Source organism: Lithobates pipiens, unplaced genomic scaffold (assembly GCF_037356315.1).
Source record: "Lithobates pipiens isolate NorthernLeopardFrog02 unplaced genomic scaffold, aLitPip1_a1.2 Scaffold_1, whole genome shotgun sequence".
NCBI lineage: Eukaryota > Metazoa > Chordata > Amphibia > Anura > Ranidae > Lithobates > Lithobates pipiens.
In genome coordinates this window covers 237,878,148-237,950,236 of record NW_027507685.1, presented here as the reverse complement: position 1 = coordinate 237,950,236, position 72,089 = coordinate 237,878,148, and the positions used below count along the sequence as shown (strand labels likewise).

At 45.5% G+C, this 72,089-nt stretch overlaps 1 protein-coding gene across 2 annotated transcripts; it reads right to left on the bottom strand.

Moving 5' to 3' along the window:
• Window positions 1-39,429: 39,429 nt before the first annotated feature.
• LOC143985823 (carbohydrate sulfotransferase 6-like) lies at window positions 39,430-53,518 on the bottom strand. Of its 2 annotated transcripts, none has more exons than XM_077484751.1 (2): window positions 53,395-53,518; window positions 39,430-43,106 (listed from the first exon to the last, which is right to left on the bottom strand). In XM_077484751.1, exon 2 carries the CDS (start codon window positions 43,103-43,105, stop codon window positions 41,972-41,974), a length of 1,134 nt encoding a protein of 377 aa, XP_077340877.1. In that variant the 5' UTR covers window position 43,106; window positions 53,395-53,518; the 3' UTR covers window positions 39,430-41,971. The 2 variants fall into 2 exon arrangements, with proteins under 2 accessions (XP_077340877.1, XP_077340876.1); XM_077484750.1 differs by lacking the exon at window positions 53,395-53,518 and adding an exon at window positions 48,736-48,803.
• Window positions 53,519-72,089: the final 18,571 nt, after the last annotated feature.

Here is a 72,089-nt window from a genome sequence, read left to right as displayed (position 1 = left end):
AGTGTAGTACAGTGCCTGGGGTGCTCTCTGTGAGACCCCAGTCTCTGTGCTGGGAGTGTAGTACAGTGCCTGGGGGGCTCTCTGTGAGACCCTAGTTTCTGTGCTGGGAGTGTAGTATGGGGCCTGGGGGGGCTCTCTCTGAGTCCCCGGTCTGTGTGTGCTGGGAGTGTAGTACGGGGCCTGGGGAGGAGGGGGGCTCTCTGTGAGACCCCAGTTTCTGTACTGGGAGTGAGGCGCACTCCCAGCACAAAGGGAGATATGCAAATATATGACCCCGCTAAAAAAAAAAAAAAGCCCAGTCTAATGGGACGGCATATTTGCGTACAGTTGGTGTAAAGGGGTTAAAAAGCGACAGCATAGGTCAGTGATGGGGAACCTTGGCACCCCAGATGTTTTGGAACTACATTTCCCATGATGCTCATCCACACTGCAGAGTGCAGGAGCATCATGGAAAATGTAGTTCTAAAACATCTGGGGTGCCAAGGTTCGCCATCACTGGCATAGGTTAATAGTCCAAATATACATTTATTCCAATGTAAAACAAAATAGGTGACTTCACAAAAGAGCCAGTGTGTTTCAGAGGCCAAAACTCACCCTTTATCAGGACTACAACAAAAAAAGGACACACATTTATCTTTGTTTTTTGACATTGAACATATACAAAATTTCGCAACTGCACTCCATTTTACATTGGTATAAATTTCTTAATTGTACAGGACATGGGCTCATTTAACCACTTCAGCCCCGGAGGATTTACCCCCTTCCCAACCAGAGCACTTTTTGCGATTCGGCACTGTGTCACTTTAACTGACAATTGCGCGGTCGTGCGACATTGTACCCAAACAAAATTGATGCTCTTTTTTTTTTCCTTTTTTTTTTCTCACAAATAGCTTTGTTTTGGTGGTATTTGATCACCTCCTGTGGTTTTTATTTTTTGTGCTATAAACAAAAAAAGAGCGACAATTTTGAAAAAAACTGTATTCCTTTTTGCTATAATAAATATCCCCCAAAAATATCTTAAAAAAACAAAACAAAAAAAGAACTATTTTTATCCTCCGTTTAGGCCGATATGTATTCTTCTACATATTTTTGGTAAAAAAAAAAAAAAAACGCAATAAGCGTATATTGATTGGTTTGCGCAAAATTTATAGCGTCTACAAAATAGGGGATAGATTTATGGCATTTTTATTTTACTTTTTTTTTTTTTATTAGTAATGACGGTGATCTGTGTGTGTAATATATATATATATATATATATATATATATATATAATTTTTTTTTTTTTACTCGGGACAGGACAGCGACATTTTGGGGGGACACGTTAAACATTTTTCACACTATTTTGGGACCATTGTCATTTATTCAGCGATCAGTGCTATAAAAATGCATTGATTACTGTGCACATTACACTGGCAGTAAAGGCGTTAACCACTAGGGGACGGTGAAGGGGTTAAGTTTGTCCTAGGGAGTGATTCTAACAGAGAGGGCTGGGCTTCAACATACAGGACAGTGATCACTGCTCTCGATAACAGGGAGCAGTGATCTCTGTCACATGACACAAGGCAGAACGGGGGAAATGCCTTGCTTACAAAAGCATCTCCCCGTTCTACCTCTCCGTGACACGATCGTGGGCACCCGGCGAACATCGAGTCCGCAGGACTCACGGTCGCGGAGCCCATGCCACCGCTTCTTTAAGGGGACATGTATGCCCTTTTGCCTACCAGCGCCATTCTGCTAACGTACATTGGCGTATGCTGGTTGGCAATCGGTTAAAGTGGCTGTAAACCCCAGCCATGAAATCTGAACAAAGCACATATTACTATAGTGTTTACTTGCCTCTCTCTAAAGCACTAAGCTTAATTTCTGTCTGCTATCTCGTTCCTCTGCTATCAACATGAATCGCTTCTGACATCACAATGGTGAAAGGGGAGGGACCTCCAGCTGATTGACAGTCTCAGCTCTGTTCCTGCATGATGGGGGGTCCCTTTCCCTTTCATTTTCCCGTCCCTCCAGCTCTCGTACAGTGTGTAAATACAGCCGCCCCCCGTCACCATCCTATCTTATCCCCCCCCCCCCCGCTTTGAGTCTGAAAAATTATTTTCATCTCTGAATTTTACACAGCGATACAGGACAAATGGCTGCAGATAAACAGGTACAATGTATGTAGGTGGATTTGTTTAATCTCGATCACCTGAGGTCAGTCAATTCATTGGGGTTACAACCACATTAAGTCTTGCACATGGGTTGTATGTTGTCTCCTTCAGATGAGGGCATTGGCAAATAAAGTTGCTACCCTGTTTCCCTGATAATAAGACCTACCCTGAAAATAAGACCTACAAGGACTTTAACTACAGCTTATTTGGGGGGGTAGGGCTTATATTGCAGCCTTTACTGACAATCACACTAGGTCTTATTTTTGGGGAAACAGGGTAGGATAGCCTGTATAGCCACTCCCAGCATTCCTCTGGTTTTTGCTATTGTCCTTAGGTGATGGATGACCTCTACTGCGAGCAGGCTTCCGACCTATACTTCTGTAAGTACTGGAAGACTGATTGGTTATTCACACAAACCCTTCTCTACCTGTCTGCTTCATCGCCACTGAGCCAAAACGATTGCAGCTTTCAGATTGATCGGCCTCGGGGATCCCTACTCAGATCCCGACACAAGAAGCCCATGGAAAGGGAAACATGGAGCCGACCTGTAACGTTGGCTTTGGGCACTGAACTCGGAGTGCCCTACAGGCAGAGGGCGTATCTACCGCGAGGCAAACAAGGCGTTTTATTTGGGCAGAATTTTTCAGGGGGGATAATACTGATAGGTGAGAGCAGAGAGATGAACTCCTCAGTCTACTGCTTCTCCTTTTACTGCCCAATCGCAGGCTGGGGGAGGGACAAGACCTGTAAGCATTGCTAGTGATCAGAGAAAAATCCGGTCTCCTGCCCTGCCAGGACTGGATGGACAGATATACAGATCCTTTTCTGTATGTTATCCATGTATTGAGCTGTTTGACTGCAGTTCAGCTTTAACTCCTTCAGATCCGCACTATAGCCGAATGACGGCTACAGCGCGGATCTGCTTTGCCGGTGTTCTGACATATAGAGTCCGGCCATCTAAAAGTATCCGCCCCGTACTACGCAGGCGCAGCACGGAGCAGAAGGATATTCAGAAAATCTCCAAAGATGAGCAGTGCCTGCGCCGTGAGTGGAGGTGCAAGCCCCACCATCCAAGTGGACATAGGGCTGCACATATTAGAGGGCGCTTCGTGGGCTCGCCACGCTTCGGGCTCGGCCACGCTGCGCTCGGCTCTTTTCATTCTAACTCTATGTCCACTCTGATGGTGGGGCTAGAACCTGGTCTCACGGCGCAGACGCCGTTCATCTACGGCTATTTTCAGAATGTGGTTGTCCTGTGTACTGCGCATGCGCAGCACACAGTGGACACTATCCGACAGGACACCGGGAGTACATCTATTGACGTTCTCCCCTTTGTAGGCTCGTCACGCCCCCCCCCCGAAGGGCGTGTGCTGTGATCACCAGAGTCAATGAAACTCTGATCACAGATCCGAGGAAGGGGCCAATCCTGGCCCCATACCATGTGATCAGCTGTCAGCCAATGACAGCTGATCATGTGATGTAAACAGAAGATCGGTAATTGTTTTTTTGTTTTTTTCTTCACGCTGACAGCATGAGGAGGAAAAAGCCAATCGCCGGCTTCTGTTTGCAGGGACATTGGTTTCCGAAGAGGAACAGCATGTTATGTGCCCACCAGTACCACCTATCAATGCCCACCAGTGGTGCCAATCAGTGCCCATCTGTGCCACCCTGTACCCATCAATGCCACCTATTAGTGCCCACCAGTGCCACTTATTAGTACCCATTAATGCCGCCTTATCAGTGCCCATCACTGCCACCTATCAATGCCACCTATTAGTGCCCATCTGTGCCACCCTGTACCCATCAATGCCACCTATTAGTGCCCAACAGTGCCTCTTATTAGTACCCATTAATGCCGCCTTATCAGTGCCCATCACTGCCACCTATCAATGCCACCTATTAGTGCCCATCTGTGCCACCCTGTACCCATCAATGCCACCTATTAGTGCCCACCAGTGCCACTTATTAGTACCCATTAATGCCGCCTTATCAGTGCCCATCACTGCCACCTATTAGTGCCCATCTTTGCCACCCTGTACCCATCAGTGCCACCCATTAGTGCCCATCAATGCAGCCTATCGGTGCCCATCAGTGCAGTCTATTGGTGTAAGAATCAACAACCTATAACTTCAGCCCTAGAATGGACAGTCATATCAAAACCTGGAGGATCATTATCCTGTCATAATCTAAGATAAAATTCGTCTAGAATCCAGTGCAGCTGATAACTTCTGGAGAAAAGTTCACATAAGTTAGATACTAAAAACAAGTGCCCAATGGGACCAGACGAGGATAAATTAATAGTAAAAGTTAATTTAATAAAAATGCACAGAAAAAAGTTCACAAATTTCCGATACAGAATTATAAAAAAGCAATTATTACTCAATAAATAATTGCTTTTTATAATTCTGTGTCGGACATTTGTGAACTTTTTTCTGTGCATTTTTATTAAATGAACTTTTACTATTAATTTATCCTCGTCTGGGCTCATTGAGCGCTGGTTTTTAGTATCCAGTCGATCGGTGCAGCCTCATCAGCGTACATCAATGCAGGAGAAAAAAAAATACCTGTTTGCAAAATTTATTAACAAAATATAAAACGTTTTTTTTTTTTCTTGTTTTTGTTTTATTCGGTCTTTTTGATATTTTTTTTAAGAGAAAATAAAAAACCGAAAGGTGATCAAATACCACCAAAAGAAAGCTCTATTTATGGGGAAAAAAAAGATGAAAATGTAATTTAGGTACAGTGTTGTATGACCGCGCAATTGTCATTTAAAAAGTGAAAGCTGGTTAAAGAGGAAGCCCTGGGTACATTTTGGAGTAGAAGGAGACTATTACATTGTAATAGGGTGTGTGGGAAATTCCTCTTAATATTGCTGGCGTGGTGATCTTTACGTTCTTTTCCTTTCAGATTCTGGGAAAGCTGACTATTACATTTTAATGTTTTTCCTTCCTCAGCTCAAAAACAGCTGTAAGTAATGTAACGTTAAGAAAAGAGCCAAAAATACCAACCCCCACCCTCCTCGCGCCATCCCCGTCCTACTCAGGAACATTACATACGTGGCATTGTCACACAATGGCCACTTCCCTCTCTCATACTTTTACATTGGATTTAACTACTTGACCTCCGGAAGATTTACCCCCCTTCGCTACCAGTCCATTTTTTTTTTTTGTGCTACCTTAACTGAGAAATTGCACGGTCATGCAACACTGTACCCAAATAAAATCTATGTCCTTCCCCCCCCCCCCCCCCCCCCCCCACAAATAGAGCTTTCTTTGGGTGGTATTTGAATAACTTCTGCATTTTTTTTATGCTATAAACATAAAAACTAGGGATGCACCGAATGGGTTTTTTGGTGCCGAAACCGATACCGAAAATGAAAAATACACTAGGCCGGAAACCGATACCGAAAATGACTGTTTTTAAAAAATATTTTTATACAGGAGGTGGTCAGAGACCGGGGACATGGTACAGGAGATGGTCAGAGACTGGGGACATGGTACAGGAGATGGTCAGAGACTGGGGACATGGTACAGGAGATGGTCAGAGACTGCATGCATGGTACAGGAGGTGGTCAGAGACTGGGGACACGGTACAGGAGATGGTCAGAGACTGGGGACACGGTACAGGAGATGGTCAGAGACTGGGGACACGGTACAGGAGATGGTCAGAGACTGGGGACACGGTTCAGGAGATGGTCAGAGACTGGGGACACGGTACAGGAGATGGTCAGAGACTGGGGACACGGTACAGGAGATGGTCAGAGACTGGGGACGTGGTACAGAAGATGGTCAGACTGGGGACATGGTACAGGAGATGGTCAGAGACAGAGGACGTGGTACAGGAGGCATCCCCCATTGCAGCCAATTGCAGCCAGTGTGCCCAATTGCAGCCAGTGTGCCCAATTGCAGCCAGTGTGCCCAATTGCAGCTAGTGTGCCCAATTGCAGCTAGTGTGCCCCATTGCAGCTAGTGTGCCCCATTGCAGCCAATTGCAGCCAGTGTGCCCCATTGCAGCCAGTGTGCCCAATTGCAGCCAGTGTGTCCCATTGCAGCCTGTGTGCCATTTTGCAGCCAGCCTGTGCACTGTGTGCGGGGAAGAGAGCCGCCTCCGCCGCCTGTTTGATAACAGCGCCGGGAACATCACAGCTTTCATTTCAATTGCTGTGTGTTCCCGGCCGTGCGCCGTCACACGCAGCCCCTCCCCCTTGTCCGGGCACTTTGATAGACAGATCATCCGTCCAATCCTTCGGATGATCTGTCTATCTAAGTGCCCGGACAAGGGGGAGGGGCTGCGTGTTACGGCGCACGGCCGGGAACACACAGCAATTGAAATGAAAGCTGTGATGTTCCCGGCGCTGTTATCAAAAAGTCGGCGGAGGTGGCTCTCCTGCGCTATGATGGGCGTCACCAGGGGCGGGGGGCGGAGCCACGCCCCATTTTCGGCTCCATTATCGGCCGTTTTTCTCTTTCAGCAAATTGCCGAAAAGGGCATTTTCGGCCGATATGTTTCGGCGGCCGAAATTTCGGTGCATCACTAATAAAAAGACTGACAATTTTGAAGAAAAAACTTTTTTTTTGCTTTCTGCTATAAAACATTGAATAATAAAAAAGTAAAAAAATCTGATTTCTTCATAAATTTAGGCCAATATTTATTCTGCTACATTGAAAAGTAGATAAGGTGACCCTATGAAATTCGGCACCTCGTCCCTCATAAATGGAGGATAATGGCAGCAGGGTCATTGGGATGATAACGGTACCCAGAACAATAAGGAATACATAAGTTATATATATAAAAAAAAAAATGTATTGCATAGAATCAACAATAAATATAGGGTTCAGTAAAAATTAGCAAAGCATGATACAATTCATATTTAATGGTTACTGATAGCCATATATAGTAGGCGATCATTACTTGATTAGAAAAAATATATAATAGCCGCGCTTAGGAAGCAGAATATTTTTAGGTTGCTGCCACTCTCTAAGCCCTCAGCCCCTGAAATGCCGCGTACACACATAGCAGACTGTCTGGCGGACTTTACAAGCTACTTGCCCACACACGGCACTTTTTCAGCGGACTAATATGGCATACTAAGTCCGCCGTACTTTTGAAATGGACTTGCCCACACACGCGGAGCAAAGTCCGCTCATTTTGAGTGTGTCTCCAGGTAGCCGGGGCCAGCGACGTCACCTGGTATGGACCTAAAAATCTGCGTGGGGGTCCATATCAGACCCTTATCCGAGCACGCTACCCGGCTGGCCAGGAAAGGGGGTGGGGACAGGCGAGCGCCCCCCCCCCCTCCTGAGCCATACCAGGCCCCCACCCCAAAGCACCTTGTCCCCATGTTGATGAGGACAAGGGCCTCTTCCCGACAACCCTGGCCGTTGGTTGTCGGGGTCTGCGGGCGGGGGGGCTTATCGGAATCAGGGAGCCCCCTTTAATAAGGGGGCCCCCGGATCCCGGCCCCCCACCCTATGTGAATGAGTATGGGGTACAATGTACCCCCCATTCACCTGTGAAAAAAAAGGAAAAAAAAAACACAACACACAAGGGTTAAAATAGTTTATTGCACAGCTCCGGGGGTCTTCTTCCATCTTTGGGGGTCTTCTCGCCGGACTCCTCCGCTATCTTCTGCTCTTTTGCTAGCTCTTTCACTAGCGGAGGAGCCCAACTTTCTTCTTTGCCGCCGCCCTCTTCTTCCGACTTCGGGGGTCTTGTCCCCCTCTTCGGTTCTTCTGGCCGGGCCACCGCGCCTTCTAGCTCTTTTACAAGCGGTGGCCCGGTCTTCTGTCGCCGCCGTCTTCTGGCCTTCTGTTCTTCTCTTCTGTTCTTCTCTTCTGGAGATGTTGCCTCGCCGCGGTCTCCGGTCACAATGGCAGGGACGCGGCGCGTGGCGACTTATATAGGGACAGCGCCGCGTCCCTTCCATTGTGACCGGAGACTGCGACGAGGCAACATCTCCAGAAGAGAAGAACAGAAGACGGCGGCAACAGAAGACCGGGCCACCGCTTGTAAAAGAGCTAGAAGAAGGCGCGGTGGCCCGGCGAGAACCTCGCCCACAGACCCTGACAACCAACGGCCAGGGTTGTCAGGAAGAGGCCATTGTCCTCAACAACATGGGGACAAGGTGCTTTGGGGTGGGGGGGCCGTGCGGCCCCCCCTTCCCCAAGGCACCCCCCATGTTGAGGACATGTGGCCTGGTACGGCTTAGGGGGGGGGGGGGGGCGCTTGCTTGTCCCCACCCCTTTTCCTGGCCGGCCGGGTAGCGTGCTCGGATAAGGGTCTGATATGGGCCTGGGGGGGACCCCCACGCTGATTTTTCAGCGTAGGGGTTCCCCTTTAAGTCCATACCAGGTGACGGGGCCAGCGACGCCTCCTTCGCTGGCCCCGGCTACCTGGAGACGCGCTCAAAATGAGCGGACTTTTCTCCGGGCAGGAAAAGTCAGTTCATTTCAAAAGTGCGGAGTGCAAAAATACTTTCTTAGTCCGCCGGACTTTTGGGTAAGAAAAAGTCCGCCGGAGCCCACACACGGCGGGACTGTCTGGCGGACTTGAGTCCGCCGGACTTTTCCACCGGATTGTTTGATCGTGTGTACGAGGCATTAGGGAGCTATGGTTGTTTAGCTATTTATAATGTTATTATAGGGCTTATGGCGCTACCTATACCAGAATGACTAATTTATCTATAATATAATACCCAGGTTATATTTCCCAGTACTCGTGCCAGTGTATAAACAATGGAATTAGCTTATCCACACACCACGTTACCAGTTATATATGCACTGTACTATTGTAAAGGAGATAGCAACCCAAAAAAGAAGAAAAGTAAGGGGAAGGAGGCTCAAATCAATATCTTTTATAAAGACAGAAATCCTAACAAAAGGCCCCTTTAATGCTAATGCGTGCTCACTTCCCACCTACCCCCTTTATGTATACTCCTCCTGTGGTATAAGTATTCTTTCAAATATAAGTGGTGAAATGTGAAAAATAAAAAATTATGTAAATAGAAGATCCCAATAAACAAATAACTATACGTGTTTAGTGTATCCTTCTTACAGGAAGGATCTAGGTAATGTCCACATGAACGTTCTATTGTATCTGATGTAGTACAAACTCCAGATCCTTATCTTACAGATACTATAGAATCCAACGCCATTAGACAATATTATAAACTAATAAAGTGTCCTCAAGGTGCAAATAGTGCTAAAGTGCAATACGTGCAAAAAACTTGATGCAGCAAAAAAACATCAGAAAAAATATACACTAGACCCATGCAAAAAAATATAAAAGCTACAGTGCAGAAAAAAACGATAATTGCAACAATATTCTATTTTTATACTAAACAGCAATCCACAATAATCAAGTGCAAAGATTATAAAGTTTGCTAAAATATACAACAGTAATGTCCCAAAAAGTGCTCAGTGAAAGCTGTATATATAAAGTTTAATAAATGTCTCATGAAGTTCCGGATGTCTCAAAAAAGGGGAGCAAAGGTGACTTTTGTGTTCACATAAATCCAGTGACTTCTGTGCTCGTGCCCCTTTGGGTCCACACTCACCAGATTCCTCTCCCCCTAAGGCCCCATACACACTATCAGATTATCTGCTGAGTTTTCCTTCAGATTTACCAAAACCCTGTAGTAGAAGGGCCTGCCTGATTGCATACACATTGAAACTCCTAACGTTTGTCCTCATATTATATGGTTTTGGTAAATCTGAAGGAAAAAGTCAGCAGATAATCTGATAGTGTGTATGGGGCTTAAGGGGTTATGGGCATGTAGTATCTCCGCCTGTGTACGCCCTGTATCGAATACTTCCACCTCCTTACTGTGTAGTTGGTACCCAGATGGCGCTCTTTTTCAAATGATGATCAGCAGGCAGGTGTTTCCTGTATTCTGGTCTGCAGTCCCGGCGTACGGCATTTCCCCTGTCCTATTTTCTCCACAGCTCTTCCTAGTTCCTTGTGCATCAGTCAGCCAGACTCCTCCTACCGGTTTCATCACACCTTGTGACGTCCTCTGGGAGATAATGGCAGCAGGGTCATTGGGATGATAACGGTGCCCAGAACAATAAGGAATACATAAGTTATATAAAAAAATTTGAAATTTATTACATAGAATCAACAATAAATATTGGGTTCAGTAAAAATTAGCAAAGCATGATACAATTCATATTTAATGGTCACTGGTATCCATATATAGTAGAAGCGATTATTACTTGATGACACTTCCCAACATGTTTTGCCAACAATGGCTTCCTCAGGGAATTTTTTACAGACCACTGGTATTCCATACAGGTCAAGGGAGCATCAGAGGAAAACACAGAGCAAGTCCACAGAATTAGGGAGGCAATATGTGATCACAGGGGATATGTAAGGACCAGGAAAACTCTGCTATAGACATAGATCAGTGCAGGGGTGCCAGCAAAAAAACAAGTAAAAAATCTGATTTCTTCATAAATTTAGGCCATCATTTATTCTGCTACATTGAAAAGTAGATAAGGTGACCCTATGAAATTCGGAACCTCGTCCCTCATAAATGGAGGATAATGGCAGCAGGGTCATTGGGATGATAACGGTAGCCAGAACAATAAGGAATACATAAGTTATATTAAAAAAATTGAAATGTATTACATAGAATCAACTATAAATATAGGGTTCAGATGCAAATCATGTTTAATGGTCACTGATATCCATATATAGTAGGTGATCAGTACTTGATGTCACATCCCAACATGTCTCGCCAACAATGGCTTCCTCAGGGAATTTTTACAGACCACCGGTATTCCATACAGGTCAAGGGAGCATCAGAGGAAAACACAGAGCAAGACCACAGAATTAGGGAGGCAATGTGTGATCACAGGGGATATGTAGGGACCAGGAAAACTTGTCTGTAGACATAGATTAGTGCAGGGGCGCCAGCAAAAAAAGTAAAAAATCTGATTTCTTTATAAATTTAGGCCATAATTTATTCTGCTACATTGAAAAGTAGATAAGGTGACCCTATGAAATTTGGCACCTCTTCCCTTATAAATGGAGGATAATGGCAGCAGGGTCATTGGGATGATAACGGTACCCAGAACAATAAGGAATACATAAGTTATATTAAAAACATTAAACTTTATTACATAGAATCAACTATAAATATAGGGTTCAGCAACAATTAGCAATGCATGATACAAATCATATTTAATGGTCACTGGTATCCATATATAGTAGGCAATCATTACTTGATGACACTTCCCAACATGTTTCGCCAACAATTGCTTCCTCAGGGAATTTTTTAGAGACCACTGGTATTCCATACAGGTCAAGGGAGCATCAGAGGAAAACACAGAGCAAGTCCACAGAATTAGGGAGGCAATGTGTGATCACAGGGGATATGTAAGGACCGGGAAAACTCTGCTATAGACATAGATCAGTGCAGGGGTGCCAGCAAAAAAAAAAAGTAAAAAATCAGATTTCTTCATAAATTTAAGCCATAATTTAATCTGCTACATTGAAAAGTAGATAAGGTGACCCTATGAAATTTGGTACCTCGTCTCTCATAAATGGAGGATAATGGCAGAAGGGTCATTGGGATGATAACGGTACCCAGAACAATAAGGAATACATAAGTTATATTAAAAAAATTGAAATGTATTACATAGAATCAACTATAAATATAGGGTTCAGATGCAAATCATGTTTAATGGTTACTGATATCCATATATAGTAGGTGATCAGTACTGGATGTCACATCCCAACATGTCTCGCCAACAATGGCTTCCTCAGGGAATTTTTACAGACCACCGGTATTCCATACAGGTCAAGGGAGCATCAGAGGAAAACACAGAGCAAGACCACAGAATTAGGGAGGCAATGTGTGATCACAGGGGATATGTAGGGACCAGGAAAACTTGTCTGTAGACATAGATTAGTGCAGGGGCGCCAGCAAAAAAAGTAAAAAATCTGATTTCTTTATAAATTTAGGCCATAATTTATTCTGCTACATTGAAAAGTAGATAAGGTGACCCTATGAAATTTGGCACCTCTTCCCTTATAAATGGAGGATAATGGCAGCAGGGTCATTGGGATGATAACAGTACCCAGAACAATAAGGAATACATAAGTTATATTAAAAAAATTGAAATTTATTACATAGAATCAACTATAAATATAGGGTTCAGTAAAAATTAGCAAAGCATGATACAATTCATATTTAATGGTCACTGATATCCATATATAGTCGGTGATCAGTACTTTGTCATAGCCCAACGTGTTTTGCCAACAATGGCTTCCTCAGGGAATTTTTACGGACCACCGGTATTCCATACAGCTCAAGGGAGCATCAGAGGAAAACACAGAGCAAGTCCACAGAATTAGGGAGGCAATGTGTGATCACAGGGGATGTGTAGGGACCAGGAAAACTCTGCTGTAGACATAGATTAGTGCAGGGGCGCCAGCAAATAACAGCAATCATGCAGTGTGGAGCTATAACATCATGACCACTCGTAATGTGCAATACATCAGGACAATGTCACCCCTGCCCTCCAGCTGGAGTGTTTACAGAGATGGAACCTTACACAAGAGCAATGTCTTGTCCCTGGTGTTATCTCCCTAAAAATTCTGTAGCCTTATGTGGATGTCGGACATCCTGCACCCCTCCTTCATCAAGAACTCAATGATGACATTTTTCTTCTGCTTGGAATCCATTATGTTCAATGAAAAAAATTGCTACAGAGAAGGTTACTCTACTAAAATGTAAAATTTGAACAACCTATGTAAGTTGAGTAATGCGCCCTCTGTAGAATCTCTTCTTTGGGGTACAAAGATTATTGGTCAGTAGGGATGAGGTTCAGATTTGCCATACAGTAAGTTGGTTTGTGGGGTTTGTAGTTCCAGTTAAAGAGGAAGTAAAGCCTCTTAAGAAAAAAAAAAAGACACCCGGCAAGGGAAAGGCATAATGAGCTAGTATGCATAGCATACTAGCTCATGAATTACTTACCTGAGATCGAAGCCCCCGCATCGGTCCTGGGTCACCACCTCCGTCGCCGCCATGATACTCGGGGTGACTTCCGTGTATCACCCCTCCAGCGCTGTGACTGGCCGTAGCCGCAATGACATCGCTCCTGCGCATGCGCGCTGGTGCCGCCACTAACGGCATGATCGCCGCTAGAAACGGCATGCTCAGTGCGCCTGCGCCCAATGTCTACGGCGCATGCGCTGTAGACATCGGCGTTGCTATTCTTGCAAATATCTCCTAAACCTTTTAGGTTTGGGAGACATTTCTTGCACCTACAGGTAAGCCTTAATCTAGGCTTACCTGTAGGTTAAAGTGGTTGTAGGAATTCACCGGATTAAATTTTAACCACTTGCCGACCGCCGCACACACATATATATGTCAGCAGAATGGCACAGGCAGGCAAAGGGACGTACCTGTATGTCCCTTTGAATTTGCTGCCTATTGTGGGTCCCGCGGACTTGATGTTCTCCAGCGGCCCGTGATTGCGGTATGGAGAGGACTAGGTAAACAAGGCATTTCCCTGTTCTGCCTAGCAACATGACAGGGATCCGCTGCTCCCAGTGATTGGGAGCAGTGATTTCTGTCATGTTGTAGTGAGACAATCCCCCCCTACAGTTAGAATCACTCTCTAAGACACACTTAACCCCTTGATCGCCCCCTAGTGTTTAACCCCTTCCCTACCAGTTTCATTTATACAGTAACCGGTGGCCATTTGTAGCTCTGATCTCTGTATAAATGAGAATGGTCCAAAAATAACGTCCGATCTGTCCGCCACAATGTCGCAGTCATGATAAAAAGATCACTGCCATTACTAGAAAAAAAAAAAAAAAAAAAGTAAAAATGCCATAAATCTATCCCCTATTTTGTAGACGCTAAAACTTTTGTGCAAACCAATCAATACGCATTTATTGCAATTTTTTTACCAAAAAAAATATGTAGAAGAATACATATCGGCCTAAACTGTGGAAGAAATTAGTTTTTTTAATATATTTTTTGGGGATATTTATTATAGCAAAAAGAAAGTAAAAAATATTGCTATTCTTCCATCAGGCTATCAGTAGCCTGATGAAGGAGCACGCATGCTCTGAAGCGCCGCCCACCTGACCCCATTACCGGAAGTGAACACAGCACGACACAGCGGAGCATCACTGAGCGTCCACCGCCTGCGTCCCAGCCACCCGGAAGCGCTGGGCACTCACAGCACCACCGGAGAGCTACTGGACTAAGGACACAGGATCCCCCCCACCAGCTTGTGAGACCCACATCACCGGGGAGGAAGCGTATGAACCAACTTCTTGCTGAATATGCCTGAACTTAACAGCTCAATTGTGAGTGTTTTTAATCCATCTGTAATAAATTTATTTTAATACATGCTGCACTTAGAGGGCGCCGTCTTTCTTCCTCTTATCTAGCTCCAGCATATTGACAGCCTCAGCTTTGTTCCTGTGTGAATGGGGGTGTGTCCCTTCCCTCCAATCAGCTCTCCGGACTCTCCTCACTGATGTACTTCAGCTCTCTACCCCCTACTTTTCGGACCTCAGAGATCTGTGTAAACTCTACATTTTGATTGGATGTTGGGGAAAGAAGGCTGTAGATAAATGGGTACAACTTATGCAGGAGGATTTATTTAATCTCTGTGTATCACACACTATAGCCTACTGCCGGCCACAGCATGATCGTCCAGTTCTGGGAGGGCGCCTATTGACGTCTTCCAAAAGCCCCCCCCCCCTCAATTGCTGTGTCCTTCCACAGCTGATCACAGATTGGGGTCAAGGGGTAATTACACAGGTCCTTTATCATATGATCAGCTGCGTCCAATCACAGCAGATCACAATGTAAACACACTTGTCCGTTATCGACATTCCTTTCCTCATGCACTGTCACAGCGTTGAGTGGAGAGCTGGTAACTGACGAGTGTGACGGGACATTTATACTGATAATAAGGGCACTGATCATCTTTTGTGTGAAGAAAATTATTAAAAAAAATGATGAGTACAGTGTTGCATGACCGCGCAATTGTCATTCAATGTGTGGCAGCACTGAAAGCTAAAAATTGGCCTGGGCAGAAAGGGGGTGAAAGTGCCCGATAGGCAAGTGGTCCTGGATGTGGGGTGAGATTTTGAGGACAATGTTGTCCGCTGCGACACCATGGACTCTGGGATCTTAGCAGCAAGCAATTTCTCACAAAAGAGTTCTTTTTTTATGCTCAAATGCCTTTGTAAGGCACTACAGTCCATTTAACAAGGTTTCCTATGGAACACGCTCTGTAGAGCAAATCTGCAACATGCAAAAAGCACTAAAAATGCCATAGGTGTGAATCAGGCCTAAGGGACTCTTGGGTTTGGGTAATCAAAAAGAGGAACCTACCACATCAGGCCACCCTTTTAGATCCTGATACAAGGAGAAAATTCCTGATTTACTGCCACTATTCCAGAGGGAGGCAAAAATGTTGTCACTTTGAAGAAGTGTAGCGTAAGGACCCTTTTGCTATATTTCCAGATGTGGTAGGACCAACATGGTGGTGACCAACACTACTAGAGCCTGATGAAGGAGCACACATGCTCCGAAGCGCCGCCTACTCCAGCCCGTTCCCGGAAGACACAGACTCTCTGAACACCAAGCTAAGGGTACTATAGTGACCAGCACCGCTCCGACCATCCTGAAACTGTCATGGACTGGATCAAGCCACTAACCATCGGCTAAAGGACAGATGCTTGGATCCTTGCACTACAGCCCCCCATGTGTTGTGTCCCAAGGGATATACGGATGAAACGTTGTATCTAAGATGTGCCTTTACACCACTAACCCAATGTGAGTGTTTTTAAACCTTTTTAATACATTTTAGCCTGTTTATCGCTGCACTTAGAGGGCGCCGTCTCTCTGTTTATTTGTGGTGACCAACTCTGCCTCAAATACTTTGATCCCTGAAAGGAGGAGCTTCATTGGCAGTGTCTGGATTAACACTGTGTTTCAAAGTTGTTTTTAAACCACAAGCATGGGCGTATCAAAAAAGGTTGTAGGGGTCACAATCGCAACACCACCCCTAGCTCCAGGGGGCCCCTGCAGCCTCCCTGTCATATTATATCATCCACAAAATCCAGCTCCGGTCTGCCCCAGGGCCCCACAGCCACGTTCCAGTACTGGGCTTCTAATTTGCCTTCCACTGTCCAGACCCCTCTGTTCCTATTGGCTGGGGAGAGGCTGTGAGCCATTTCCTGAATGGAGAGGAGCACGAGGTGAGAGCAGCCCAGGATGGGAAGTGTCTGTGCTGTGTGCTGGCAACATGGAATGGTAACCAAGCTCAGCAAGGCAAGAAGAGGAGAGTGCCGTCCTGTAGTCACAATGGGACCAATGTCATTGGTGAGGTCTGACACTGCTCAGTGTCTTCTAGTCATCAGCTGGGATTCTCTGTACCCCCCACCAGGGGATGTTGTCCGCTTCCCCACTTCCCTGAAAACTGGGAAGAAGACACACACCTCCGGGGGGTGACCTTCCCAACACCTGACAACACTTACAGAGAAACCTTCAGAAATTGCTAAAACAAATCCCTTAACACCTCATTGTGGCCCCTGAAGGGCTGCAGGCTCCAGATTTTGTGTCACGTGGCTTTGTCCTCCCAGATATAAGTTGCCCCCCCAATGCCCCCTGACCACCCCTCCACCCTGCATGCTATACCTGGCTGCTGAGCTCCTCTCCCAGTACAGCACTCTATACTGTTCCTCCTCCACAGGGCTGACTTCAAATTCCTTTACAACACAGCCAGTTAGCCATGATCTGCACAGGGTGTATCTGCCTACTGCAACTAGACTGCCGTTCCGACCAGAGAATTTCACGGGTCAGAAGGGCAACATAAATGCCAGATACACCCTGTGAAGACTGACAGACTGTGTTTAAAGGAATTTGATTTAAGTCCTGTGTAGTGTGTGTTGGGGGGGAGCTCTGCCAAGTAACCTGCCAAGGGTCCCTGTCCTCTGATTCTCCAGCGGTGATCCCTGTCCTCTGATGTAAAGAGGAACACGGGGAACTCAAAACTCTTGAGTAGTGATGGCCGAACGGTTCGCCCGGCGGTCGTTTCGCGGCGAATTTCCGACTTTCGCCGTCCGCGGGTTCGAACGCCTTTTTCCGTCGTTCGCCCCGGCGGACTTACGTGTTTAATGTATACAAGAACTTTAACCTTTCGTGACACGTTTATCATGTGTTACAGGACAACCAATTGAGACATGACAGCTCATGGACACTTGGACATTCCCCCTAACCTATAAATACACCCGATCCGGTGGCCATTTTACATTCTTTCTTCTGTCACTGTAGGGAAAGGATCCTGTGTGGAGTAGGGACAGAGAAAACGCTAGCTATTTGGTACACAAAAGTTCTTTTCAGGACTGGTATAGGTGTTAGGTCAGCAGCCTGAGTTTCTTTTGTCAGTTTAGATAAAGGGACAGAGCGCTGTATGCTGCTATTTTAGGGACAGCTCAGCCAGATTAGTCTTTCTTCATCATCATCATCATCATCATCATTAGCTGTTACTATCAGGTCCACAAAAGAGCTGTTCCAGCTAATCGTTCCAGCCTACTCTTTTTTGCCAATTTGTATAGGGACAGGCAGGAAGCAGTGTGTCAGGCAGTGAGGATAATTTTAAAGACTTGCTGTTACTATTAGTTCCACAAAGGTTCTTTTCAGGACTGGTATCAGTGGTACGGTAATAGGCTTGTACACGTATAATATTCTTTCTTCCAAATATAGAAAGAATATTATACTTGACTGCTGCCCTTCTGCTGCAGTCTGCTAATCATTCACAACTCACTTGTTCCACAAAGCTCTTTATCAGGACTGGTAACTTGGTCTGTCTAGGGTGCTACGGTACATAGGCTTGGGTGCGGTACAGTCTGCTGTTCTGTAAGGACCGCTATCGGTCCACAATACATAGGGTTGCCGTGCACTACTGCTGACCGCTGCCCTATACTGCAGCAGTCCTTCAGCGGTATAGGGACTGACGCACAGTCTGCTAAACACTAATACACAACCTGCTTGGTCCACAAAAGTTCTTATAAGGACTGGTAACTTGGTATAGGGTGCTACGGTACATAGGCCTGAGTGCAGTACAGTCTGCTGTTCTGTAAGGACCGCTATCGGTCCACAATACATAGGGTTGCCGTGCACTACTGCTGACCGCTGCCCTATACTGCAGCAGTCCTTCATTGGTATAGGGACTGACGTACAGTCTGCTAATCACTAACACACAACCTGCTTGGTCCACAAAAGTTCTTATAAGGACTGGTAACTTGGTATAGGGTGCTACGGTACATAGGCCTGAGTGCAGTACAGTCTGCTGTTCTGTAAGGACCGCTATCGGTCCACAATACATAGGGTTGCCGTGCACTACTGCTGACCGCTGCCCTATACTGCAGCAGTCCTTCATTGGTATAGGGACTGACGTACAGTCTGCTAATCACTAACACACAACCTGCTTGGTCCACAAAAGTTCTTATAAGGACTGGTAACTTGGTATAGGGTGCTACGGTACATAGGCCTGAGTGCGTTACAGTCTGCTGTTCTGTAAGGACCGCTATCGGTCCACAATACATAGGGTTGCCGTGCACTACTGCTGACCGCTGCCCTATACTGCAGCAGTCCTTCAGCGGTATAGGGACTGACGCACAGTCTGCTAAACACTAACACACAACCTGCTTGGTCCACAAAAGTTTTTATAAGGACTGGTAACTTGGTATAGGGTGCTACGGTACATAGGCCTGAGTGCAGTACAGTCTGCTGTTCTGTAAGGACCGCTATCGGTCCACAATACATAGGGTTGCCGTGCACTACTGCTGACCGCTGCCCTATACTGCAGCAGTCCTTCATTGGTATAGGGACTGACGTACAGTCTGCTAATCACTAACACACAACCTGCTTGGTCCACAAAAGTTCTTATAAGGACTGGTAACTTGGTATAGGGTGCTACGGTACATAGGCCTGAGTGCGTTACAGTCTGCTGTTCTGTAAGGACCGCTATCGGTCCACAATACATAGGGTTGCCGTGCACTACTGCTGACCGCTGCCCTATACTGCAGCAGTCCTTCATTGGTATAGGGACTGACGTACAGTCTGCTAATCACTAACACACAACCTGCTTGTTCCACAAAAGTTCTTATAAGGACTGGTAACTTGGTATAGGGTGCTACGGTACATAGGCTTGAGTGCGGTACAGTCTGCTGTTCTGTAAGGACCGCTATCGGTCCACAATAGATAGGGTTGACGTGCACCACTGCTGACCGCTGCCCTATACTGCAGCAGTCCTTCAGCGGTATAGGGACTGACGTACAGTCTGCTAAACACTAATACACAACCTGCTTGGTCCACAAAAGTTCTTATAAGGACTGGTAACTTGGTATAGGGTGCTACGGTACATAGGCTTGAGTGCGGTACAGTCTGCTGTTCTGTAAGGACCGCTATCGGTCCACAATAGATAGGGTTGACGTGCACCACTGCTGACCGCTGCCCTATACTGCAGCAGTCCTTCAGCGGTATAGGGACTGACGTACAGTCTGCTAAACACTAATACACAACCTGCTTGGTCCACAAAAGTTCTTATAAGGACTGGTAACTTGGTATAGGGTGCTACGGTACATAGGCTTGAGTGCGGTACAGTCTGCTGTTCTGTAAGGACCGCTATCGGTCCACAATAGATAGGGTTGACGTGCACCACTGCTGACCGCTGCCCTATACTGCAGCAGTCCTTCAGCGGTATAGGGACTGACGTACAGTCTGCTAAACACTAATACACAACCTGCTTGGTCCACAAAAGTTCTTATAAGGACTGGTAACTTGGTATAGGGTGCTACGGTACATAGGCTTGAGTGCGGTACAGTCTGCTGTTCTGTAAGGACCGCTATCGGTCCACAATAGATAGGGTTGACGTGCACCACTGCTGACCGCTCACCTATACTGCAGCAGTCCTTCAGCGGTATAGGGACTGACGTACAGTCTGCTAATCACTAACACACAACCTGCTTGTTCCACAAAAGTTCTTATAAGGACTGGTAACTTGGTATAGGGTGCTACGGTACATAGGCTTGAGTGCGGTACAGTCTGCTGTTCTGTAAGGACCGCTATCGGTCCACAATAGATAGGGTTGACGTGCACCACTGCTGACCGCTGCCCTATACTGCAGCAGTCCTTCAGCGGTATAGGGACTGACGTACAGTCTGCTAAACACTAATACACAACCTGCTTGGTCCACAAAAGTTCTTATAAGGACTGGTAACTTGGTATAGGGTGCTACGGTACATAGGCTTGAGTGCGGTACAGTCTGCTGTTCTGTAAGGACCGCTATCGGTCCACAATAGATAGGGTTGACGTGCACCACTGCTGACCGCTGCCCTATACTGCAGCAGTCCTTCAGCGGTATAGGGACTGACGTACAGTCTGCTAAACACTAATACACAACCTGCTTGGTCCACAAAAGTTCTTATAAGGACTGGTAACTTGGTATAGGGTGCTACGGTACATAGGCTTGAGTGCGGTACAGTCTGCTGTTCTGTAAGGACCGCTATCGGTCCACAATAGATAGGGTTGACGTGCACCACTGCTGACCGCTGCCCTATACTGCAGCAGTCCTTCAGCGGTATAGGGACTGACGTACAGTCTGCTAAACACTAATACACAACCTGCTTGGTCCACAAAAGTTCTTATAAGGACTGGTAACTTGGTATAGGGTGCTACGGTACATAGGCTTGAGTGCGGTACAGTCTGCTGTTCTGTAAGGACCGCTATCGGTCCACAATAGATAGGGTTGACGTGCACCACTGCTGACCGCTCACCTATACTGCAGCAGTCCTTCAGCGGTATAGGGACTAAGAGTTTTGTCACAGGGTCATTTAAAAAATGACATGCAGAGGAAGAGGCAGGCCCTTCCGCAGGGGTGGTAGGGGTAGGGCAGGAGCAACAGGCTTGAGCCAAAGTGGGAAGTTGCAGAAGGTGCGTTCAATTACTTTAAAGGATGCACCAGACTTGGTTGAGTGGCTCGCTCAGCCTTACTCTTCTGCACCCTCCTCATCCTCTCGATCTGCACCCTCTTCTTCACTCTCTGCTATGTGCACCCCCAAAGACACTACCACCAACAACACGACCACCACCACCACCACCACATACCTTCCGCTTGAGTCACTGGAATTATTTTCCGATCCATATCAAGAGGACATTTCTGATGCGCAGCCACTCTTGGTATTGGATCAGGAAGAGGAGGTAGCAACAAGCGCTACTCAGCAGTCTGACGCCAGTACCCAGATCAGCCCAAGGAGGAGGTTGGTCCCCGGTGTTGCTGCCTACTCTACTTATAGCGGTGGGGAAGGTGACGTTGATGATGACGTGTCTAGTGATGTCACGTGGGTGCCCACAAGAGAGGAAGAGGAGGGGAGTTCAGAGGGAGATATGGACCAGCAGATAGGGAGGAGAAGCAGCAATGACTTACATTGCACAGCAGGGACAAAGCAGACTGCAAATGTATCAGGAGCGAGTCATCGACCATGTACGGTCACATCTGGCGCTCCCAGGACACCGGCACATGGCTCCGCAGTGTGGGCTTTTTTTAACGTGTCCGCTGCTGACAATAGCGTTGCCATCTGCAATCTTTGCAGTCAACGCGTTAGTCGCGGTAAGCCCAATACTCACCTAGGGACGACCGCCTTAAGAAGGCACATGAGCAGCCATCACCGAGCCCAGTGGGAGCAACGGAACACACAAAGCCACACTGCAGGCTCTCACCGTCCAGCCTCGTCTTCTACTTCTCCTTCTCCTCTCTCCTCACAATTGTCCTCCACTCCACCTTCCATCACGCCAAGCTCACATTTTTCTGCAAAAAGGCAGGCTTCCGTGGGCCTAATGTTTGAGCGTAAAAAAATGATGACGCCGGATAACCCTCTTGCCCAACGGTTGGCGGCTGGCTTGTCAGAACTCATAGCCCGCCAACTACTGCCATATAAACTGGTGGACTCGGAGGCCTTTCGCAAATTTGTGGCCATTGGAACACCACAATGGAAGGTCCCAGGAAGGAAGTATTTCTCAGAGAAGGGCATCCCAGAGCTATATGGCCATGTTCAGCGGCAAGTGAATGTATCTCTGGCACACAGTGTCGGTGCCAAGATACATCTGACCACAGACACGTGGTCTAGCAAACACGGGCAGGGAAGGTATATCAGTTTTACTGCCCACTGGGTGAACCTTCTGACGGCCGTCAAGCATGTAACCCGTGGCACCCGTGTAGATTTGGTTTTACCGCCACGGATTGCATGCAGGCCTGACTCTTCTTCTCCTCCTCCTACTCCATCCTCCTCCCTCTCCTCCTCAGCTGCCTCCTCCTTTTCCGCTGCTAGCGTCTCTTCCACTGCACCGCCCAAGCTCCCCAGAACCTATTCCACATGCCAGGTGAGACGTTGCCATGCCGTGCTGCGTCTGTTGTGCCTGGAAGCAAAGAGCCACACTGGCCCGGCACTCCTTTCAGCTTTGCGTTCACAGGCAGATGAGTGGCTAACACCGCTCAATTTGACAGTTGGTAAAGTGGTGTGTGACAACGGTGCCAATCTGCTTAGCGCATTGAAACAGGGCAAAATCACGCACGTGCCGTGCATGGCACACGTCTTAAACTTGGTCGTGCAGCGATTCCTTGTCAAATACCCTGGGGTCCAGGACATCTTGCGGCAGGCAAGGAAAATCTCGGCCCATTTCAGAAGATCTTACACGGCCATGGCTCGCCTTGCTGACATTCAGCGGCGACACCATCTGCCGGTCAGACGTCTTATTTGCGATTGCCCGACGCGATGGAACTCAACCTTCTATATGCTTGATAGGCTGCTCCAGCAGAAACGTGCAGTTAACGTCTACCTGTATGAACTCTGCGAAAGAAACGGTTCTGGGGAGCTGGGTTTTTTTTCACCGCGCCAGTGGCTGCTCATGCGCGACACATGCAGACTTCTGCGGCCATTTGAGGAGATCACCAAACTGGTCAGTCGCAGCCATGGCGCCATCAGTGACATGGTACCTTATGCCTTCTTTCTGGAGCGTGCATTGCGTCGTGTCATTGATCAGGCTGTGGAGGAGCAGGAGCGGGAAGATGAGGAAGTCGCAATGCTGGATGAATTCCCAGGGGGGGCTACTCTATCTGAGACAAGTCAACAACAGGAGTCTGATGAGGAGTCAGAGGAGGATGGTGCCGGGGCGGATGAGCAGGAGCAAGAAGAGCATGCTTTAAACCTTTCTGGGATCCCTGTTGTGCGAGGATGGGGAGAGGAGAATGAAGAGGACGACATTATCCTGGATGATGAGCAGGAGCCAGGCCACCACACCGCTTCCACTTTAGTGCAAATGGGGGCCTTCATGCTCCAGTGTTTTAATAGGGACCCCCGTATAAAAAGCATGAGGGTCAAGGACCAGTACTGGGTGGCAACGTACTTAGACCCCCGGTACAAACACAAAATGGCGGAAATGTTACCGCCGTCGCAGAGGGCTGTCAGAATGCAGCACTTCCAGGCCTTGCTTCGAGAAATGCTGCATTCTGCTTTTGCGTGCGCTGGCAGAGGAGCAATTCCCACTCCCAGAGAAGGATTTGCGGGTACCAATCCAACAGCGCCTGCAAGAAGAGGCCGGTTTGAAGATGTGTTGGTGACTTCGGATATGAGGTCATTCTTTCAGCCGACCCATCGACAGGTGTCATCCGGATCCAGCATCAGGGAACGCCTAGACCGTCAGGTGTCCGACTACATTGGGTTAACGGCCGATGTGGACGCTCTGAGGAGTGATGAACCCCTAGACTACTGGGTGGGCAGGCTTGACCTCTGGCCAGAGCTTGCCCAATTTGCAATCGAACTGTTGGCTTGCCCCTCATCCAGTGTCCTGTCCGAAAGGACGTTCAGCGCAGCAGGGGGGATTGTGACCGATAAGCGTACTCGCCTAGCTCACCACAGTGTTAACTACCTCACATTTCTAAAAATGAATGAGGCATGGATCTCGGAGGAATTCAACACATGTGATCAGTAGACCATGTATATGTCTATAAACAATTTTTGGAATCAAGCACACAGACCTTCTTAATTCATTTGGCTCACTTCCCTGACCCAAAAAAGCACACCGTACTATATGCCCCTACCCTCCTCTTTGAAGAGGTTGAGCGGTGTCATATTTCTACTGGGGCTGCTTATTATGAGGGGTTCCCACCATCCCTGTGCTGTGCTGACTTCCTCCTGGGTGTTCTTATTATGAGGGGCTCCCACCATCCCTGTGCTGTGCTGACTTCCTCCTGGGGGTTCTTATTATGAGGGGATCACACCATCCCTGTGCTGTGCTGACTTCCTCCTGGGGCTGCTTACGGTGCTGCTGTCAGCGCTGTATGTCACGGAGCTGCTGTCAGCGCTGTATGTCACGGAGCTGCTGTCAGCGCTGTATGTCACGGAGCTGCTGTCAGCGCTGTATGTCACGGAGCTGCTGTCAGCGCTGTATGTCACGGAGCTGCTGTCAGCGCTGTATGTCACGGAGCTGCTGTCAGCGCTGTATGTCACGGAGCTGCTGTCAGCGCTGTATGTCACGGAGCTGCTGTCAGCGCTGTATGTCACGGAGCTGCTGTCAGCGCTGTATGTCACGGAGCTGCTGTCAGCGCTGTATGTCACGGTGCTGCTGTCAGCGCTGTATGTCACGGAGCTGCTGTCAGCGCTGTATGTCACGGAGCTGCTGTCAGTGCTGTATGTCACGGAGCTGCTGTCAGCGCTGTATGTCACGGAGCTGCTGTCAGCGCTGTATGTCACGGAGCTGCTGTCAGCGCTGTATGTCACGGTGCTGCTGTCAGCGCTGTATGTCACGGAGCTGCTGTCAGCGCTGTATGTCACGGAGCTGCTGTCAGCGCTGTATGTCACGGAGCTGCTGTCAGCGCTGTATGTCACGGAGCTGCTGTCAGCGCTGTATGTCACGGAGCTGCTGTCAGCGCTGTATGTCACGGTGCTGATGTCAGTGCTCTGTATTACGGTGCTGCTGTCAGTGCTCTGTATCTCCTGCACCCTCTTGTTTGCCTACCCTGGTCCCTGACCTTCCCTCTCCTCCATTGCCTTCATTAGCTCCATAGTCCTGAATTGTCAGAACAATTTCCCAAATAAAAAAAAAATGCTTGTAGTTATCGATCCCAAATTCACCTCATACATGTATTATGCTATTGTCCAGGTGGTGGGACTACGTGCTACCCCCTAATAATTACCCCGTGGCCGCAAATTCGACCTAAAGGTTTGCGAAATTCGCCTCCCATTGAAGTCAATGGAGCCCGCGGCGAACGGTCGTTTTCGCGAACGTTTGTGTCCGTTCGCGTTTCGCGTTCGCGAAACGTCCCGTCGGAAGTTCGTCCATCACTACTCTTGAGCCACTTTAAGTATCTTGGCGTGCAGTGGATGTATCTGCACGCTGGTTGAAAGTAGTGGGGGGGGGGGGCCCAGGTCAACTTTTGCATCGGAGCCCACAAGCTTCAAGCTATGCCTCTGACCACAAGGGCCAGACTTAGCTACAGGCAGCACCTGAACCACATGGTTGCTGACTACATCGGGTCCAAGGCTAATGCAGACACTCTCAGAAGTGAAGACCCCATGGGCTATTGGGCGTTTAGGCTGGACCAACTTGCACAGTATGCACTGTGGCTACGGTTTGCTTTGTGTGTTGTCGGAGAGGGTCTTCTTCAGCCTTGAAGGAGGTTTTGTTATGGGAAGATGACACTGCCTATCCCGTGAGAGTGTGGACTGGCTCGTTTTTATTGAAGTGAACCAGTTTTGGATTACCAATGACTACAAAACCCTTGGAATGAATGCTACAAAAAAAACTTTTAAGCCTCATCCACCCCACGTAATGTTCACAATGTTTCCTATCAGGGTAAATCCTGCCTTCGGCCTGAGACTGGGTACACACTAGTGCGAGTTGGATGTAGGTTCGTGACCGACTCTCTGTGAAGTCCCCTGACCACCCCTCCACCCTGCATGCTATACCTGGTTGCTGAGCTCCTTTTCCATTACAGCACTCTACACTGTTCCTCCTCCACAGGGCTAACATCAAATTCCTTTACTACACAGCCAGTTAGCCATGATCTGCACAGGGTGTATCTGCCTACTGCAACTAGACTGCCGTTCTGACCAGAGAATTTCACGGGTCAGAAGGGCAACATAAAAGCCAAATACACCATGTGAAGACTGACAGACTGTGTTTAAATGAATGTGATTTAAGCCCTGTGTAGTGTGTGTGTGTGTGTGTGTGTGTGTGTGGGGGGGGGGGGGGGGGGCTCTGCCAAGTGTCCTGCCAGGGGTCCCTGTCCTCTGATTCTTCAGCAGTGGTCCCTGTCCTCTGATGTAAAGAGGAACTCTGGGAACTCAAAACTCTTAAGCCACTTTGAGTATCTTGGCGTGTGGTGGATGTATCTGCACGCACATTGAAAGTAGTGGGGTGGGGGGGGGGGGGGGCAGTTCAACTTTTGCATTGGTGCCCACAAGCTTCAAGCTACACCTCTGACCACAAGGGCCAGACTTAGCTACAGGCAGCACCTGAACCACATGGTTGCTGACTACATCGGGTCCAAGGCTAATGCAGACCCTCTCAGAAGTGAGGACCCCATGGGCTATTGGGCGTTTAGGCTGGACCAACTTGCACAGTATGCACTGCGGCTTCCGGTTTGCTTTGTGTATTGTCTGAGAGGGCCTTCTTCAGCCTTGAAGGAGGTTTTGTTATGAGAAGATGATGCCCACTATCCCCTGAGAGTGTGGACTGGCTCACTTTCATTGAAATGAACCAGCCTTGGATTACCAATGACTACAAAACCCTTGGAATGAATGCTACAAAAAAAAACTTTTTAGCCTGATTCACCCCACGTAATGTTCACAATGTTTCCTATCAGGATAAATCCTGCCTTCGACCCTAAGGCTGGGTACACAGTAGTGCGAGTTGGATGCAGGTTCGTGACCAGCTCTCTGTGGAGCCGGTTCACATATCTCCGCAGCGGCTCCAGTGTGATTTGCACAAAAACACTGTCCGTTTTTTGGTCTGTTTCAGGTCTGAATTCAGCCAAAGATTCGGGCTGAAATCGGTCATGAAATGGTGAACGAAGATGCACCGGACCCCTCCTGTGAGCCGCATGCGGCTTAGATGTGAACCCAGCCTAAAAGTTTGCAGCACTCTGCACTCTGACCCTAAATATTTATGGCTATTGTCTCTTAGATATACATTTAAGCCTTTTAAGCTATAAAAATATTGTTTACAATACAGTTTTATTAAAGCAGAAGTAAATCCATTGATTTAACAAAAAAGATTCCCAGCATGTGTCCTGTAGAATATCTACAGTCTCTGACCGTCTCCTGTATTATGTTTGCAGTCTCTGACCATCTCCTGTAGCATGTCTGCAGTTTCTGACCATCTCCTGCAGTATGTTTGCAGTCTCTGATCGTCTCCTGTAGTATGTCAGCATTCTCTGATCATCTCCTGTAGTATGTCTGCAGTCTCTGGCTGTCTCCTGTATAATGTCTGCAGTCTCTTACCATCTCCTGCAGTATATCTGCAGTCTCTGACCATCTCCTGTAGCATGTCTGCAGTTTCTGACCATCTCCTGTAGCATGTCTGCAGTTTCTGACCATCTCCTGCAGTATGTTTGCAGTCTCTGACCGTCTCCTGTAGTATGTCAGCATTCTCTGATCATCTCCTGTAGTATGTCTGCAGTCTCTGGCTGTCTCCTGTATAATGTCTGCAGTCTCTTACCATCTCCTGCAGTATGTCTGCAGTCTCTGACCATCTCCTGTAGCATGTCTGCAGTTTCTGACCATCTCCTGTAGCATGTCTGCAGTTTCTGACCATCTCCTGCAGTATGTTTGCAGTCTCTGACCGTCTCCTGTAGTATGTCAGCATTCTCTGATCATCTCCTGTAGTATGTCTGCAGTCTCTGCCCGTCTCCTGTAGTATGTCTGCAGTCTCTGCCCGTCTCCTGTAGTATGTCTGCAGTTTCTGACCATCTCCTGCAGTATGTCTGCAGTCTCTGCCCGTCTCCTGTAGCATGTCAGCATTCTCTGACCATCTCCTGTAGTATGCCTGCAGTCTCTGTCTGTCTCCTGTATAATGTCTGCAGTCTCTTACTATCTCCTGTAGTATGTCTGCAGTCTCTGACTATCTCCTGTATTATGTCTGCAGTCTCTGACCATCTCCTGCAGTATGTTTGCAGTCTCTGACCGTCTCCTGTGGTATGGCAGCATTCGCCGATCATCTCCTGTAGTATGCCTGCAGTCTCTGGTTGTCTCCTGTATAATGTCTGCAGTATCTTACCATCTCCTGTAGTATGCCTGCAGTCTCTGCCCATCTCCTGTAGTATGCCTGCAGTCACTGACCATCTCCTGTAGAATGTCTGCAGTTTCTGACCATCTCCTGTAGTATGCCTGCAGTCTCTGGCTGTCTCCTGTCTAATGTCTAATGTCTGTAGTCTCTGACCATCTCCTGTAGTATGTCTGCAGTCTCTGACCATCTCCAGTACTATATCCGCAGTCTCTGACCATCTCCTGTACTATATCCACAGTCTCTGATTAATTCCTGTAGTATGTTTTCAGTCTCTGACATCTCTTCTAAAACATCTGCAGTCGCTTACAGCTTTCTGTAGCATTACAGTCACTGGATATTATATGCGGCCCCTTGGTGACATCAGGAGCCCCTCTTCTGTATTTTGGCCATAGTAAAAAGTAGCAGGTGTGTATATAGAAAGCTGTATAGATCGACTGTACTTACCTTTCCTGCACACCCCAAACTCTAAACAACCGATGCAATGAATCCTGCAGAGCATTACACCCGTGACCAGTGTGTCGATGGTGCAATGCACATACTTTTGCAATGTATTCTCCCAGCTTCAGCTCTTTACAGAGATACAGAGGTGCTGTTATGGTTCTGCAGGAAATGCAGCTAAACTAAAGCCCCATACACACTATCAGTTTTTTCTGCTGAGTTTTTCCTTTAGGTTTACCAAAGCCATGTAGTGGAAGGGCCTCCCTGATTGCATACAAATTGAAACTCCTAAAGTTTGCCCTCATATTATATGGTTTTGGTAAATCTGAAGGAAAAACTCAGCAGAAAAAACTGATAGTGTGTATGGGGCTTAAGACTTGAAGAGGGAGATGGGATCTCCAGCACGCTCTCCATAGACCTTGCCGTGGTGGGAGATGGGACAGATGAGATGGGTAGGGGTTTGCAATGAATGATCATGAACCACGATGACCGGCACCGCTGTTGAAGCCCCCCCCCTGAAACTGCCGGGTTTGGGGATGTTGTAACTATGCAACCATGCTTCATGCTAGATGTAACATAAAAACATGGTCCAAAAAGTGGACTTCACTTTTAATGCCGTTACTTTATTGTCCTTCCTCTAACATAAAATTCCACTTATAGTTATTTGTGGGCATCTCCCGGGCAGGAACTTAGGTCGTAGTAAATGCTCAGGGGCCCGCCAACAAAGCTGTATGCTCATACAGCAAATTGGAGGTTCGAACAATGGATTTGCAGGCGTTTCATGTCTGATCAGGTCATGCCAGTACAGACAAAGCAGATGGGGTGGCTTTTCTGTGTCTTTTGCAATCCTTATCAATGCCAATTGAAGAGATAGTGGGAACAAAGTTGCTACATTGCTCAGGGCCCTATTCTACTTTAATCTATTTCCAGGTGTAGGTGCGTTATCTTTGATCCCCTGTAAAGCCACTCACTCTACCTTGGGAGCTCCATAATGCGAAATGCCTACCGGGTTCATGGTTTCTTGTTTGAGCCCACCTCTGAACCCTTTAACCGCTTGAGATCCGCGCTATAGCCGAATGAAGGCTACAGCGCGGACCTGCTTTGCCGGGCTGTAGCCTTGCACGAGCAGTCTATGAGACTCGCCTGATCACAGATCGGAGCAAGGGGTCGATCCCGACCCCTTAACACGTGATCAGCTGTCAGCCAATGACAGCTGATCATGTGATCACAACAGAGCTGGTAATCGGCTATTTTTCCTCCTCGCGCTAATAGCGCAAGGAGAAAAAGAACAGCCGATCACCGGCGGCCGTGAGAGAGACTTCAGTTCTGATCACGGCGAGCTGGAGCCAAGTCATCAGTGCCCACCTGCCCCCTGCCAGTGCCACCTAATTATAGTAAAAGTTCCACCCATCAGTACCACCCCATAGTGCCACCCATCAGTGCCCACATTGCCACCTATCAGTGCCCACAATCTGCCCTCAACAGTGCTGCACCTCATATGCCACATATCCATGCCCATCAGTGTCACCTACCAGTGCCCATCAGTGCCCAGCAGTGCCACCTATCAGAGCCACCTATCAGAGCCACCTATCAGTGCCACCTATCAGTGCCCATCAGTCCCATCTATCAGTGGTACCTATCTGTTCCCATCCGTGCCACCCATCCGTGCCACCCATCCATGCCATCTTATTTGTGCCCATCTTTGCCCATCAGTGCCGCCTTATCTGTGCCCATCAGTACCGCCTTATCTGTGCCTATTGGTGCCACCTTAACCATGCCTATCAGTGCCCACCAGTGCAGCCTATCAGTGCCCACCAGTGCAGCCTATCAGTGCCCACCAGTGCCGCCTCATCAGCGCATTTCAATAAAGCAGAAAAATTACCTGTTTGCAAAATTTTATAACTATTAAACATGATTTTTTATTTTTTTTATTTTGCATCTTTTTTTGTTTGTTTAGCAAAAAATAAAACTCCCAGCTGTAATTAAATACCACCAAAAAAAGCTCTATTTCTGGGGAAAAAAATTATAAAAATTTCATTTGGGTACGGTGTTGTATGATCGCGTAATTGTCATTCAAAGTGCATCAGCGCTGAAAGCTGAAAATTGGTCTGGGCAGGAGGGGGGTTTAAGTGCCCATTAAGCACGTGGTTAATACCCATAATATTGACTCATCACTGTAAAGGGAAACCTTACTAACTAGTAGTAGATAGCACTTGCTGACCGCCGTTTGTATATATATTTTCCCCTTTCCCTAAAATTAAGCTATTTATGATTTTTGATCATTATGGTCATTTCTTGCAAGTCCACCTTTCAAATATACTAAGGGCATTCTAATTTTTGTTTATAATTTTGGTTGGTGCAGGACATGGCTTTTATGTTGGGAGAAGAAATTGATCATGAGATTGAAACAGCATTCAGCACAGACACACCCCAAACTTTCCATCAGGACGATAAGATAAAAAACAAGTTCAAAGAACATAAAAAATTATTGATTAAACACCTGAACCGAAAGTGGGATGTGTCTTCGCTGGAGACTTATATCACACACCGTATGGCCCCGAGAGGTCTGAGGGATAAAATAATTCTGGCAGAACACCTACATATGGATAGCTTCCTACCTAAATGGAAGGAACTTTGCCTTAACCATGACTTAGCAGTCATGGGACTAATAGTGGACGAGGAAAAAATCCAATTCATTTCAATACAAGCATCTATAACTGAAAGTGCAAGCAATCTTGAAAAATTTAAAGAAACTGACAAATTCATTAAACAAAATGAGATCCTAAAATAACAGATTGAAAAAGTCCAGCTGAATTTAAAGATTACAAAACAAGCAAAATTCAGGCGTGACTTAGCAGACTTTGACAAAGATGAGGTATTTGACTTAACAGTACGACGAGGGCGCAGTAGGTCACAGCGACAAGGTCGTCGCCAACATTCTAAATCAAATAGAACCAAAACCCATAGTGAGTCAGATGAAGACACGAAAGTCAGTTATTTTTTTAGATGTAGAGGAGGGGAAATCAACAAGCGGACAAAATGAAAGGCAGGTCCCAAAAATCTGAAACCGTTAAAAACACCTCAGGAACGCACGTATACGAGAAGTCAAAAGAGAAACTGATAGATCAGATGCCAATTCAAACCAAACAAGATACAGAGGATAAAAAGATAATTAATTTGACGGATACTGAACTGTCTTCTGACCACATTAGTTAATTACAAAAACGGATGACTTTTTCACCTGTGTCAAACATGAATGAATTTACAGTCTATAAGGATATAACCTTCTTCTTACGCAAAGTGTTTTTTCGTTCTTTGTACACATCAGACCCAGATACAAGTAAGATTCATCCAATAGATGTAGAGGATCAAAAAGCACTGGAGATATTAAATTCCCTACTTGAGGAAAACGATGGATTAAGTGAGCAACCAGTTCCTATAAAAAAATTCGGTCTCAAAAAATGCCACCATTATCCAAAAATAAATGGTTAACACTTTTTTTGGACATGGTTCAAGCTGATTTAGACTGGTCTCTCCGATCCCCCGATAACCTCACAGTGGGTGAAAGACAGGCTCTTAAAGAGGAAGTAAACCCTGATGGGTTTACTTCCTCTTTCATTCCCTGCAAAGGCAAAGCATAATGGACTACTATGCATTGCATAGTAGTCCATTATGTGTCACTTACCTGACACAGGAGCCAGCGAAGTCACCGCTGTCCCCTATAGTCCGGCGCATCCATCTTGTTGGTGGGGTCTCGCAGCTCCGCCGCTGTCATTCGGCGAAGCCGCAATGACGTCACTCCTGCGCATGCGCACGGGAGCCGACACACGTGGCATCTTCGTCGTTGACGATGCCGCACTCAGTGCGCCTGCACGCCGCTGTCTACGGCGCATGCGCCGTAGACACCGGTGCCTGTCTTCGGGCAAATATCTCCTAAACTGTGTAGGCTTAGGAGATATTTCTTGGACCTACAGGTAAGCCTTAATCTAGGCTTACCTGTAGGTCAAAGTGTGTTGTAAGGGTTTACAACCACTTTAAAGATTTGGAGGGAAGAAAGAATATCGTAATAAAAAAAAGAGTGATAAAGGGGGTAATGTTGTCCATTGAATCAAAAACAATATGAAAGAGAGGCTAAACGCCTGCTTGGTGATAGTACGACATATCAAAAACTAGACACTAATCCTTTTCCAAAATTGGTAGAAGAACTAAATCGTAAATTGACATTTGCCAGGGACGAAGGCTTGTTGTCAGATCGCGAGTTCCTACACCTGCAAGTATGTGAGTTCAATGTGCCGACCTTTTATATTACCCCTAAAGTCCATAAGGACTTAAAAAATCCTCCCGGCAGGCCTATAGGGTCAGCCTGTGGGGGACCCCTGGAAAGGGTGGGTCGGTACTTGGACTCATTGCTGCAGGATTCTGTGAAGAAACTGCGATCCTTTGTTCAAGACACCAGACATGTTTTGGCTAAAATTATGTCTCTTGAGGTCTATAGCCAGCCAGATGAATTATGGCTGGTTGGTATAGACGTAGAATCGTTATATACCTCGATACCCCACGAAGTGGGAATACGAGCAGTATTAAGATCTTTAGAAACGACCTATCCTGACTCGGGACCGCAGAATGAGTTGAATTCGCTTTGACTAATAACTTCTTTCAGTTCCTGGCTTCATATTACCATCAAATTAGAGGTACCTCGATGGGGGTGGCGTGGGCTCCGGCCTACGCTTGTCTCCATCTGGGCCTATGGAAAGAAGAGGATGTCTGTCTATTCATCGTCACTGTACTGCGACCACACCCAGTTGTGGTTGCGGTACATTTATGATGTATTGATTATTTGGAGGGGCTCCCCAGAACAGCTGCATCAATTTATGAGTGAGCTGAATCTAAATGAGCGTAATATACGACTGACATATAACTCCGATCAAAAGAGTCTGTAGTTTCTAGACCTTCATATATCCCTTAAAAATGATCGACTTAGCACCTGTACATTCCGAAAGGACACAGCAGCAAATACTTTTTTGCACGCGACTAGTCATCACCCACACTGGCTTAAAAATGGGAAACCAGTGGGTCAATTTTTTACGTGTCAAACGGAACTGTACAAGTGCTGATGACTATAGACGTGAAAGCAAGGAACTTTACATAAGATTCCATGAACGTGGGTACTCCCACAGGCAAATTAAAAAAGCCAAGAAGAGGGCAGCACTGAGGAAACGGGAGAGCCTCCTGATTGGTCCATCAACAACAGAGACAGCCCTGCAAAATACTGCTGAGCCAGTGAGAATTATAACAAACTATGGGTCACAGTGGCATAAGGTTAGATCAATTCTGGACAAACACTGGGGCATTCTGACTAATTCGCCAGGCTTGGCTAAAATAGTCAGCCAATCCCCTAGTTTGGTGGCAAGACGTACTAGAAATCTAGGAGACACATTAATCTGTTCAGAATTTATCAAGGAACCAGATCCAAACTGGCTCTGAATACCCACGCTCAAAAGGGACATTTCCTTGCACAAAGTGCCAAATTTGCCCTTATGTGCATCGAACATCAATTTTTACAGATGCCCTTAGTAGGGAGTCCTTTGAAATTCGTGATCTGATTAATTGTGCAACTACACGGGTGATTTATTTAATCACCTGCCCTTGCCCCAAAATATATGTGGGCAAAACTAAGAGATCACTAAGAATAAGGATAGGTGAACATATACGTGAAATTAAAGATAAGCGTAAACCACCAGAGAAACCACTAGCTAAACATTTTGCCTCATGCCATTATAACAACCCAAAAGGCATGACAGTTAAAGGCATTTATGCCTTAAAATTGCCCAGCAGGAGGGGTGACTTTGACTGTATCCTACTACAAAAAGGAAAAATGGTGGATGTACCGTCTAAGGTCACTTGCTCCTGTGGGCTTGAATACAGAGTTAAATTTGCAGGTATTCCTAGAGGCATAATTCGTGACGTTATTGTCTTAGTCGCAATTCATTATATTATCTATATTTGGTAGTACCTGAACGGCGGCATCCCCCTGTATTGAAATTGCCTCTTACTTTGAAGTGTCCCTGCTCTATGCCATTGTAGATATTTTTACATCGCTCAGCTTACATATGGAAATGTGAGTTTTTATGGTTCTACTCAAATAAACTTCAAACCCTTTTTCAAATATACTGCACCATGGTAGGCCTCTTTTTATCTTTCTTATACCTTGATACATTGAGCATATAAACGATCTGAGTGATCCAAGTAACTACCGCCCAGTGGAAAGAGAGGAAAGGAAAGGATCCCCCCCCCTGGCTTTACCCCATACACAGTATGAACGCCTAGGAACAGACCGATCCGAAGGGATCCCTCCCCCTAAACCTCGCTACATGCTGTTTACCTTACAACAGTAAGGTAATCGTTTATTACAACCACGGGTGTCAGTGACACTGAAGACTCATTCCTTTGCACTTAAAGGCACACTGAATGTCAGTATAGCAGCACACAGTGTTCCTGTGAAACACTTGCACATTTGCACTACTGTTGCACACTGGACCGGAAATAGCGTCCAATATTGCACTAGAGACTTGATACACTCAGCTTGTTAAAATAATTTTATTTATTTATAAATCTTTATTTTGTTTTATATACATAATTTGTGTTTCTCCTTGATGAAATAAGTCACTTTCTGAATTATTCACTTTTTGCGTATGTTGCACAATTTTGAAACCACACGTAGTTACACTACTTACCTGTTTACGTAATATTGCACATGCCGGATATATGTTTTATATTTGTTTTTAAATATGTTTATTGCACAATAGAATTCATTTTATTTTTTTATGATGAATGCTCATGTTCCCTTTAACGTGTATGCTAATTAATTTATGGTAACATTTTAGTATACTCTCTTTGCACATTTGCACTTTATTTGGTTAGTTAAACTGATGAATGTTTGCTAGCTATAAATACAACCTGATAATTCTAATAATACACTATATATAAGGAAAAAATATATAATCTTCTGAAAGGAGCGCAACAACACCCCCCTTTTTCTGATATTGTAGGTATATTATTTTAAATTCCTCAGGAAAATCAGATATAGTTATGATGTGAAGTGATTAGGATGGATATAAAAATACTCCTGGTATTTCTTTTCCCCAGTGTGTCTATGTGTGTCCTGTTCTGTCTATTGTCTATGGTAGTGGGTATTGTTGGTATACAGGTTACAGTCTTTGTGATTGTGGAGCTGTATTTGTCGGATGTGTCTTTTTGTTTGTTTCCATAGTCCTACACAACTAGTACTCAGAATGTCCAATTTAAGAATATAGTAAGGAAATGGACAGGAGAAAGCCTCATTGGAAGAATCCTTCCGATAGACTAGCTATTCTTAAAAACAGGCTGAAATAATTATGAATAAATTAGCATTGATTACCAAACCCCGTTAATTCGCAATAAAAGGACGCGTGACTGTGTGCCAATGATCGTCCGAGAAGAAGATACGCTAGTAGCCAGCGAAACGCGTTGACGTCACACCGTGACGCTGGACGAGCCTTGCAATAGCGGAGACTGTGGATACAGCTTGGATGGCAAACTACTTTTCCCGCAAACAAGCTACAAAGTAGCGGAGAGGGATTTACTTTCAAACAAGTGACCGGAGCCTTTGTCGGATTATGTGGACTGTACCTGGTGGTCTTTGTTCGCTCCTGATTACAGCATTGGAGATATGCCCGCTGAGGGATTGCTGAACGACCGGATTTCACTATTCCGAAAGAGAGTTTGACAATAACACTCCGGAGGGCTGTGGTAACATATGGACAGTAAATTTGAACTGTTAAAGCCTGTATGCAAATTAATTGAATATACTGTAGCAAAATGCGATATCCATAGACTTAATTGATACCTATAGCCTCCTGATTCGCTAAGGATAGACCGGCAGCCATAAACCTCTCATGCACGGCTTCAGCCACCGCTTGCTAACGGGGACTGATAGTGTACGGACAAACTTACTGGGCTGCTTTCAAACTGATCCGCACCTGCATTGAACCATAGACTTCTATTATTACCTGCAGGTTTGTTGCGCCTTCAGAAAGTGCGCCACACCTGCAGGATATAATAGAAGTTTATGGCAAAGTTCAGCTACCCTGCAGAAAATTCACAGGTTCACTGTGCTGCACCCACGGTTTGGGCAAATCCCAGCGCATCAGTGTGAAAGCAGCCTTAGGCCCCTTTCACATGATTGGTCTGACCCAATCAGACTTACTATTCACCTCTATGGAGTAGCACTCGCCTACCTAACAAAAAATAGAAAGGGATCTGCCCCTTTCATCTGGGCGAAACGGATTGGATCAGAGGGCCCATAGATTAGAGTGGGCTGTGTCCGTGGACACGAACCTGTCATCCTCCCACTCCACTCATTGTGGCCCGCGACCAGTTACCAATTCGCTTAAGTGGCCCTCGCTCTTCAAAAGGTTGAGCACCCCTGATATACAATAATTGGTTACAGCAGTCAACAGCAATTGGTCCGGACCAGCGTTATCTTTGTGTTTGTCGTGTATGTTATTCATGTGTGTCCTGTGAGTAACTTGTCCTTTATGGTAAAGGAACTGTCTATTTGTATGGATATTCTTTATGAATGGCCCTTGTTTTTTTTTTAATTTAATTAAATATTTATGGTTAATAATGAAATTAAATACATTTAAAATAAAATATAATATTTGAATGAATTAATCATATCCTGAACTATTTATTGGTGCCCAAAGTAACTTCTTTTGCAGCCCGGGTCTATCGGCCTGCATTTCCCCCCTTTTTTTTCCGTTTGTATATATGCAGCCTTTCAGTGAGTCGGTACATCAATCTCATTGGTGTAGCTGCAGCCACGAGCTTGGTGTCATTCTTTATAGCCGGTGATTGCCTCTTTAGTAAAAGTGATCCAGACAGCTCAATAGCCACCCAATCACTTTTATGGTACCAAGAAGAGCCACCTGCTGTGTTTCCTGGGCTCTCCTATTCTTCCGGGGGGAGCCTGGGACCATGGTAAATGTGCAGCACGACTTCACATAGAGGAGATGGAGGAACATCAGTTCCCTGACCTCCTTTGTGACTAATGAAGCCAGAAGAGACTAAAATACCGCAAGCAGGATCTGTGCTTAACCACATGCCGACCAGGTGAAACAACGTTATGTAACGTTGCTTTGCCCTGCGCCCACTAGGGGCGTGCTCGCCCCCCTCCCCCCAGCCGATGCGAGTGTCCGGCAGTCTCGATCACCGCTGGGCTCCTGTGATCGCCGATAAGTCCGGTTCTCTGAGGGGAGAATTTACAGATTGTCTGTTCATACAGAGTATGAACAGCGATCTGTTATCTTCCCTGCACAGTCCCCTCCCCTCTTCTGCTAGAACACAAACTAGGACACACTTAACCCCTTCACTGCCAGTGACATTTTTACAGTAATCAATGCATTTTTATTCGCACAAATGTTCCAAAATTGTCCAAAGTGTCTGCCATAATGTTACGATAAAAATCACAGCTCACCGCCATTATTAATAAAAACAAAACAAAAAGAATAATAAAAATGGCATAAATCTATTCCCTATTTTGTAGACGCTATAACTTTTGCGCAAACCAATCAATATGCGCTTATTGCAATTTTTATTTATCAAAAATATGTAGAAGAATACATATGGGCCTAAACTGAGAAAGAAATTCATTTTTTTTATATATTTTTGGGGTATATTTATTATAGCAAAAAGTAAAAAATATTGCTTTTTTTTCAAAATTGTCGCTATTTTTTTGTTTATAGCGCAAACAATAAAAACCGCAGAGGGGATCAAATACCACCAAAAGAAAGCTCTATTTGTGGGGAAAAATTACGTAAATTTTGTGTCCGCCATAATGTTGCAGTCATGATAAAAATCGCAGATTCCCGGCATTACTAGTAAAAAAAAAAAAAAAATAATAAAGATGCCATAAAACTATCCCCTATTTTGTAGACACTATAACTTTTGCGCAAACCAAACAATATACGTTAATTGATATTTTTTTTACCAAAAATATGTAGCAGAATACATATCGGCCTAAACTGAAGAAAAAAAAAATATTTTTTATATATTTTTGGGGGATATTTATTAGAGCAAAAAGTAAAAAATAATGCGTTTTTTTTTCAAAATTGTCTCCCTTGTTTTGTTTAAAGCTCAAAAAATAAAACCGCCGAGGTGATCAAATACCACCAAAAGAAAGCTCTATTTTTGGGAAAAAAAGGATGTCAATTTTGTTTGGGTGCCACGTCGCACGACCGCGCAATTGTCAGTTAAAGCGACGCAGTGCCGAATCGCAAAAAGCGCTCTGGTCAGGAAGGAGGTAAAATCTTCCGGGGCTGAAGCGTTTAAAGAGCTGTTTGTAGGGGAGAGATTGGGGTCTACAAGACCCCTGATGTCTCCATAAGAAAGACCTTTTACCCGCCCAAAGTTATTACATAGGTGGCTTGTTAGCCCCCTTGTGATAGCGTAAAAGTTGAAAGAAACTTTTTTGAAAAATTTTAATAAATACATTTTAATAAAATAAAAGTAATTCAAAAAAATGAAAAGCACTGTTCCCCCTTGTGCTTACACCCAAATGAGATATCGCAGTGAATGTCAGAGTAAGAACAATAATTCTAGGACCATAATTCAAGATAACACTGATAACCACGGCTTTTAAAAATAAGAATTAGAACATTTATCTATCATTTTACAATAACAGTCATAAAATAAAACACATTTGTAGTTCCCGCTATCAAATTTTTTAGGAACCCTGGTTTGTCGCCATTTTTTGGGTGCACGCAATTTTGAATCTTGACCTGTCTGGCATCTGTTTTACTTGACGCAACATCAACTTTTATATTTTTACCAAACAATTGGGTAATATATTGTGTCTGTGTTCACTAAGATTCATTCAGCCCTCATTCACACTGAACGCGGCTTTGAAATCGTGCGAGTTCATCTTAGCTCGCACGATTTCAAAGCCGCATTTCAGTGCCAGTTCGGGGGGCGATTGCAAAGACCTGCAGAGACGTCTATTGAAATCCCTCCTGAAGACGACAAAAGTAGTGCAGGAACTACTTTTTGGAAATCGGTGCAGCGCCGCACCAATTGGGACGCTCCTATTGCCCGCAATAGGCTCCGATCGTACATGAGATTTGACCTGTCAAATCACATGTCAAAACTCACCGATGTGAACGGGGCTTAGTGTATTTTTCCTCAAAACTTGCATTTGATAATTTGCTGCACAAATATCTTATGACATAAAAAATTGCAGCAATCGCTAATTTCTTCACTAGGGCCTCTTCTTTCAGAAAATAGGAAATGTTTGGGGGTTAAAAGTAACGTTCTAGCAAAAAAAAAAAATGCTGATTTTAACGTGTGTGAAAAAAAAAATTGCCCAGGCAGCAAATGCTTAACTGCTTCCTGCACACTGTATAGTGAAATTAGGGATGGGCAGGAGCACTCTCATTCTGGGAGGACGTCATATGATGCCCTCCCATTCTTGCCACAAATACAAGCCCAGGCGATCAGTGGTGCATTGTGTCACTTGGACACAGCGCATCACTGATCGTGGTAAGGAGCCTATGGCGTATGGCGTAGGCTCCTTAACATGTGATCAGCTGTATCCAATCACAGCTGATCACAAAGTAAACAGGAAATACCAGTTATGGGTAGTCCTCTGTCCATGCTGACAGCACATGAGGACAGGAGAGCCAGTAAGTGGCATTCCTCAGCAGGGGCATCAGCAGTGACAATCAGGGCTCTGATGATCAGTGCAGCCCAATCAGTGCCCACCAGTGCAGCCCAGTCAGTGCCCACCAGTGCAGCCCAATCAGTGCCCATCAGTGCTGCCAATCAGTGCTCATCAGTGATGCCAATCAGTGCCCATCAGTCATGCCAATCAGTGCCCCCTAATGAGTGCCACCTATCAGTGCCCCTCAGCGCTGCATATTAATGCACATCAGTGCAGCCTATAAGTGACTGTCAGTGCAACCTCATCAGTGCCCATCAGAGCCGCCTATCAGCGCACATCAGTGAAGGAGAAAAATTACTTATTTACAAAATTTTATAACAGAAACTAAAAAATAACTTTTTTTTTTTTTGGTCTTTTTTCATTTGTGTAGTAAAAAACCCAGTGGTAATTAAAGAGGAAGTAAACCCTGATGAGTTTACTTCCTCTTTGATTCCCTGCAAAGGGAAAGCATAATAGACTACTATACATCGCATAGTAGTCCATTATGTGTCACTTACTTGACACAGGAGCCAGCGAAGTCATCGATGTCCCATTGTGTACGGAGCCTCCATCTTCTCGGTGGGTCTCGCTGCTCCGGCGCTGTCATTCGGCGAAGCCGCGATGACGTCACTCCTGCGCATGCACGCGGGAGCCGCCGCTCGCGGCATATCGCCGTTGACAGCGGTGCGCTCAGTGCACCTGTGCGCCGCTGTCTACACTGAGCACGCCGCTGTCTATGGCGCATGCGCCATAGACAGCGATGCCTGTGTTTTGACAAATATCTCCTAAACCGTGTAGGTTTAGGAGATATTTCTTGGACCTACAGGTAAGCCTTAATCTAAGCTTACCTGTAGGTCAAAGTGGTTTGTAAGGGTTTACAACCACTTTAAATACCACCAAAAGAAGGCTCTATCTGTCTAAAAAAAATAATAACAATTTCCTTTGGGTACAGGGTTGCATGACCGCACAATTGTCATTCAAAGTGTGACAGCGCTGTAAGCTAAAAAATTTGCCTGGGCAGGAAGAGGGTGAAAGTGCCCGGTAGACAAGTGGTTAACAAAAACTGCAGATTTTACAAACATTGAAAAACGCTTTTAGAATGATACTAACATGTTAAAATGTATGCAATATTTTAGTGTTTTGGCTTACATCTAATTAAAGAGCCCCAAAACCAACTGGATTTTTCTTACTCACGTCTTTGGGTACCATTGGACAAAAGCAATAATCAGAACATATCTAAGCAGGCTTGTTTTTTTTTTTTGCATTCTGTGTAATACTTTTCTAGCCCACAAAAGGGCTGCATCTGTTAGGTACACACAAGTGCTAATTAATGCCTTTTAAATCTGTCATTACATTGAAGCTTAGATCAAGCTGCTCTTTCTTAGTCCTGACTGGTATGTATCCGAAAACTTCCATGGCCTTCTTACATTGTTCTTGAATTTCCAACACTACATCGTGTTCGAGGCCACCTCTCCATTTTTGAATGAGCTGTTTGGAATTTGCAGCAAAGTTCATGAAGCTACCTTGTTTTGGTTGGCTTTGTTGAGTGACGTTGTACAACCAGTTCTTAAGGCTTTCCGTGAGGCTGAGACCCGCAAAGTTGTAAATCTTCTCAACCGTTGACAAGGGTTCAGTTGCCAGATCTTCATACCGTACCAACATATACAATCCTGGCAAAGATATGTCTGCTTTTTTGCTAAACTCATTAATCGCAACCTGAGCCGTGCAGATATTGGCCATAACATTGGTGACATTGGGCACACCTACTTTGTTTTCCCAATTTTCTGTGTCTCTGACCACTATGAGATCATCATTCCTTAAATGAGGAAAGTTTAGCCTTGAAAGAGTCACAGCTCGAGGGTCTCTTACTAGGTGGAGAATCCTAAGGTCAAGTGTGTCATCCTGGAGGAGCGGAAGAAGAGCACCAAGGTCTAATACTCGAACAGTTTTTAGTACTACATGTTTGTGGATTTTACAGGATTGGGTCATGTTTTCCAAGGGGGCATAACCACACCGTTGGAAACATGAGGGTCGATCATACTCTGTATCCATGGTAAAAGCTTTGCAGGCTGGTGGTGAACATAAAGCACGACTCTCCGTCCAAAAGGGAAGATCAGTTATGTATCGCCCATTTCTGGGAAGGTATTTGTGTAGAGGAGACATTTCACAGTTGAAAAGTGAGTGGAGGAGATCTCGTACAGGGGAGTGGAGAAGACTTGCTTTCCCCTGAGGAAATTTATTCCAAACCATCATTGCTGGCTCATAGACATAGAAAACATTAGGGTGATGGTTAAATATCTGGCCCAGGAAAGAAGATCCAGAGCGCCAAGATGTTAGGATGAGTATGTGGATTTGTTTCTCCTTTCTGTCATCCATGTTTGTTCTCAGATATAAAAGACAGGTGAACACGAGGACAGAACCAATCAATAGTCGATGGAGTTTGATCTGAAGGGCCATTCTATTAGAAATAAGAGAAGATGTTAAAAACACATTAAAATAAAATACAATTAGCACATGTATGCGTATCAGTGGTCCCAAAACCAACAAGAAACCCAACAAGAATCCTTCCTTGTGCTCAAGCTACACTCCCATTTCGCTACTCAATACTGACCTTACATTTGTCCGATATCATCCATCTTGATCAAGTGGGCTTTATGCATGGTAGAGAGGCTAGGGACAATACCAGAAGAGCCCGAGAGCTTTCATTAGCTTATGCCGCATTGACACCCCCTCCAGAGAATTACGCTCCCTCTTATTTGACTGCATGGTAGAGAGATCAAGGCCAGCAATTTTACCAAGAGCAATGGGATTATGTTCTATTCTTTTGCTCATAAATCCTCGATTTTGTCACGACTGCAAAAAGCAGGATACACTGGGTGGTACAGGGTCCCTACAAAATTACAAAAAATGTTCCCAGAGGTATCTCCCAATTGTTGGCGATGTGGAAATGAAGAGGGCACCCTATTTGATATATATTTTGGACAATGCCCAGGGATCTGTTCTTTTTTTTCCTGAGTTTGTACCTTGACCTTACTGACCGGAATTTGATTGACAACCCAGCAGCCTATCTTCTGGATTTAAGTACTTCCTTAATGCAGAAATATAAAAAGTCTCTAATGATCCACCTCTTAAATGCAGAAATATCTTATATATCCTCCAACTGGAAGTCACCTCTGACCCTGCCTATTAATCAATGGATAAATACGGTAAAAGAGACCCAGAGTATGGAAGACCTCACCTTGTCGTTGCACCACCGGGTAGAGGGCTTCCATAAGACATAGTTCTATTGGCCCTCTATAAAGACCTCTTATTGTAAGACCCTTACATTCAGCAGGATAGGAGACCATCCCTCCTTTCTCCCTTCCCCCTCTTTCCTACTCCCTCTCCCCCTTTTTTTTTATTTTTTTGCCCTCTCTTGTTGATTTTTTGTTTTTGCGATATTAACCACTTCAGCTCCGGAGGATTTGGCTGGTCAAAGACCAGAGCACTATTTGCGATTCAGCACTGGGTCGCTTTAACTGACAATTGAGCGGTCATGCAAAGTGGGTCCCAAACAAAATTTACATCCTTTTTTCCCCACAAATAGAGCTTTCTTTTGGTGGTATTTTATCACCTCTGCGGTTTTTATTGTTTGCGCTATAAACAATAAAATAGCGACAATTTTGAAAAAAAAGCAATATTTTTTAGTTTTTGCTATAATAAATATCCCCCAAAAATATATAAAAAACGAATTTCTTTCTTGCAATAAGCGCATATTGATTGGTTTGCGCAAAATTTATAGCATCTACAAAATAGAGGATAGATTTATGCCATTTTTATTATTCTTTTTTTTTTTATTATGAATAATGGCGGTGATCTGCAATTTTTAATCGTGACTGTAACATTATGGTGGACACATCTGACATTATTTTAGGACCATTGTCATTCATACAGCGATCGGTGCTATAAAAATGCACTGATTACTGTGTAAATGACACTGGCAGGGATGGGGTTAAACACTAGGGGGCGATCAAGGGGTTAAGTGTGTCCTAGGGAGTGATTCTAACTGTAGGGGGGATTGTCTCACTAGAACATGACAGAGATCACTGCTCCCGATGACAAGGAACAGTAGATCCCTGTCATGTTGCTAGGCAGAACAGGGAAATGCCTTGTTTACTGCCGATCCGTGACACGTTCGCGGGCCCCCTGTGGACATCGAGTCTGTGGGACCCGCACACGTGCCCACAATGCCGCGATTTAAATGGGAAAGTACCTGTACACCCATTTGCCCAGCCGCGCCATTGTGCCGACGTATATTGTCGTGTGCTGGTCGGCAAGGGGTTAAAGAAACCTAATCTGAGTCTCTGAAGGCAAGGTAAAACCTGAGCTTCCTAACTGTCAGGATACACCCAACAAATGAACCCATAAGAAAAACAACTGGCAGCCTCCCACAAATGGGGTGAGTCTTTATGTAGAGAGCTGAACAAAAAAGGTTGGGACCTTATGGCCTCTAGATCTACCATAGGAATAAAAAAAAGAATGTGAATATCTACAAGGGACTGTTGTAAAAGTAGAGGAAGAATGAGGTCGATCCACCTCATCAACAGCATCATCTCTTCGCGCCTCTTCCTTCCGGTGCTGCAGACTCCGGCTCTATAACTGCCCGAAGCCTTGTGACGTCACTCCCGTGCAGTCACGGCACTTGCAAGTGGAGAAACGGCATGGAGGTCCATTTCGTCACAGCTCATGGGCCGATTACATCATCGGTGCACTACAAAGGAAATTCCTAAATGGCGCATGTTTAGGAGGTATTTCCACTACCTATAGGTAAGCCTTATTTTAGGCTTACCTATAGCTAAAAGCCGCACAAAAGAGTTTACAACCACTTTAACCACTTACAGACCAGACCATTTTGCTGGTCAAAGACCAGACCACTTTTTGCGATTCGGCACTGCGTCGCTTTAACTGACAATTGTGCGGTCGTGCGACGTGGCTCCCAAACAAAATTGACGTCCTTCTTTTCCCACAAATAGAGCTTTCTTTTGGTGGTATTTGATCACCCCTGCGGTTTTTATTTTTTGCGCTATAAACAAAAATAGAGCGACAATTTTGAAAAAAACGCATTATTTTTTACTTTTTGTTATAATAAATATCCCCCAAAAATATATAAAAAAACTTTTTTTTCCCTCAGTTTAGGCCGATACGTATTCTTCTACATATTTTTGGCAAAAAAAAAATTGCAATAAGCGATTATTGATTGGTTTGCGCAAAAGTTATAGCGTTTACAAAATAGGGATAGTTTTATAGCATTTTTATTAATAATTTTCTATTATTTTTTTTTTTTACTAGTAATGGCGGCGATCAGCGATTTTTATTGTGACTGCGACATTGTGGGGGACACATCGGACATTTTTGACACATTTTTGGGACCATTGTCATTTATACAGTAATCACTGTGGAACATCGCAGGTGGTTTCAACCACAACTAAGCCCTTGTACACACGGTCGGAGAATCCGTCGGAATGTGTCCTATCGGACCGTGTTGTTGGATATTCCGACTGTGTGTGGTATGCATCCGACTTTTTCCATCGGAATATCCGTCGGACCAAATTTTCCAACTTGCTGGAAATATTTTCCGAAAAAAACTGGTCCGATAGGACATACTCCGATCCTGTGTAGAGAATTCCGATCGGACAAAGTGCCACGCATGCTCAGATCAAATTCCTACATCAAAGCTATTGGCTACTAGCCTGAACGTAGTCCCATCGTAACGAAATTACATCATCACGTTCTGAAAGATCGGATTTTTCAACAACTTTGTCCGACCGTGTGTATGCAACAGTTTCGGAAAAGATCCGACGGACAAAATCCGACGGATTTGGTTGTCGGAATCTCTGACCGTGTGTACAAGGGCTAAGTGTGTTTGATCCCTATCATCTGGGATCCATCCCTTCTGGTAAGAGGCTTATGATTCCTTTTGTCTAAGCGGTAACACCACAGAAAAACAACCTCCTAGGACACAAAATACTGCAACATGACCTTTATGGGAGGTAATGCGGGGATTGGCTTAGCAGGTTTCTGTTTTGCCAGTGTACAAAATATCTTGAAGGCAGCGGCATATCCACTTGCCATAGAAAGTGTTAGCCCTTGTACACGGTCGGAAATTCAGTCGGAAACGGTCCAATCGGATTATATTGTTGGAAAATCCGATCGTGTGTGGGCTCTATCGGACTTTTCTGTCGGAAAAGAATTTGACAGCAGGATCTCAAATTTTCCGACAACAAAATCCGATCAGACTTTTTCCAATCATTTGTAGAGAATTCCGATCGGACAAAGTGCCACGCATGCTCAGATCAAAGTGCGAGAGCAAAGTTATTGACTACTAGGCTGAACGTAGTCCCGTCGTACATAAAGAACGTCATCACGTGCCGAACGATCGGATTTCCCAACAACTTTGTCCGACCATGTGTATGCAACACCAGTTTCGGACAAAATCCGTCGGAAAAAATCTGACGTATTTTGTGGTCGGAATTTCCGACCGTGTGTACAAGGGCTAAGTGTAATTGGACACAATGGAGTTTGAAAAGCAGATACCAAAACTAAAGCAGGTTATTAGCAAGGAAAACTCGTCTTGCATACACACGGTCACACAAAGCTGTCGCAAAATCCGATCGTTCAGAACAAGGTGACGTAGAACGCGTACGACGGGACTATAAAGAGGCCAGTAGCCAATAGCTTTCGTCTTGTAATTTATTCTCAGCATGCGTAGCACTTTGTCCGTTGGAATTGTCTACACACGATCGGAATTCAAACGTTCGGATTTTGTTGTCGAAAAATTTTAGATCCTGCTCTCAAACTTTGTGTGTCGGAAATTCAGATATAAAAATTCAGATGGAGCCCACACAGGATCGGCTTCTCCAACAACACGATCCAATTGCACATTTTCCATCTGAAGGTTAGACCGTGTGTACAGGGAATTACTGGTAAATCAATCACTACTTCTGCCGGCAATCTGATCCAAGTATCAGCTACTCTTGGTAAAATAATACCTTCTAAGCTTGCATGAAGGTAAAAAAAAAAAAATCTTCAACTTTTACAACCACTTTAATGAACTATAATCCATAGAAGGGTCAATGATCCACTAACTCGCACTTAAAGAGGAAGTAAAGGCTATGCGCCGTAGACAGCGGTGCCTGTCTTTTTGTAAATATCTCCTAAACCGTGTAGGCCTAGGAGATATTTCTTGGACCTACAGGTAAGCCTTAATCTAGGTTTTCCTGTAGGTAAAAGTGGTTTGTAAGGGTTTGAAACCACTTTAAAGGAACTGCAGAAAGGTTAAATTCAACTAGAACAGATACAACTACAGTCACTAGAATGACATCAACTATTATATAGCCGGCTGCTCCCAGCTACAATAGTGTACTTTCTTTTTAAAATAAAATCATTCATTTATCTATCTAGCGAGATAAGAGATTTGTCATTTTTGTGGAAATTAGTTTTGCACCAATTGCCACTATTGTGTATATATATATATATATACACACACACATATACATTTTTTTTTTCCATTGGCAAAAAATAGAACATATATATATATACACACACATAGATAGATAGATACTTCATATATATATATATATATATATATATATATATATATATATATACATATACATATACATATACACACACACACACATATACATTTTTTTTACTTTTTTATTTCCATTGGCAAAAACTAGAACTTTTATATACATATATATGATGTATCTATCTATGTGTGTGTATATATATATATATATATATATATATATATATATATATATAATGTCTATCTATCTATATCTATATATATATTATATAAAGCATGTCCCGGTGGATATGGCATTGCATAGGGTTTTTTTTGGGGAAAATCTTGCTGAAGGTGAACTTACACTTTAAAATGCATGCACCTGGAAGATTAATTTGCAGTGAATGTTGGTTGTATGTCAGATTCACTGCTTGAGAAATACATCCCTTGCTGTGTATCTTCTATTGGTTAAAGAAATAAATGAATATAGAAATATACATTTTTTGTAACAATAAGGTGAAGAAGAGACACGTCTTACCCTACTGCTGGTTTGTAAAATCATCCTAGGACGGGTCTCTTCTGCTCTGGGAGTGTACCGGATCTTCTTTCTGGTAACCTCCCATCTATCATATATTGGTACAAAGTACAAACACCCCGTTTCGCTATACTGAATTCAGAGAATGCAAGTAAGATAAGCACTGTGCTTTCCATTATGAGAATCACCCTTTGTTGTCTAGTTTGTCTGTAAATTTCCCAGCAGAACCAGTTTGAATGGAAGCCTTAAAAGTATTTGTTAACCCCCCCCCAAAAAAAAAAAATCATATTCTGTCCCTTAAGACTCCTTTCACACAGCCAGTGTTTTTCAGGCGCTACAGCGCTAAAAATAGAGCCTGTATAGCGCCTGAAAAAAGGCGGCTCCATTCACTGGAGCGGTGCGCTGGCAGGACGTCACAAAAAGTCCTGCCAGCAGCATTTTTGGAGCGGTGCTCCTCCACCGCATCTCCACCGCACCTCCACCGCTCCTCCACCGCACCTCCACCGCTCCTCCACCGCTCCTCCACCGCTCCTCCACCGCTGCTCCACCGCACCTCCACCGCTCCTCCACCACTGCTCCACCGCACCTCCACCGCTCCTCCACCGCTGCTCCACCGCACCTCCACCGCTCCTCCACCACTGCTCCACCGCACCTCCACCGCACCTCCACCGCTCCTCCACCGCACCTCCACCGCTCCTCCACCGCTGCTCCACCGCACCTCCACCGCACCTCCACCGCTCCTCCACCGCACCTCCACCGCTCCTCCACCGCTGCTCCACCGCACCTCCACCGCACCTCCACCGCTCCTCCGCATTGAGGACAACTTTACATTGGTCCAAAGCAGACCGATGTAACTATTTAAAAGGGTTGCAAACCCGTGCATACAGTAAGGGAAAAAAGTATTTGATCCCCTGCTGATTTTGTATGTTTGCCCACTGATAAAGAAATGATCAGTCTATAATTTTAATGGTCGGTTTATTTTGATAGTGAGAGGCAGAACAAGAACAAAAATATCCAGAAAAATGCATTTCAAAAAAGTTATACATTTATTTGCCTTTTAATGAGTGAAATAAGTATTTGACTCCTTCGCAAAACATGACTTAGTACTTGGTGGCAAAAACCCTTGTTGGCAATCACAGAGGTCAGACGTTTCTTGTAGTTGGCCACCAGGTTTGCACATCTCAGGAGGGATTTTGTCCCACTCTTCTTTTGCAGATCCTCTCCAAGTCATTAAGGTTTCCAGCCTGATGTTTGGTAACTGGAACCTTCAGCTCCCTCCACATATTTTCTATGGGATTAAGGTCTGGAGACTGGCTAGGCCACTCCAGGACCTTAATGTACTTCTTTTTGAGTCACTCCTTTGTTGCCTTGGCCATGTGTTTTGGGTCATTGTCATGATGGAATACCCATCCATGACCCATTTTCAATGCCCTCGCTGAGGGAAGGAAGTTCTCACCCGAGATTTAACGGATCATGGCCCCATCCATCGTCCCTTTAATCTGGTGAAGTTCTCCTGTCCCCTTAGTAGAAAAAACCCCCCAAAGCATAAATGTTTCCACCGCCATGCTTGACTGTGGGGATGGTGTTCTTGGGGTCATAGGAAGCATTCCTTCTCCTTCTCCTCTAAGTTGGGTTGATGCCAAAGAGCTTGATTTTGGTCTCATCTGACCACAACACTTTCCCCCAGTTCTCCTCTGAATCATTCAGATGTTCATTAGAAAACTTCAGACGGGCTGTACATGTGATTTCTTCAGCAGGAGGACCTTGCGGGCTCAACAGGATTTCAGTCCTTCACAGTGTAGTGTGTTACCGATTGTTTTCTTGGTGACTATGGTCCCAGCTGCCTTGAGATCATTGACAAGATTCTCCTGTGTAGTTCTGGGCTGAATCCTCACCGTTCTCCTGGTCATTGAAACCCCAAGAGGTGAGATCCTCCATGGAGCCCCAGACCGAGGGAGATGGACAGTTATTTTGTGTTTCTTCCATTTGCAAATAATCGCACCAACTGTTGTCACCCCCTCACCAAGCTGCTTGGCGATGGTCTTGTAGCCCATTCCAGCCTTGTGTAGGTCTACAGTCTTGTCCCTGACATCCTTGGACAGCTCTTTGGTCTTGGCCATGGTGGAGAGATTGGAATCTGATTGCTTTTGTGGACAGGTGTCTTTTATACAGGTAACAAGCTGAGATTAGGAGCACTCCCTTTAAGAAAGTGCTCCTAATCTCAGCAATTACCTGTATAGAAGACTCCTGGGAGCCAGAAATCTTGCTGATTGATAGGGGATCAAATACTTATTTGACTAATTAAAATGCAAATTTATAACTTTTATGAAACGTGTTTTTCTGGATATTTTTTTTGTTATTCTGTCTCTCACTATTAAAATATACCGACCATTAAAATAATAGATCATTTCTTTGTCAGTGGACAAACGTGTAAAATCAGCAGGGGATCAAATACTTTTTTCCCCTTCACTGTACACCCAGTGAAGTGACTATGCTCAAGTGATACACAGAGATGAAGCAAATCCTCCTATGCAGATTGTACCTTTTTATCTGCAGTCCTCTATTCTCTTCATCTGTTCAAAGTCAAGAATTTATCAAGTTTGTCTGAGCTTTCAGAAAAAAAGTGGATGGATAGCTAAAAATTACAAACTGCAGAGCTCAGTAAGGAGAGCTCTGAGAGCTGTTTGGAGGAAAGGGAAAATCCCGCTACCAGTGGCGTAACTAGAACCTTCAGGGCCCCGATGCAAGAAACCATGAAGGGCCCCCCTGAACCCCAGCCAGGGCCCTTCCCTCCGAGTCCGGCGGTGGAACTCCAGGGCATGGTCACAGGTATGACCTTTGTGAGCCCCGTAGTTCCACCACTGGTATCAGTAGTTTTTTATTTTTAGGTGCCCCATTGGGGGACTGTCCCTGTCTGGCTGGGGAGAACAGACATCGGACTGAGTGGCAATGCATGGAGCAGGAGAGGGGTACTCTGAGGAGCCAGCTGAGGACACAGGTCATGCAGGGAATGCACAACTAAAGAGCAGCCAGTGCGATAGTCGAGCATGGAGCTCTGCTAGTCACCTTCCACCTCCAGCCACCCGTGTGCATGGTGCACTGGTACCCCTAGCTGCCTATGCTGCTGCCGGCCATATGTAGAGGGGGCTGCATGGGCCCTCTGCATTACAGGGCCTGGTTGCGGTCGCAACTGCTGCACCCCCTATAGTTACGCCCCTGCCCGCTACACACAGCACACATGAACAGCGCTGAGGCTGTCAATCACAGGCTGTGTGCTGGAGATCAATCCCCTGTCACCTTTTTTTTTCTTGGTGTCAGGAAAACTTGTCAGAAGAGATTCATGCAGATAGCAGAGGAACAAGGAAGCAGCACAAGGCAGCAGACAAGTACACACTATAGAGGGATATGCTTTGTTCATATTTAATGTCAGAGGTTTACAACCACTTGAACTACCTAAAGAGGAACTGCAGTCTGCTCACATAATTTGTAATAAAAACATCTTTGCCATTCTGAAGCTTCCCTCCAACTACTTTGCATATTATTTTATATATACTGTGATTCTGTACTTGCCAAATATGCTACAGAAATCTCCCTTCACTGAGTCTGGCTGCAACCATTTTAACTGTGGGCATCTGAAGCTGCTGACTGTCCACTTCCTGGATTTACACAGAGGCGCACCTCCAGCTCTGCAAACCTGCAGCTCTCATTGGCTCTCTTATGGCTCACCCCACAAGAGTTAGAGAGAGAGCTGTGCATGATGTCATACAAGCAACAGGAAGTGGGTTGTATAAGGTATAGGTAAGGAGAAATAGAGGAGAACAGACAGCAATTGTTAATGTGCAAAAACACTAGAAAAAGTGCAGAAACTGACTACCACGAGCTTCCATTAGCATCTATGGGGCCAAAACGCAACGCAGCTCCAAAATAAAATAAAAAAATCTTATGTACCTTTTTGCTTTTTAAGCGACAGAGCGCGGGAACGTGAACAGAAAATAATTCTTGATGTTGAGTGTAATGGTGCATAGAAGAATGTACAGGAATGTGTAACAAAATGCTCAGGTGTGAATAGGAGGTAGCTTGTATTGCAGTCCATTATTTTACCCATTTTTTTACCTCTATAGTAGTACCTTGGATTACGAGCATAATCCATTCCAGAGAATGCTTGTAATGCAAAGCATTCGTATATCAAAGCGAGTTTCCCCATAGGAATCAATGGAAACTCTGATAATTCGTTCCACAGTGACTGCTGGTGTATGCAGTACTGTATGTGGCCAGAGGTGCAGGGGGCGCTGGAGACACTCAGAGATGCTCAGAGACACCTCTGGCCAAATGAGGTACTGCACAACCCAGAGGCTTGAATCCTGCTCGTCTTATGAGACAATGCTTGCAAAGTCAGGATATATAAAAAAGAAAAAAAAATTGCTTGTATAGTGAAACGCTCGTAAACCACATTACTCGCAATCCGAGGTTTCACTGTATGCTTTTGCTAGGTTCTGTAACATGCTACAACACATTACAGCACATTGCAAAACTCTGCGCATAAAGGCAGCCAGTCATTTTCAGTGAACATCATTGCAACATTAAACATAGGAAATAAGGTTGCTGCAGCCAGGCACTGCCGTGTGATCGAGCCCTTAGTAAAAGTCAAAAATAGGTACTCACTGTAGAGAGTCAGCTAATTCCAAACTCCTGATGGTTGTAAATCCTTGCTCTTCTGTCCTGATGTGTCCACAATAAGTGAACTCCACAGCTACTATACTACATAAGACATGAATAAGGAGAAAAGAATACCTTCCTTTCATATGCTAAGTCGAGCACTGAGTAGACAATCAACAATACCAGCAACCCAACGCCAACCACCAAACAAGAAGAACAAGAATGGACAAAAACACTGGTTCCAAATTTGAAGGTTCAGAAGAAATCAAGGTTACTTTGTTGCTTATTTTATCTGGATACTGGTTGAACTGGATGGACGTATTCATCTGAATGGACTTGGGATTTGTTTGTGTCCATTGACCAATTGTCTAACTGACCTGAATCCTGATGAACTCACAATGTGTTACCAGGTTACAATGCTGAACACGCAGCCTTTTCCTTAGAACATGATTGAAACATCAAATGTGACTTTTCATAAAGTTCTATTCACGTTGCTCAAGTTACTCGCCGACCTCTGTAATACAAAGTCCCGCCTCCTATGATAGACAGAATAGTTGTCCAATGTCAGCCCAGGAGATGGGACTTCCTATTACAGATGCCGCCGAGTAAACAGGAGATTCTCCTGTATGTAATCCGACGGAATTTGTTGGCCATGGTTGCCCAGAACGGCCCAATGCAAATTATGTGAACAAGTGCTTATTAGGCTAACCGGGTAGGGAACGTCGGCTCTCCAGCTGTTTTGAAGCTACAAGTCCCATGAGACATTGCAAGACCCTAACAATCACAGGCATGACTGCAAGAGGCAGAGGCATGATGGGATTTGTAGTTTCAAAAGCTGGAGAGCCCAGGTTCCCTACCCATAACGGCTTACATATGTAATCAGAACATGAGCAAACAATGTGGCCAGGCAGTGGGAAAAGTGAATAGAAACCTAGGATGCAACACTAGAGGGGTCATCAGCATGAGGAAGGAGGTCCTGATTCCTCCATATAGATCTTTATATCACTAGAGGGATCACCAGCAGGAGAAAGGAGGTCATGATTCCTCTATATAGATCTTTATATCACTAGAGGGATCACCAGCAGGAGAAAGGAGGTCATGATTCCTCTATATAGATCTTTATATCACTAGAAGGATCACCCGCAGGTGGAAGGAGGTCCTGATTCCTCTATATGGATCTTTATATCACTAGAGGGATCACCAGCAGGTGGAAGGAGGTCCTGATTCCTCCATATAGATCTTTATATCACTAGAGGGATCACCCGCAGGTGGAAGGAGGCCCTGATTCCTCCATATAGATCTTTATATCACTAGAGGGATCACCCGCAGGTGGAAGGAGGCCCTGATTCCTCCATATAGATTTTTATATCACTAGAGGGATCACCCGCAGGTGGAAGGAGGCCCTGATTCCTCCATATAGATCTTTATATCACTAGAGGGATCACCAGCAGGAGAAAGGAGGTCATGATTCCTCTATATAGATCTTTATATCACTAGAGGGATCACCAGCAGGAGAAAGGAGGTCATGATTCCTCTATATAGATCTTTATATCACTAGAAGGATCACCCGCAGGTGGAAGGAGGCCCTGATTCCTCCATATAGATCTTTATATCACTAGAGGGATCACCCGCAGGTGGAAGGAGGTCCTGATTCCTCTATATGGATCTTTATATCACTAGAGGGATCACCAGCAGGTGGAAGGAGGTCCTGATTCCTCCATATAGATCTTTATATCACTAGAGGGATCACCCGCAGGTGGAAGGAGGCCCTGATTCCTCCATATAGATCTTTATATCACTAGAGGGATCACCCGCAGGTGGAAGGAGGCCCTGATTCCTCCATATAGATTTTTATATCACTAGAGGGATCACCCGCAGGTGGAAGGAGGCCCTGATTCCTCCATATAGATCTTTATATCACTAGAGGGATCACCCGCAGGAGGAAGGAGGTCCTGATTCCCCTATATGGATCTCATTTAGAATACTGTGACCAGAGACCTTACAAAAATATATTGATAAAATAGAACAAGTCCAGAGATGGACAACAAAAATGGTGAAAGGCCTGGGGGATAAAACATAGCAGGAGAGACGTCAGGAACGTAATATGTACAGTCTGTAGGTAAGTAGGGAAAGGGGAGATCAAAACCTACATGAAGGGTGTAAATATGGTTCAGGAGGACGGTATGTTCAATATGAAGCCAACACGGGGACATGACCTAAAACTAGTAGAAGGAAAGTTCAATATTGACCTTAGAAATTATTATTTTACCAAAAGAGTTGATGCTCAGAATAGACTCCCAGAAGAGTTAGTGAGTCAGTCAAAGGTAAGTGGATTCAAATCATGCATGGAACAAACAAAGATCTATTGTATACTCAGACTTCAGACAAAAAAAGAAATAAAAAAGAGAGAATGGGGCAGAATTGATTGACCATTTGGCATATCCAACACTGTGTTTTTTAATGCAATTTTGATGTATCGCTTATTAAATATTACTGTTATTGTTATTTTTTCTCTTATGAAAAACTGTACTGACACTGTATATGGCATTGCTGCATATTTATACATATATTTCTCATACTAGATTTGTAAAAGTGACGTTCCCTGAGGAAGCGGTGTTCTTAGTACCGCGAAACCGGTCGGATTTATGCGTCATCTCTGCATCTCCGTAAAATATCTAAATATCTAATTGTTTAGAATTTGAACCAATTGGGTCCTGTGATTGGATTTATAATGTGGTTCTGCTACAGCAATGTCTTTGTATTATCTCTTATGGATCAAATTATAATAAAATGTAATTGTGTTTTAATGTTTGTCTTACATTAATTTTTGATACCGCAATAGTCCCTATTCCCACTGAACCAATAGGAAATCTATCTCTTCAAGGTCATTTCCTCTTGGTTGTCCTGGGCTATGCCCAGTTTTCTTCACTTTGGTATATCAAATGGATTATTTATTGTTTTTCATTGTTCCCCAGGGCAGTTGGGGAAGGTATTGATTGGAATAGGGAGAAGAGGAAGGCAAATTGTTAAAGAAAAGGACAAATGAAAATACAGTAAGTGGATGCAAACATGCTTGGGACCAGTGGCGTCACTAGGGGGTGGGTTTTGGAGCTCATAGCCCCCAGTCTCTCTAGGGGTCCCCAACCACCGGGTCACGGCCTCTCTGCAGCCAGGCCACATTACAGAGCCTGCAGGCCAAACGGGCAAGCCGGAGAGCAGACGGGCTGCATGACAGAGCCGGCAGGCAGAACCAGCTGGCGGGCAGCATAGGAGAGCTGGAGAGCAGACAGGCATCACGGGAGAGACGGCTCTCACATCCTCTCCAACTCTCTGGGGACCCTGATGTAAGGGGGGAGGGGTTTTCTTGGGATGACCCTGATGTAAGGGGGAGGTTCTCTGGAGACCTTGGTGTAAGGGGAAACTCTCTGGGGACCCCGATGTAATGAGGGGGGCTCTCTGAGGACCCTGATGTAAGGGGGAGGCTCTCTGGGGACCCTGATGTAATGAGGGGGGCTCTCTGGGGACCCTGATGTAATGAGGGAGGTTCTCTGGAGACCCTGGTGTAAGGGGAAGCTCTCTGGGGACCCCGATGTGAGAGGAGGCTCTCTGGGGACCCTGATGTAATGCTAATTTATAATATATAGGTATATATATATACACACACACACACACACACACACACACACACACACACACACACACACACGTATATTATATACATGTGTATGCCCGCCAAGCATATGACTTTCTTTACTACGCTGTTATGGGCTCTAGCCCCAGATCTTTTGTAGACCTAGCAATGCCTCTGCTTGGGACAAACATATATCAATACTCAGACAAAAAATTATATACATATATTAGGGAAAACGTTGATGGACAGCTTGGTCTTATTTCTGCCATGACTCTTTTATGTCTCTATAAAAAAATATGTATAAGATACGATGAGTAGGGGATCTGGAGGTCTGAGCAGGTGCAGATGAAAAGTATATTTTTATGACTGTTTACTATAAACATTTGCCACGAATGCAGCCTCACAATTGCCATGAATGCAACATCACCATTGCCACGAATGCAGCCTCACCATTGCCTTGAATGCAGCCTGACCATTGCCATGAATGCAGCCTCACCATTGTCATGAATGCTATCTCACCATTGCCATGAATGCTATCTCACCATTGCCATGAATGCTACCTCACCATTGCCATAAATGCAGCCTCACCATTGCCATGAATGCAGCGTCACCATTGCCATCAGTGCAGCCTGATCCATGCCCATCTGCAGCCTCGGAGGGGACAGATAACACACAGGAGAATCAACTGTTTACTCTGTGGCCTCTGTAATACAAAGTCCCGCCTCCTATGATAGAACAGTCGTCCAATGCCAGCCCAGGAGACGGGACTTCCTATTACAGATGACACTGAGTAAACAGGAGATTCTCCTGTATGTAATCTGATGGTAGAGAAGTAGTGATGCGCAGTACTATAATGGAAAATCTAGTCGGAACAGGTTAATAGGTACACTAGGCTCTCAAATAATTAGGTAATAAATATAGTATCGTTCGTCCTAAAAGGTGCTATATAAGAACATACAAGCCAATATGTGTTTGAAGAATAGTGAGGAGCCCTCACAGCTATACCGTAATAGTATTTTGAGTAAAAATCATGTGAATGTTCAAAAAATTTCAATAGTTTAAAACATAATTCCCAATGCGATTTTATAAGGTTAGCGAAGTTGCATAAAGTGGCAGTGCTGGATATAAAGAAGGTTCGTGCAGGTAACTACTACATCATATAGTGATTTAAATAATATATATGAAACAGTCGACAAGATATATGGTGATTCCCAATGCGATTTGTTCAAACTGACAAAGTCGCATAAAAGTGCCAGTGCCAAACAGAAAATAGGTCTGTGAAAATATCTATTGCATCCAAATATAAAAAAATATAATGTACAAAAAACAGTCACTAAAATAAAACAATGGTGCAAATAATGGTTGACTTGTGACCGAAGAAATCGCATAAAGTGACAAATGCAAAAAAAGGGGGGGGGGGGAAGTGAATATGTGCAAGTGTCCTATGTGGTAAAGAGTAGTATCAGTTAAATACTATCATCAAACACAACAGAATATTAAATCCAAAGCAGAAAAAAATATAGAAAAAATTTTGAAAAAATTAATCTTGGTGTTGGGGGAAAGGAAAGAACCTTCTAAAAAATAAATAAATATAATCCGAACATGAGAAGGGGGTGTGCACAATGTTTTCAAACTTAATAAATACAGAAAATTGAGCAATAATCTTTGTTAAAAATGTCCATTCAACTTGTGCGACACCTGATAGCGATTATCTCGAAAATCGCATGTAACGAAGTAATCGCATACAGTGCTGGTGCTTTAAATATCTGTGCACTACAAAGTAACAGCTTAAGCGGTGGTGGTAATAGTGATGGTGAATGTATCCCACGTGGTCCTGTGTGATCGAAATATGGGTGTCCCCTTACCTTACGGCTGTAAGGTAACAGCGTATGATATATATGTCCTCAGGGTTCCTGGTGATCGTTATCCCTCGAGGTACTGTTCCTATGTCCCCGGGTCGTGGCGTCTCCTGCCGTTTCTGCCTATTCTGCCGTACTGGACTCTTTATGTGGTCACTCAGCAGTACTTCAGCGTGGGGGGGGGGGGGGTACCTCGGCGGTGGGTGTTTATGTAAGGGGTTAAACACACAAGGAAGGAAGCCCCATAGTGTAATAGTTTTTCAACAATATTGAAGTTTATTCATAAAAACGGATTGAATACTCACAAACAGATAGGTTTCTAGTATAAGGTATAAACGAGCCTCGAGCTCGATTGCGTCACTTCCGGTAGCGTCCCGACGCGTGTTCGTCACGGTCACGTGACTTCATCAGGGGATCTGATGGTATTCGTCCCGCCCCCTCCCTGTAGCCTCCGAGGCAGTGGCAATAAATACGTTATATTTCTTTTGTGGCCTTATATATATTCTTTACCAAGGGGCCATAATACACTGGATAATGGGCTGCAATTGATCCGCGGGCCGGACTTTGCATATGCCTGCTATAAGGGCTCACACACACTACAACGCATGTATAAGCGTGCCCTAATGTACATACACTGGCGTGTGTTTTTTTTAACCCCAAGTACCACCCGAACTGACCATTTTTCAGGTAATTTGGAAGCTTTTTTTTTTCAGGTTTTTTTTTCCTGTTTTTTTTCCCTGCTTTTTTTTTTTCCTGTTTTTTTCCCACAAAGGCATCCTTTTTTATTCTTTTTGCAAGCGTTTTTTTGCATGTGTATGTAACAGGTGGTAACGTTACTGGTTGCAGAACTCTTTTTCAGCCACATGATGGCAGTAACAGTCAGCCAGTGACTGACCTTAGGCAATGGCATCATGGGAGGTGTAGTCTAGAGGAGCATCTGGACTGCAACCATGACTGGGAAACAACTACAATGCCCAGGAGTGCCTGGGATCACGGGGGGGTCTTATAAAAAGAAAAGCCCGGAGGAGCGGGGCAGTTGGGAGAGCATGCCAACATGTGTAAGAAGGAAGAAGTGGTGCTGTGCTTGTTCCTGTGCTGTGTTTCACTGGACACTACCACATCCTCAACCAGAAGGCTGGACTGCACAAAGTCCTCTGCATGATCGGTCGTTCTGGTGCCCACTTGGAGATGTTTGCTGGTGAATTGGGCCTCCGCCGTCCAGACCCAATGAACAATCTCCAAGGTGTACAACTAGCCTGCTGCAGTAGAGATCAACTACAAGAAAAGGGTGGCCCCCTGCCATGCATCCGACCAACCTCCATTAGAGAACTACAGAGGGAAGAATTGGTTAGAAGGTCACAGGCCAATTGTTGAGCTGTACCCATTTGCAAATAACCTGCAGACACAGACCTTGTACACCTTGTTGTGTGAACTGCTTATACTGTTCTAGGCCAGGCCCAAAGCAGCCAAGTGATGTGATCTGCTTTCCAGAGTACCCCAACTGTGCACACCCTTATATCTAACTACTGCAACTGTATACACCCTATAGGTATACCCGCAGGGTGTGCTGGGTGTGCTTGGGCACAACCTTAATCACCCAGTGCGGTGCCAATTCCCCCTTCTTCCTGGCGTCCCCTGTATCTCCTCTGCAGTCCAGCCAGCTTCCATCCTCTCCTCTCCCGCTGGCTGCTGCGGTAGACGTGTGCGATTAGTTTCGTACGAAGTGAAAATTCATATGAATTTCCATAAATTTGTACATTCGGGAGGATCCGAAATACGAATTGCTATCCTTCCGAAATTTGGACGAAATACGAAATTTAGTTTACAAATTTCGGATCCAAATTCCGTTACAGCGGAAACATGACTGGTGTTTTGTTGACCAATCAGAGGTTTTCTTCTGCTGCTGAGTGAGGGTTGGGAAAATGACCTTTTTTAATATGGCAGTGGGAGGAGTGTACTGGTAGTCGATGGGAGATTCAGAATTGGACAAAATAATTTTCATTAATTATGATTATTATGATGAAGTTAAAAACCCAGGAAGTCATCACAGCACAGGGATGGTGGAGGCCCCTCATAATGAGCACAGCACAGGGATGGTGGGAGCCCCTCATAATGGGCACAGCACAGGGATGGTGGGAACCCCTCATAATGGGCACAGCACAGGGGTGGTGGGAGCCCCTCATAATGGGCACAGCACAGGGTTGGTGGGAGCCCCTCATAATGGGCACAGCACAGGGATGGTGGAGGCCCCTCGTAATGAGCACACCACAGGGATGGTGGGAGCCCCTCGTAATGAGCACACCACAGGGATGGTGGGAGCCCCTCATAATGGGCACAGCACAGGATGGTGGGAACCCCTCATAATGGGCACAGCACAGGGATGGTGGGAGCCCCTCATAATGGGCACAGCACAGGGATGGTGGGAGCCCCTCATAATGGGCACAGCACAGGGATGGTGGGAGCCCCTCATAATAGGCACAGCACAGGGATGGTGGGAGCCCCTCATAATGGGCACAGCACAGGGATGGTGGAGGCCCCTCATAATGAGCACACCACAGGGATGGTGGGAGCCCCTCATAATGGGCACAGCACAGGATGGTGGGAACCCCTCATAATGAGCACACCACAGGGATGGTGGGAGCCCCTCATAATGGGCACAGCACAGGATGGTGGGAACATCTCATAATGAGCACAGCACAGGGATGGTGGGAGCCCCTCATAATGGGAACAGCACAGGGATGGTGGGAGCCCCTCATAATGGGAATAGCACAGGGAAGGTGGGAGCCCCTCATAATGATCACAGCACGGGGATGGTGGGAGCCCCTCATAATGAGCACAGTACAGGGATGGTGGGAGCCCCTCATAATGAGCACAGCACAGGGATGGTGGGAGCCCCTCATAATGAGCACAGTACAGGGATGGTGGGAGCCCCTCATAATGAGCACAGCACAGGGATGGTGGGAGACCCTCATAATGAGCACAGCACATGGATGGTTGGAGCCCCTCATAATGAGCACAGCACAGGGATGGTGGGAGACCCTCATAATGATAAATTCATCATAACGAACGTTTGTAATTCTTACGAAAAGTTAACGAACCTAACGAAAATTCGTATTTTCCTACAAATCCAAATAGAATTTCGGACACGAATTATGAAATAGGAATTAATGGCTAATACAAAACGGAGCGCAACGAAACTAAACAAATTTATAGACGGCACACATGTCTATGCTGTGGGGAATGTTTCAGGATGGATGAATGAATGAACGCATTGAGTGATCTGTACCATTCTCTCCTGTGTTCATTCTTAACTGAAGCACAGTAAACTATGTTTACTATGCTTCAGTTTGTGAATGAACAGGAAACTGCTTAGCAAAGACCAACTCCCATTCATTCAATGTCCAGTGCAGCTGAGGCTACAGATAAAGGGACTGGGGAAGCTCTGTCCTCAGTCCTTTTCCCTCTGTTTAGACCCTTGATATTTCACCAAAGCCTCTCAACAGAGCTCCTAAAAAAAAAAAAGAAAAAATAAGATTGTAAAAAATAATACGGATAAAAACAATTGACACCGTCCGCTGCCCTTCTAATACCAATCTCTGCTCTACTGACACCGTCCACTGCTCTGCTGATATGCACATGTGTGTGATTGGGCTCTGGGTTTCACATCATAATGTAATAGGCTGCACACACCTATGGCACATCTAACTACTGCAACTGTGCACACCCTTATATCTGACTACTGCAACCGTAGGGGCCTTAGTGCCTGGCTGCTGCAAAAAAAAACTGTTTCCTTCTAAGTAATCATCTGTACCCAGAAAAAAACCTTCTCTGCTAAGATCAACCCCCTAGACACATTAGCGCAACAACCAATTTATGACACACCCTCATTGCGCACCAATATCCTTAAAAGGGCCCCAACGTAGCCAGCAGAAGATCCACCTAGAGATACCACCTTTTATTCAAGCCAATCCTGAACACTTTAGCAACTCGGGACACCTTTCAGTGCCCCAAGGAGAGTAGTAATGCAGTGCGCATAGCTTGCTGCAATGAATAGTGGGTGTGGCGAAATTGCTCTTGGTGACATCATCGCCCCCTGCCCCCCAATTGATGCCAAACCTGCCCCTAGACAGCTGCCCACAGCTCCCGGATGGCAACAGATTTGTGTGTGGCTATCTTGGTCACTTGGGTAGCCACAGCCCGGTCTGAATAATGTGTCCGGGTTTCAGTCCACCTGAAACCCGGACACATGAGTCAAAACCCGGCATGTCCGAATGAATCCCAGACAGGTGGCAACCATAGAGCCACCACAAAGACTTATTCAATCCACTCTATCCGGTGGACAGATCTGCATACCTCCAAACTTTTTGAGATGGGAACGAGGGACACTATAAGCAAAATTTTGTAGGCATAGGACACACCCCTTGCCAGGCCCCCTTAAAGGAGAATTAAACAAAAAAAAGGATTCGTTAAACCCACAAGTGCTTTTTTACCACTACAATTCTGTTATATTGGCTTTTTACATTTGCAAATGCAACAATTTAGATACTGGATGAAAGGTTTAGCACTGGGAAACATTTTTTGAAAGGAAAAAAGTGTATTTTATATACAACTATATAGATCAGAGCAAAATGAGGGACAAATGAACAGTGTTGGTCATCTTACTTTAAAAAAAGTAATTAGTTAAGTTACAAATTACTTCTCCCAAAAAGTAATTGCGTAAGTAACTAGGTTATTACATTGGAAAAGTAATTAGTTACTCAGCAAAGTAACTGACTTTTTAAAAAATATTCTAAGGGGTGGGTCTAGTATTACTGTAAGCAAGGGGCGCGATCCCCCCTGCACGTCTATTTCCCCTCTGTTCCCCCCCACACACATATATCTGTTCCCCCTCTGTACCCCAAAAACATATATCTGTTTACCCTCTGTACATTTGTCCCCCCCAAACTCACGGATTGGATCGTTCCTCGGATCAGAGTCACGGATCGGATCATTTTTCGGATCAGCAAATAATAATTGAATTTGCAAAAACCTGTGAAAATTCCACCACCATATAGTCCCCACTGTAATACCCACAAACTCCCCCACTGTAATATCCACAATCTCCCCCACTGTAATATTGGCTGAGTATGGCTGGGTACGGCTGAGCATGGCTGGGTATTGCCGAGTATGGTTGGGTATTACCGAGTATTGCAGAGTATGGCTGGGTATTGCCGAGTATGGCAGAGTATGGCAGAGTATGGCTGGGTATGGTTGCCTATGGCAGAGTATTGGCAGGGTATTGCAGAGTATTGTCAGGGTATTGTAGAGTATTGGCAGGGTATTGCAGAGCATTTGCAGGGTATTGGCAGGGTACTGCAGAGTATTGCATGGCATTGCAGAGTATTGGCAAGGTATTGGTAGGATATTGGCAGGGTACTGCAGAGTATTGTCAGGGTATTGCAGAGTATTGTCAGGGTATTGCAGAGCATTGGCAGGGTATTGGTAGGGTATTGGCAGTGTACTGCAGAGTATTGCATGGCATTGCAGAGTATTGGCAGGGTATTGGCAGGGCACTGTGGAGTATTGCAGTGTATTGCAGGGTATTGGCAGGGTATTGCAGAGTATTGGCAGGGAATTGCAGAGTATTGGCAGGGTATGGAGGCCACTGTCACACAGATCTGCACACAGAGGGGAGAGAGAAAGCAGCGTCACCATGACGCCGGTTTGTTTACAAGTGATCACTCTGTCATTTGATGGAGCAATCACATTGTAAACGGCCGACGGGTGCACCAAGCTGGCCGCCGCTCCAGAGCTAGGCCGAAGCCACAGCCTTTCCTAAGGCTGAGGCAGAGGAGCGCTCTGGATCGTGGTGCATGACGATCCGTTGCAGCCCCGTGGCGGTAGATGTAATTGCAGTAACGCCGCCCAAGTAATGGGAACGGCGTTACCATGAGGGGAAGAGTAATCAGTTAGATTGCTCGTTACTCTCTAAAGTAACGGCGTTAAGTAATGCCATTTACTTTAACTCCATTACTTACATCACTGAAAATGAGGAGGAAAGAGGGACAAGAGGGAGTTTGTTTTGAATCAGGGACAGTTGGGAGCTATGTCTCTGCAGTTAACTCTATGTCTTTATTTCACAGGCCTAATTACTTAGCCCCTTTGAGAGCTCTCAAGTGGTAGAGTTGAAATACTTTGATACTCTTGTTTAGTCACTTAGGGCAATTTATCTCACACAGAGGGTTACTCTTTATGCCCTTGGGGGTCACATTATATGCTGGAGACTTGGAGTCTGAAGCTTCTGTGAGGTTGTTGTCATGCTGATTGACTGAACATAAATGAATGTACTCCAATTTTATGATCCTAACTTGCCAACACAGTCCGTTTACCTTTTATAGAGTTGTGGGTCTAGTTCTTGTGGGCCTGCTAAGGTCTACAGAAAGAGATACTGTTGGTGTCAGTGAGGCCTCACAAAAGGGCTGGACCAGAACAGAGGACTCAAAATTATCAGCAGCTCCTGCGTGGGGGTAACGCTACAGGTACACTATATTGCCAAAAGTATTGGGACACGTGCCTTTACATGCACATGAACTTTAATGGCCTCCCAGTCTTAGTCCGTAGGGAAGGCTGTCCACAAGGTTTAGGAGTGTGTCTATGGGAATGCTTGGCCATTCTTACAGAAGCACATTTGTGAAGTCAGGCACTGATGTTGGAAGAGAAAGCCTGGCTTGTAGTCTCCGCTCTTATTCATTCCAAAGGTGTTTTATCAGGTTAAGGTCAGGACTCAGTGCAGGCCAGTCAAGATTCTCCACCCCAAACTCGCTCATCCATGTCTAAATGGACCTTGCTTTTTGTGCACTGGCCCTGAACATTTGGTGGAGGGGGGATTATGGTGTGGGGATGTTTTTCAGGGGTTGGGCTTGGCACCTTAGTTCCAGTGAAGGAAACTCGTATTAAGCCCCATACACACTATCAGATTTTCTGCTGATTTTTTCCTTCAGATTTACCAAAACCATGTAGTGCAAGGGCCTGCCTGATTGCATACAAATTGAAACTCCTAAGGTTTGACCTCATATTATATGGTTTTGGTAAATCTGAAGGAAAAACTCAGCAGAAAATCTGATAGTGTGTATGGGGCTTTAAGGCGTCGGCATACCAAGACATTTTGGACAATTTCATGATCCCAACTTTGTGGGAACAGTTTGGAGATGGCTGCTTTCTGTTCCAACATCGCTGCGCACCAGTGCACAAAGCAAGGTCCATAAAGGTCTGGAAGAATGGTCAAACATTTCCATAGACACACTCCTAAACCTTGTGGACAGCCTTCCCAGAAGAGTTGAAGCTGTTATAGCTACAAAAGGTGGGCCAACTCAATATTGAACCCTCTGGACTAAGACTGGGATGCCATTAAAATTAATGTGCGTGTACGAATTCCGTACAAAATACAAAATTGTGTTTACGAATTTCGGATCCAAATTCATAACGAAAATAGGTAATTGTTACGAAAAGTTAACAACCTAAAAGTTAAAAACCCCGGAAGTCATCACAGCACAGGGATGGTGGGAGCCCCTCATAATGATAAATTCATCATAACAAAAATTCGTAATTGTTATGAAAAGTTAACAAACCTAAAAGTTGAAACCCCAGGAAGTTGACACAGGGATGGTGGGAACCCTATGGGAATTTCTATGCTTACGAATTTTATACCAAATACGAAATTTCGGAATTTCAGATCCAAATTAACAGAATTGTCACAGGTGTTTTGTTCACCAATCAGAGGAAGTCAGCTCAGCACAGGGATGGTGGGAACCCCTCATAATGGGCACAGCGGGTGTACAGACCTGGGAACTCAGCACAGGGATGGTGGGAGCCCCTCATAATGATAAATTCATCATAACGAACTTTCTTTATTTTAACGAAAAGGTTACGAATCTAACGAAAGTTCGTATTTCGGACAAATCCGAATTTGAATTTCGTACACTAATTACGAAATATGATATTTTTTTCATACGAAAGGAAACGGAACGAACAAAACAAATTTTTTGACGGTGCCCATGTCTACAACTTGGTACATTAAGCCTGCCCATACACGGCTGAACCGGCCAAGATTTGAACTTTATATGGTCTACCTGAGTTCAGACATTTTTCTTTTTTGGGGGGGGGGGGGGGGGAGAAGTAGCGGAGAACAGAGAGCAATTGTTTATGTCAAAAAACACTAGAAAAAGTGCAGAAAACGCCTACCATGAGCTTCCATTAGCATCTATGGGGCCAAAAACGCAACGCAGTTCCAAAAAAAAAATAAAAAAAATCTTAAGTACCGTTTTGCTTTTTAAGTGACTGAGCATGGGAACGTGAACAGAAAAGAATGAATTCTTGATGTTGAGTGTAATGGTGCATAGGAAAATGTGCAGGAACGTGTAACAACAGGTGTGAATAGGAGGTAGCTTGTATTGCAGTCCATTATTTTAACCCATTTTTTTTTTACCGCTACAGCAGTACCTTGAATTATGAGCAAAATCCGATCCAGAAGAATGCTTGTAATCCAAAGCACTTGTGTATCAAAGAGAGTTTCCCCATAGGAGTCAATGGAAACTCAGATAATTTGTTCCACAGTGACTGCTGGTGTATGCAGTACTGTATGTGACCAGAGGTGCAGGGGGCGCCGGAGACACTCAGGCCGCGTACACACGCGGGGACTGTTCGCTGAAACTTTGTTCGTCAAACAGTTGCCGCAACAGTCCGCTCAAAATTTGCATGAGCGGACTTGCCCACACACGAGCGGACTGTTTCAGCGAACTGTTTGCCAAACAGTTCGCTCAACTTTTGAAATGAACGGACTCGCCCACGTAAGGCGGAGGCAAGTCCGCCCATTTCGAGCGCGTGTACAGGTAGGCGGGGCCCGCGAAGGAGACGTCGCGGGCACCGCCGCCTGGAATGGACTTAAAGGGACACCCAACGCCGAAAAAAATCGGCGTGGGGGTTCCCCCAAAGTCCACAACAGACCCTTGTCCGAGCACGCTACCCGGCCGGCCAGGAAAGGGGGGGCGAGCGAGCGCGCCCCCCCCTGAGCCGTACCAGGCCGCGTGCCCCCAGCATGGGGGGTGCCTTGGGGAAGGGGGGGCCGCGCGGCCCCCCCACCCCAAAGCACCTTGTCCCCATGTTGATGAGGACAAGGGCCTCTTCCCGACAACCCTGGCCGTTGGTTGTCGGGGTCTGCGGGCGGGGGGCTTATCGGAATCCGGGAGCCCCCTTTAAGAAGGGGGCCCCCGGATACCGGCTCCCCACCCTATGTGAATGAGTATGGGGTACAATGTACCCCTACCCATTCACCTGTAAAATAAAAGTACCCAAAAAAAAAACACAACACACGAGAAAAAATATTTTATTGCACAGCTCCGGGGGTCTTCCGTCTTCGGGGGTCTTCTCGCCGGACTCCTCCACTATCTTCGCGTAGCTCTTTTGCTAGCGGAGGAGTCCGGCTTTCTTCCTCCCCGCCGCCGGCCTCTTCTCCCGACTTCGGGGGTCTTGTCCCCCTCTTCGGTTCTTCTGCCGGGCCACCGTGCCTTCTTGTAGCTCTTTTGCAGGCGGTGGCCCGGTCTTCTGTCGCCGCCGCCTTCCGTTCTTCTGCCGGGCCACCGCGCCTTCTTATAGCTCTTTTGCAGGCGGTGGCCCGGTCTTCTGTCGCCGCTGTCGCCGTCGCCGCCTTCCGTTCTTCTTCTTCTTCTTGTTCTTCTTCTTCTTCTCCAGGAGATGTTGACACGACGCTCTCTCCGGCCGGAATGCCAGAGCCGCCCTGCGCTGCCACTTATATAGTGACAATGGGGCGGTGTCACATGGTATATGTCACATGGGTTGGTCACATGGGTTGATGTCACATGGTGACCCCGCCCCCTTACGATGTCATAGTCCCCATGTACCCATTGAATATTTTTTTTTTTTGTCCCAAGTGGTTGAATAATGACAAAAAAAAAAAAAAGTTTACAAAAAGTTGTCACTAAATGATATATTGCTCACACATGCCATAGTTATATGTGGAATTGCACCCCAAAATATATTCTGCTGCTTCTCCTGAGTATGGGGATACCACATATGTGGGACTTTTTGTGAGTCTAGCCGCGTACGGCACCCCGAAAACCAATCACTGCCTTCAGGATTTCTAAAGCCCCGTACACACGAGCGGACTTTTCAACATCCAAAGTCCGTCAGACCGAGTCCGTCAGACTATCCGATCGTGTGTGGGCTGCAACGGACTTTAGCTTCGCAAAAGTCTGACGGACTTTAGAAATGAAGCATGCTTCAAATTTTCCCGACGGAACTCCGCCGGACCCGGTCCCCTTCGAAAAATCCGCTCGTGTGTATGCTACTCCGACGGACTAAAACCGACGCTAGGGCAGCTATTGGCTACTGGCTATGAACTTCCTTATTCGAGTCCAGTCGTACGTCATCACGTTCGAATCCGTCGGAGTTTAGTGTGATCGTGTGTGGCCAAGTCCGTTCGGCCGAAAAGTCTGTCAGAACTCCGGCGGAACTCCAGCGGAACTCCGGCGGAACTCCTTTGGAAGTCTGTCAGACTTAATCCCTCTCGTGTGTACGGGGCATAAGGGTGCAAATTTTTGATTTAACTCCTCACTACCTATCACAGTTTCGAAGGCCATAAAATGCCAAAATAGCACAAAACCCCCCCAAATGACCCAATTTTGGAAAGTAGACACCCCAAGCTATTTACTGAGAGGCATGTTGAGTCCATGAAGTATTTTATATTTTGCCACAAGTTGCGGGAATATTACAAACCTTTTTTTTTTGCACAAAGTTGTCACTAAATGATATATTGCTCACACATGCTATGGGCATAAGTGAAATTACACCCCAAAATAAATTCTGCTGTTTCTCCCGAGTACGGGGATACCACATGTGGGGGACTTTATGGGAGCCTAGCTGCGTACTGGACCCCGAAAACCAAGCACTGCCTTCAGGATTTAAATATAAAACGCTACCAAAAAAAACTGTTAGCGATCGCAGGGATCAGGCCTGACTCTGCGATCGCTGCAGTTATGTGTTTAGTGTTTTGTAAGTGACAGTGATCGATCGATACTGCACTTGGGTGGGCTGGGCGGAGGGGCAAAACGCAGGTGGTAGCAGGTATCTGGGCTGATCCCGCTAACAATGCGTTTTTTTGGAATCCTAAACTGCTGGGGACGCTAGTATAGATCTGATCAGATCAGATATTGATCTGTTCAGATTCTATACCACTACGGGAGGTGTATGCTTTGCGTGTGGGTGCTAGGGGTACTGGCACTAACCTAGCGCTGCCTGGGGTGACGCAGACCCTGACCCTAAAACCTAATTGATATCACCCGCCGGGTGACCAGGGGGTTAAACCTTTATTGGGTAATAAATGGTGGGTGCCCTGATGCTATAAAAAGCAAACTAACTAACCAGAGTCACCTGTAACACTTATACGGTGATCACTGGTGAAAGGGTTAACTAGGGGCAATCAGGGGGTTAAAACCTTTATTAGGTAGTATATGGGGGTCCCGGACGCTATATAAAAACCTGACGGGGAACCTAAATAACTAACTGGCTATCCAGCGTCACCAGTGACACTTATACTGTGATTGCTTGTGAAAGGGTTAACTCTAGGGGCAATCAGGGGGTTAAAACCTTTATTAGGTAGTATATGAGGGTACCTAACACTATAAAAACCTGGCGGTGAACCTAAAAAATAACTAACTACCTAGCGGCACCAGTGATACTAATGCAGCGATCAGAAAAACGATCGCTTAGTGACACTGGCAAAAGGGGGTGAAAGGGTTACCTGGGGGCAATCAGGGGGTTAAAACCTTTATTATGTAGTATTTGGGGGTCCCTGACGCTGTATAAAAACCTGACGGGGAACCTAAATAACTAAATAACTTGTGCCTGTCCTTGCCATTGTGCCGACGTATAATTACATGCGGCGGTCCTAAAGTGGTTAATATTCACTTTCCTAACACTAAACCGCCTCTCCACCTATCAGGTGTGCAGGTTTGTTACCCATCACCTGATTGGCTGAAACGATAGGCGCAGCTATTGGACGCCTATCAGGAGGAGAGGACGGGAGATGAGGATGGCAGGAGATGCATGGAGGACCCCGCTCATGGCCGTTACCAACTGCCCCACCAAGACAGGGTAAATGGCGGGCAGACAGCAAGCACACGGTGGGGATTCACAGTGGCAGCATTTGATGGGCACACCAACAGCATTTGATGTGCACAGTGGCGGCATTTGATGGGCACAGTGGCAGCGTTTGATGGGCACAGTGGCAGCATTTGATGGGCACAGTGGCAGCATTTGATGGGCACACTGGCAGCATTTGATGGGCACAGTGGTGGCATTTGATGGGCATAGCAGCAGAGTTTGATGGGCACAGAGGCAGAGTTTGATGGGTACAGTGGTGGCGTTTGATGGGCACAGTGGCTGTAATTGATGTTTTTTAAATCGGTTCCTTTATATGCGGCCACCCACTTGGGACTGGGCCCTGATGTTCCACCATCGGGCTCGGAGAAAAGAGCCCTGTCCGGAGGTCGGGGGGGGGGGGGCGCCCTCCATGGTTTCCTGCATCGGGGCCCTGAAGGTTCTAGTTACGCCACTGCATCCAGTCCTTTTCAGTGAACGTCAATGCAACATTAAACATAGGAAATAAGGTTGCTGCAGCCAGGCACTGCCGTGTGATCGAGCCCTTAGGAAAGTCAAAAATAGGTACTTACTGAAGAGAGTCAGCTAATTCCAAACTCCTTATGGTTGTAAATCCTTGTTCTTCTGTCCTGATGTATCCACAATAAGTGAACTCCACAGCTACTATACTACATAAGACATGAATAAGGAGAAAAGAATACCTTCCTTTCATATGCTAAGTCGAGCACTGAGTAGACAATCAACAATACCAGCAACCCAACGTCAACCACCAAACAAGAAGAACAAGAACGAACAAAAACACTGGTTCCAAATTTGAAGGTTAAAGAGGAAGTAAACCCTGATGGGTTTACTTCCTCTTTCATTCCCTGCAAAGGTAAAGCATAATGGACTACTGAGCATTGCATAGTAGTCCATTATGTGTCACTTACCTGACACAGGAGCCAGCGAAGTCACCGCTGTCCCCTGTAGTCCGGCGCATCCATCTTCTCGTGGGTCTCGCTGCTCCGCCGATGTCATTCGGCGAAGCCACAATGACGTCACTCCCACGCATGCGCACG

What these genes read in the sequence shown, in the direction of transcription:
- LOC143985823 (XM_077484751.1), bottom strand. Translation starts at nt 43,105, where the DNA reads ATGGCCCTTCAGATCAAACTCCATCGACTATTGATTGGTTCTGTCCTC.